We start from the raw sequence: 54,156 nt of genomic DNA, 5'->3' as shown, positions 1-54,156 counted from the left end.
TGGTATAAAAAAAAATTTGGCAGATGCGGATACAGGGGTTGGGGTACCCGCACCACCCAATTGTCATCCCTACTTTTGGGTAAATATTTAATTAGTATTTGTTTCTGTACTTTTTTTTTTTGTTATATTCACTTACGTTTGTGATGGTGAGGTATCCAACGTTAATATTTCACCAAATATTTTAAGCATGTATGAATGTATGTAAATATGTAAATTTGATATTTTGATACATGGATAATATTGAGTATACATTAAAATGATTATAGTAAGCTATACATGAAAATTTTATTTGTATATAAATAACAAACGATATATTTTTTTAGTTTGATCCCATCAATAAAACGATGGTCATAAGGATACAAGTTTATATTATACTCCGTATTATCCTTTTCATAAATATCTAAATTGGCAAAAATATTATATAAGATCAACAATCATTATTCTAGTATATATATTCTAATATCAAAATTATATTCAAGTTATAATAATAATTAACTTTCTTGTGTAATGATATTTAATTTTGACAAATTTATTTGATATGTTGATATTTTTATTTTAAGAACAATGAACTATTATGTACATATATATACAAGTTAAACTATTAGACAACAATTGTATCACATAAGATCAATAAAAGTTATATTTCTTTGCCAATATATTATATAAGATCAATTTAATGTATAATATTGTCGTGAGTATTGATAAGTTTAGACAATTACCTTTAGAGGAAAAAAATGTATGTGGAGAAGGAAAATATTTTAAATGTTAGGAAATAATTAGCTAGATTTGGTTTTTTTTTTTTTTTTGAGGGAAAGATTTGGTATCTTTATCATACGTTACACGTACAAAGTATCCAATATTTTTGAGATAATCAATTTGATTATGTAAATATTTTGTTATCTTCTGTTATTGTATATTATCTTTTCTCACTATCTTGTCAAAAATATTATTTTATCAAATACATTTCATTCTTTATTATATATAGTGGAAAAATATTGTGAAATTTTCTACTTTTAAGGTTAATGAAAATATTTTGTACATAGGATCAATAAAAATCATATTATTTTTTGCAAAAAATATTATATAAGATCAATCAATATTATTTTAGTATATACATAAACTGATTTTTTTTTTATATTATACGTAATATTTAAAGGAAATAGAAGATCTTAGATTATTTAGTGAATAATTGCTTCAATTAGGATAGCGAAAAAGGGTGGGAAAATTTTGTATGGGAAAGTGACACGTGGAGCTATTTTTTTGAGTGCCCTCTGTTTTAGTATAGTTATAGATAGATTGTAGTCGACCATAGTCGTCCATAGTCGACAACTACGCTGGAAGCTTTGGTGTGTTAAAAAATGAATCATCTTCCCATGAAAATTTATGGGAAATTAGATCCTCCATGGAAACAGAGAAATTAGGGAACTTTCGTTTATCCATGGCAAATTACTCTCGAAATTCCCAAAAAAATTGAAAAAATTACTCCCAAAAATTGAAATTAATTCGAACAAACTAAATTGTCGAGTCGAACAAATTACTCCCAAAAATTGAAAGAAATTCAAACAAAACCCCCCACATTTCTTTGAACAAAGAACGAACCCGTAATTAAAATTTCTCACTCTGATGATGAAAAAAGGTTAAAATTTCTCACTCCGATGATGAAAGAAGGTTGAACAAAGCAACAATACAAGTAGATCTAGGGTTTTTAGTTGAAAGTTAAGGAGAGAAAATGATTGATTTTGCTAGATCAGGAACACAAAGAACAAGGTCAAAACATTTTCTAAAAGAGATAAAAGTAGATAAAGGTCAATAGATTTCTCTAAAAAAGTTAAGAGGAGTAGGTGGATGGGATGTGATAAATATGAAGGGAGAAATTTAGATTTGATATCATAATGTAAAGTTAAATGTTAACAGAAGAAGTTTAGGATATAATTTTGTTTTAAGTAAGGGTGAAATAGGAAATGCAAATTATAAATAGCTATTTCACCAAATATTACCGAGCACTTTAATAATTCACCAAATGTCATCAAGGCTTTCGAAATTCACCAAATGCCACCGAGTTTTTAAAAAAATTCACCGAGTGCTATTAATGAATAACAGTTGTTAATTCCGTTAGTCATTAGGATTAAATCATGAATCTTGTCATGATATAAAGGAGCCAAATGACCGCCAAAACTTTACCTGGACAATTTACATAGTTAAAAAAACGACACACAAATTGAGATATTTCTTGACACACAAAACGGGGCATTTATGTTTTTTGTCAATTCTAAGCTTAATTTGATCCCATAAAGAATCATTATGACTTCTAAAACCTTACCCGATCATTTTTCATAATTAATAAATAATGACTCGCTAATCGAGATATTTTTCGACACACAAAACGGGGCATTTACATTTTTTTTTTGCCAATTTCGAGCTTAATTGAATCCATAAAGGGTCAAAATAACCCCGAAAACTTTACCCGAACATTTTTCATAACGAAAACCGTGAAAAAAAATGTTATTTTATTAATTAAAATAAATGATTAAAATGACCAATTATATCACTACATGTATCATGATTTAATCTTAATGACTAACAATCAACGGTCGTTAGTCATTAATGGCACTTAATGAATTTTGTAAAAACTACGTTGCATTTGGTGAATTTTGAAAATCTTTATGCCATTTGGTGAATTATTAAAGTGCTTAGTGGCATTTGGTAAAATACCCGAATTATAAAAGTTACCCAAAAAGAAAACTTGTTATCTAATAGGAAATTCCTCAAAAAGGAATACGTGTCATCTAATTTGGAATAGATGAAGTATTTAACAAATAAATCAAATAATACCAATAGTATGTAAAGTTGCATTTAATATTAATAATACGTACAAACACATAAATTTGCCGATATTAAGTCAAATACTAGAGTTATAGGTGACCCAATAAAACACATAACAAACCTATATTTAAACAAAAAAAAATTAAGCGTCCACGACTAATTTAAATTAAACACATAAATATAAAACAAAAACCAAGAGTTGTAACAAAAATACAATGATATGGTGTGAAGATGCACTGGGTATATGATGAAATAAATCAATTCAACCTCAAAATATCTTCAACTTAACTTCCCTTTGCTTCTTCAACCAGTTTGGGACATTATCATGACTAACCACCCACAAGTTCGTGGAGTATAAACCTTGAGATTGAAAAAAGAAGATGAAATGTATTATAGAAGTGTAATAATTAAATTAATATTTGATAATATAATTACTATGTGAATCATAAGAGCATTGTATATCTTAAAAAAAGGGTTTGCATATTCATACCTTTAGCTGTATTGGTTGCAATGATGGTTGATGAAATATCATCTAACATCTTATCAATTAAGAGTGAATATTATGTTAATCAATGAAATAAATAGTCATTGGCGGATGTAAGTACACTTGAGGGGGTCAATTGACCCCACTTGGGTCAAAAAAATTCTATACAAAGCGTTTAATTTTGGGGGGAAAAATAGGTATATTAAACCCATTAGTCTCACACACTACCGTACAAAACTATTAAAAAAATTACCTTTATCAAATCTAAAGCCCACTTTCCAAAGACCTAAATAATAAAAAAATATCTTTCTCACTTTCCCATAACCTCTAATTCTCATAAAGGTCTGACAAATATATTAATTTATAATTTTATCTCAACTTTCAAATCCACTTTTCAATTAATCCACTTTGTGAATCAAGACTACAAGAGCAGCATCCTACAAGTAACAGGTATTGATTTTTTTTTTTTGTGCTTTTTTTTTTATCATTAAGTAAAACTGTAAAAGTAGTAGTGTAATTCAATTATTGATTTTGCAAATACCAATTCTTGTAAAACCTCGTCAATAATTTTTTTTCCTTGTTCTTGTTAATGTCGTATTGTCGTGAATTGAATTTAATTTAATAAGCTAATTTTACCTTTTACTTCTAATTGTAGATTTGAACAAGTATATGAATTAACAATACACGGAATACGAATTAGAGGTAAGTTTTGTCAATTAACTTATAATTATTTAATAATTCTTTGTCTTTTGTTGTTATAGACTTTTAGAAAATTGATTATTGTCATAGTAAGCAATTTTAAAATTATTTGCCGGTAGATACGTAACCTTTACTTGACGAATTATAATTTATTCGAAGGTTTTGTAATTGATTGCTATAATTGTTAATGTAGATGTCAAAATACCTTATTTAAATATTTTAAATCAAACTCTCCATCTCAAGAACAACAAAATCTAGAGTCAGAAGTAGAATGTGAAGATGAAAATGTTGAAGGTAGATTACCACATAATTCTGAACAACCATCCAAGTATAAACGTGTTGAATTGAGTACCCTTCCCGTCGACTCAGGGTTAAGAAAAAAAAATTACATATTATCATCCAAATGATAAAGCTGAAATTAGGAGACATTATGTTTAAAAGGATCCTTTTCAACCTCGTCTAGATAATTTCACCCAAAAATGATTGGTGGAGTTAACCGACGTTTTTAATCCAGAATGGTATGATACCTACGGTGATTGGTTGGAATATAGTAAGATGCAGCATATTATAGATATTGTTATTTGTTCAAACCAGATGATTTTCAAAAGGGAGGAGGTGATGCTTTTGTTAGTATTATTGGATGATCATCTTGGAATAAAAAAGAAAGACTAGATGTTCATGTTGGTGATATTGATAGTTCTCACCATCAAGCATATATAATGTTTGAAGCTTTAAAAAATGAAGCGCAATCTATCAAATATGCATTTCATACTTTTACCGAGCAGGAAAAAGAGGATTATCGACGTCGTTTAGAAGCTACAGTTGATTGTATTTAGATGGCTTTTACGAATGGGTTTAACTTTTAGAGGGCAAGAGGAATCAAAAGATTCAAAAAACCGGGGCAATTTTATTGAGCTTTTAAAACTTTTAGCAAATAATAATTTGGAAATTAATAAGGTCGTTCTTGATAATGCTCCAAAAAATTTGCAAATGATAAGCCCTAAGATACAAAAAGATATTGTACATGCTTGTTCTAAAGTGACATTGAATGTTATAATGAAAGATCTTGGAGATGGTTTATTTGGTATTTTAGTGGATGAATCTCGTGATATTTCAGTTAAGGAGCAGATGTCTATTGTAATAAGATACGTAGATAAAAAGGGTCTTGTGATAGAGTGGTTTTTAGGTATTATACATGTCCCTGACACAACAACTCTGACATTAAAGACGACTATTGATTTTTTGTTATTTGAAAATGGTTTACATGTATCAAGAATTCGTGGCCAGGGATATGATGGTGCTAGTAATATACAGGGTGGATTTAATGGTTTGAAAACTTTGATTCTAAACGAAAATTCATCAGCATTTTCTATCCATTGCTTTGCACATCAACTTCAATTAACACTTGTAGCAATGGCATCAAAACAAGGTGACATTGTTTCATTTTTTTAGTTTGGTCTCAAGGTTGTTGAATATTGTTGGAGCTTCTTGTAGACGTCGTGATATACTTCGTGCCAAATGGGCTAATGAAGTTAAGGAAAACATATATACAGGTGTTTTTTAAAGTGGAAGAGGTTTGCATCAAGAAACAGGTTTGCAAAGATCTGCTGACACACGATGGAATTCTCATCACAAAACCCTTTCATTTGCTCATTATGTTTTCTTCATTAATAGATACTCTTGAGTATATTGATGAGGAAGGAATAGAAACTAAACAAAGGGGTGAAGCACGAATTATGAAGAAGTTGATTGAATCTTTTGAGTTTGTTTTTCCTCTACATATAATGCTCTCATTGTTAGGAATTACTAATGATTTGTCATTAACATTGCAACAGAAGGATCAGGATATTACCAATGCTATGGATCTAGTTCAAACAACTAGAATACGCCTACAAATTATGAGAGATAAAGGTTGGGAATGTTTAATGAATGATGTATCTTCATTTTGTGTAGAACATGACATTTCTATTTCTAATATGGATGATATTTTTGTTCTGGAGGAGAATTCAAAGCGCAAGGCACCAAAGATCACAAATCTCCATCGTTAATGTGCTGTAATTTTTTTTGCAACTATTGACTTTCTTCTCTAAGAACTTAATAATAGGTTTAATGGAGACGACTAATGACATTCTTTTGTGTGTGGCTTCTTTGAGTCCCATTAATTTATTTCACGCTTTTGACAAGCAAAAATTACTCAAACTTGCTCAATTGTACCCAAGTGAATTTTCTAATACTAATATTGGGACACTTGATAATCAACTTGGGCAGTACATTATTAATATGCACTCTAAGAAGGAATTTTGTGAGTTAAAAGGAATCGATGACCTTTCTACTAAGCTAGTGGAGGTTGGGAAACATGATGTATATCCATTGGTGTTTTTGTTATTGAAACTAGCACTAACCCTACCAGTTGCAACTGCAAGTGTTGAAAGAGCTTTTTCTTCTATGAATTATGTCAAGAACAAACTTCGAAATCGTATGGGTGATCAATTGTTAAATGATTGTTTGGTGACATTTATAGAAGATGAATTAAAATTTGACTTTGACTTTGTATTGATTTTGACTTTCTTGAACCTACTTGATTCGAAGTCTGGATTCGCCACTGTAAATAGTACAATTTTTTTTATCAAATAGTAAATAATCTATATTGAAGAATTACGCTCCACTTGATAAAGGATCTCTCAATCCCTTGGAAAATATTATGTTACTACCAAGTTTAAAGAAGTCGATAATATCCTAAAAAGGGTTTTTTTTTTTTTTAAAGTAAGTTAAATAAGTGAAAGTATGCACGGAATATGTAATACCCCGTATTTTTATGTACTTTTTATAAAATATTTAAGTATTAATAAAATGTATTGTTAAGGGCTCAAGTATTTTAATTAAATATTTTAAAGGGTTAAAGTATTTTAAGTATAAGGTTTTATAAAAGTAAAATATATTTTGGACCAAACGTTTATTAATTATTGGGCAATGTAAATTATTCCTACATACTCTTATTGGAATAACCCATTCCAAAACCCATAACTTAAGCCCTATCCCATAACTTAAGCCCATATTTTTATAAGCCCAAGTTTAACCCTACACTCCCTAATCTATAAATACACCATGAATCCCCAAAAATTTCCCACACAAAAAGGTTAGTCTTATTTTCTTTCTCCTTTATTTTATTAATTTGTGGTTTTGATTTTATTGTTTGAAATTAATTTAATTAGTATCAAATTGTATTTTGATGATTAAACTTTATAATTTCAGATTTTATAAATTTCATAATTTTCAGATTTTGTAAATTTTATAACCTAGGGTTTTTAATTATTGAAAATCATGATTTTAGGGTTTTTATGAACAATTGATTTAGTGCTTTTATAGTAATGATGTTTTGAATTTTTGGTGATTATAACTAATGTTAGATTAACTTAATTCCAGATTATTTTGAACACGTAAATTCGTGTTTTAATTTTTAGATTTCCGTTCGTTAATATTAATCCCGTTTTAATCCCGATCAGGTTCTGAACTCATCCGATTTTGATAAAAAAAAGTAGTGTTTTCCATGTGGAAACAACGTTTTAAGAAAGACTCACTACCTTTGGTAGTGAGCACCACCCTCTCGTGGCCAAATTCAGCCTCTAAATATGATTTTCGGGCAGTTTTTTATTTTTAACGAAGTTTTTTTTTATGCTTCTAAACCTATAAAATAATTATGGTGAGTATTTTGTGATTGAAAAAGCTTTGAACTTTATATTCTAACTTTAAAAATAATTTTTAGATTTCATACCTTTTATTTTGAAGCCTTTAATTGCATTGAATTGATATATTTTTGGGTTTTTAATACACTAACTTGCTATATAATGACTATTTCAAGTAATTATGCTTATGGGGTTATTTTATATACTTAAAACAAATTTCCAGATTTATTTACCCACTTTAAAGTTGCTGTAATTTGATATAAAACACTATATTTTCATAAATCTAACATATAAACTTGAAGTTCGGATGTTATATTACTAACCTTGATTTTGGGGACAATTTAAAGGCTTTATTTTGATGATTTAAGAGGTTTTAAAGTAGTTTAGTATTGCTGTAATTTTAATTGCTTTGGTATTGATTTATTTCTAATTGTTTGGTTTAGGAGAGGACTTTGTAGAAGGCGACTTCTAGTTTTAAAGTGGCCAATCGAATTGTTTACTCAAGGTACGTACAAGTTACGAAACCTTGCTTGTAGGTGCATGTTTAAGGACGGATCGAGAATTTAGTATCATGTATAGGATTGACTGGGTTAAATTGTCTGGTTATACATTGTGAATTTCAAATGATGTGCACTAGTTTATAATGCAAGTATTATGTGTGCTTTAATTATGCAAGGTGCGCTTAAAGGCAAAGGTATGTGATTGGTGTAAAGGTCAAATTATTACTCATTCATGATTATGTAAACAGGATGAGTAAAGGAGAGATTCAAGTCTTGTAAGATGAGATTAAGGTTTTGGGGTGCCTTATGCACTCAAGGTGTTTATACACCGAGGTAGTAATGGAATAATAAATGTTGTTTATCACTAATAAATCAAGAATCTAAATTGAGAATTTGCCATGTTTGATTGAATTGTTTGGGATGTTTGTATTGAAATGTATATGAGTCATCACCAAGTCTAAACCTGTAAATCACGTAAAGTGTAAGATGGATGAGCAATAAAACTCTAGAATGGTGCACATATGGAGTAATGACAATCAGGGGTTGGGGTACATGGGGTATTAGCCGTGTACTTTTATCGAGGCCGTCTGATCTACGAGTCTCCTCTTTCAAATATTATTTTTCTAAAACTAGGAGTTAGGTGAGATCTCATACTAACTACGGTCACGGAGTCGCGCCCGTGGTCGTTGGATGTTTATTGATGTTTCCGAAAGGAGGCATGGGGTTTTTCTTTATTGATGTTCCAAATGGGACATGGGTTGGACAACCTTGTCTATTGCTAAATTCAATGAACTAATTAAATGAGTCAGTCAGTATCCATTAGTGAGGTCTTAATAAATTTAATAGCTGAGTCATGAATTGAGTTTATATTTAATGATGCTTGTGCTTGATTATTAGTAGCATGTTAGGTATTTTCTTAATTTGATTTCGCAGCTTGTATGTACTCAGCTTTGCTGACTGCGTGCTTTTGTGTGTGTCTTTCTTTGGTCATGGCCTTCGCCTTTCAATGACCCTATGACGATCCAATTTATACACTTGTAATATTGGGGAGCAGAATAACCACAGGTTCTTACACATGCAGCATTCATCAGGGTTGTGAGATCTTGAGTAGAGAGTTGGTTATTTGCATTTTATTTCTTTTGCAAGTTTGAATTTATTTTAATTCGATTTTATTTGACACCAATTCTTTTGGGTTTGAATTTATGTGAACACTAAATTTAATCACTTACTATTTTTATTGGGTTTTAAATAAGGACCTTAATGGTTCCAACTTGTAATACTTATCTTGATTTAATTCCTTTGTTTTGAGGTTTATTTAAAACAGTTTTGGTTTTCCGCTGCTAATTTCTGAGATAGCCTTAACGTTTGAACACGTGGCGGTAGCACGCCAGTAATTCTCTTGAAATTGTTCAGGTTATATACAGGTTTCTCATAGGTTTTTAAGAGAGAATTATTGGGGTGTTACAGAATATTTATCTATAAAATTAAAATTAAAATTTGTTAGTACATACCCGACGCCTATAAAAGGTCAAGGGATATTGCGGAGAAACTTTCTAAATCTTAAACAACAAGCCTCATCAAAATGGGTTTGACAAAGGTCAAGACGGGAACATAGTCTTGTTAGCACATCCAACATGGAAAACTAACTCGGTACATCTGTGTTTTTAAAATATTATTTTAAATCAATTTAACTAATTCTTAATGAAATGTAAATAAATTTATTATTCTAAATTATTAATAAAAAGATTAAAAACATTTATATAAACTTTCATAATGATTTAAAAATCCTAAAAACAAATTCATGTTATACTATATATTATATATTAATTATATATTACACATAAAATATTACATCTGTTTCTTATTATTTGCAACAACGGGGTATTATATGTAGAAGTAAGTTAGAAATTCACGTTCAATTTGTTATTGAAAATGTGCAAGTTTTTAAAAATATCTTACCTGCCATGCCCAAGTGATTATGTAATTTGAATATGATTCATATCAGGATTCTACTTCCAACAAAACACTATAAAAGCAATGTTTTTTAAACAACAATGTTTCGAGTGCTAGAGAGAATCCTTGAATGTCATATCTCCCCATCGAACAATTTGGTCACAAGCCATCCTGAGGTTGAAGCTATCAGGTTCAACGTTTATGGCTAGGAAGAGTACACCTGACCTAACCATTGTTTCACCTCTTCGAATGATTGTACAGGTCTAAAAAAGATTTAAAAAAAAATTGCAAAGGTTTAAGTAATCATATTTGAATAATACAATTTAAACAAAAATTAATGTTTTAGGAAATTTACTCGTAAGTGTCGAACGTCCGCCTAATTTGTTTTAGCCCATCGGGTTGTGAAGAAATGTCGTCAATTCTTTTCCAAGATTGACGAATCAGCTGATAAAATTTTGGATTTACATCATAATAATTGAAAATTGTAAGTTATGTCAATCAATTTTGTATATCAGAGTTATAAATATAGCTAATTATCAAGTTTTTTATTTTTTTTTTTTTTAATGTGAAATGTTTTTTTTTTTTTTTTTTTTTTTATTTTGGTAAATGACATATTTAATTACCTCAAAAGTTTTGCTGCACTTGAGCAAAAACCATCAACCGGAGAGTACTACCATAGTACATTGGAGCCGATGATGCAAGTGCTCCAATGACTATCTGGTTATACTTGATTCGAAACCAAGCTGCTAAAGCTGAAATTGAAATTAAATAATACGCTTTTAGACAACATTGAAAATGTCTAGGTTATTTAAAAGTGCACTATCGGTTGAAATTTAGAAAAGTCTTAGTTATTTAAAAGTAACGTTGTATACCTCCTGTAGACATCCAAATGTGTCTCCCCAAAACCAAACCCAGTGATGAATACCTTTCAGGACATTTGATTGTCGAACGAGGTGAAAGTTTGAAGAGTCTTGTAATGTGGTTGTTTTTATTAAAATATCTCTCTTTCTGCTTTTGAAAATATTTCTTTTTTCACTCTATTTATGAAAATAGCCAATCCAATTTAGTCTGGTCCATGATAAGGGTCCAATAATAGTGTAGTTGGATCAGGCTCGAAAAGATCTTTCCAACGATATATTATAAGCCCAATTCCGATGAATAATGAGGAAGTCATAGCCTAAATATTAAATTGGGCCCGAAATGAATTTTATGTGCGACCCAATGATTTAGAGGAGGGCCTATTAATTATTATTCCTGAAGTTATTAGGATTGATTTTAATCTTCAAGAATATTTAGAAGGTTCTAATAGTATTAGGATTGATAATTATATTTTAAAGAGTTTTATTTGGAATAAAATAAGTGTTTTATGATAAACCTGATTTTAATCTGATAAACATGGAATTTGCTACTTAATTATATTAGGAAAAAGATTCCGTACAAAGCGCGTTTTATCTTTTAATTAGCGCCAAACGACAGAGTTTGTCACCAGACGATAGAGTCTGTCGCCTGGCGCTAATCCTGTCGCCTGGCGTTGATGTCTGTCGCCTGGTGACAGAAGCCAGTTTTATTCCGATTCGAATTCTTACTTTTCTATCGGTTTTCGAACTGTTTTCTTATAAACAAGATTCTAGACCTCCGTTTTCTATCATCAATAATCAACAATTCACAACCATCATCTCTCTCTAAAAGCTAGAAGCTTCTTCTCTCTATTCTTTTTCTAAACCTTCCCTTTTACAAAATTCCACATACATTAGTTCTAGACACACCTATTCAAGTTTGAAGTTGCCTTCGCCCTAGACGTGAAAGGTTGATAGTTTCTGAGGGTTTGGTCCCAAATCCCTATTTCAATTATTTGATTTAATTGTTTGATTTGTTATTTTCCTTGAAGTTACTAACGTGTGTATTTTGTTATTACAAAGAGATACGAAGCATCCAAGTAAGTAGTTGCTTTAATTCTTTTGATATAGAAATCATGCTTATATTATTTTATTAATTCCTAGTATCATGTTAGGATGTCTTTATGATTCCTAGTATCATGTTTAGGGTAATAACTAAAATTTCTAATATCATGTATGTTTCTAGTATCATGTTTAGGTTGCTTCATATTCTTCCTTCTATCATGTTAGGGATAAAGCTTTGATCTTTATTATTTAGTGACATGCTAGGGTTTGTTATTAATCATGTTAGTATCATGCCTAGGATCTTGCCATTATTATTATGCTTTATTGAGATTATTATGATGGTGATTATTTTATGTTGCTTGATATTATTATTTTTATTGCTTGATCACGCCTTTTATGCATGATTAAAGGGAATTCGTACTTGTAATCACGCTTAATAAGATAATTAATAATCTTATTAGGGCTAATATGATTATAATTCAAGTGATCGCCAATAATAGTTTTGTTTGTGCATTAAATTCAACCAACATAGACTAAACAGGTTTAGGGTTAACCTAATGATTGCATGTTAGTCAGAAAGCGCACATGAATACGAGAAGAATAAAGTAGAGGCCTATTTTTAGGGCAGGTTCAATCTCTTTTAGGTTGGATTTGTACCTTCATCCTCGAACTTCCAGTCATGGTTCCAGACCTATTGGAGTTAACGATCTCCTGGATCGTTAAGGGGTGTAACCTTCACCCTGTGAACGGTTTACAAGTTCCTAAAACTTGTTGGCGACTCTTTTACTCTAGCTTCCTTCCCTTTAGACGCCACCATACTTAAGTGTATGATCATAGTGGTTTCAAGTGTGGGATGCTTGAAATATTCCCTACACCTCCAAAGTAGCCACTACCCGTAACAATCACGGGTGAAGAAAAGGCCGGCAGGTTTCTTCGTAGGCTTTGAATGATTACAGAAAAATCTTGTAGAGCTTGATCGGTGGTTAAACAACCTCTAACTTGAGTGTCCGCCATTGCTTGATGAATCGACCCAATTGGTACGGAGAAGCCGTAAAAGCGATACTAAATACGTTAAATGAAAAAAAAATGTTACTAATTATATTAATACCACCTTGCACTATTATTATTTTCATTACTTTTTTTTATTTTTAAAATGCGGCTTAGAATAAGCCAAACTATAAGGGTCATTTGAAATGAGAGGTCTTATAACCTATTTACCTAGGGTGGTAGGTAAAAATAAGTGCCCACGTGCTTGGCATAATGGCACGTGACTTTTAAATCACCTCTCTTCCACATTTTTTCCCTTTACTTTCACCTTCTATCTCCCTCAATTTAGAAGCAAAAACTTGTACTTATAATAGATTTAACATTCCATTTGATAATCTATTTGATAATTATTGATTTAAATTTGATAATTATTGATTTAAATTTGATAATTATCAATTAGTACTTTATATCTTGAGTAACGAAGGGTTTAGTTGCATTAACTTCTGTGGACGTGGTTCAAATGGCTTTGCGCTAAAGGGTGCCAAGTGCCAACGCGCCTCATACTAGAGAGAAGGGGTCTGAACCACGACACTCAATGAATTTCACTACCCTATCTTTGTTCTGAGTAATCTCCCACGAAAAAGCGCCGTCAAAGCAGCTTGAGCAGGCTTTGGATATGACCTTCTCAGTACACCGCTAAGGTGAGACTAACTAACTAAGGAACGATGGGAGATCGAGACTTCAAACAAGCTTCAAATTCCTAGTCAAGTCAACAACCCTCACTCAAACACTTTTGTTCTATGATTAACTTCTTCACCTTTCACGCCTCAAGGAGGTGGGGAAGCTCTTTCAAATTAGCTACTCTTTCGAGAAATCTTGTGAAACACGATCACATGGCTTGCTCGTTATACCGCCTTTATGATAATAATTTAAATCAAAATTAAAGGGCTTTTAACCCAACCAGCATCAGGAGAAATTAAAGATAGACGAGGTCCCTTCATCTTCGAATAGCTAGTAGTCAAATCCAGTCACAAGGGCCTAAATAATACGAATTACATACATACTTCGTATTGCTTATGATTATCTTATACGAAGTACGACTATACGTAGGCTCTAACTTACGAATAGCATGTACTTGTAGATTAGTATACACACTTTAGATATTCATATTCAGCAAAAATTGAGAAAAGAACATCAATTGGTTTAGACCACCTAAGTGATCTAACTTTTCCTTAGTTTTGGTCCATCCACACAAAATAACAAAACAATCCAGCCTATTTTACTCTAATAATTAAAAAAAAATAGACGAAGCTATATTTTCACAGGCATCCAAAATATATACTACCTGATTTTTTATGCCTTTAAAAAACACTAAATGATAGCCATCAATAATTTAAAGATTGATTATTACGAATTCACAAGGCAACCACATTTTAGTTTCTAATAAAAATATCAAAATCCAAGAAATGAATTTCTACAATCGCAACTACTGAAATTACAAGTGTACAATGCCGTGATTGCCATCTTTTTTAAAAAAAAAAAATTTGGTCAACTAGTGAAAAAAATTCTTTTATAAAGTCACGTGACAATGTGACATCATGTGCCATAGTTTACAAGCTTGGTTTACCTACAATAATTGGTAATTAAAGTTGCTGTCAGACACACTTAGGACTTTTATATCGGACTTTTATATCAAATTTTCTTTTACCATAAAGAAAAAAAAAATATATTGAAACATATTATTAATCATTAAATCAAGAAATTTAATTAAAGACATTACATACTTGAATATGCAGTAAAAGTGCCATAAATTCAATGGCATTCTCCTTCAAAAGAACAACTTTGTCGAGGCCGTAAACGTCACCTCTTTCACCTCCGAATAGTACGAAAATTGGAGCCCCCGTTCTCGCCCAATGTGAATCATCTAAATAGACCTGTTGCAAAGAGGTCATACTCGACGTTCGCGTACAAGGACCGAAGTGATCAACTTTTTGTAATCTCCTACAAAGAAAAAAAAAGTTATTAGTTGGATATAAAACACAAATATAAATAATATAATAAACATGTTGCAATAAAAACTTAGATATGTTTTTGAATTTATTATTCTAAATCAATTTAAACTAATTTTTAACCAAATGTAAATGAATTTATTATTCTAAATTATTAATAATGACATTTATTTAAAATTTCATAATGATTTAAAAATCCTAAATACAAATTATGTTATATTATATATATTATATATTATATATTACACATATATTTTATACAAAGTAGCTACTAAAGCAATTTTCTTTTATGTACAAGTCCATGTGTAATGCACTAACAATCTTTCAATTTCAAAATCTTTTCTTGTTTGTCCAAGTTTGCAATACAAATCATCAATAAAGCCTCATGTCGCAATATCACCGACATTCCCTCCTAACAGCACAAATATCGAGCTTTCCGCCTTGGCTCCCGCCCAAAGGGTGACGTTCACAAACACCTTCTACTCGAATGTTTGGTTGATGGTTGTTGAAGCTTAAGAGTTTTGATGATGATGAACACAAAATAGCAAACTTCAACTAATAAGTTGTCTCTAAGTGTTGAAATTAGAACAGGTGAAGTAGAATTTGAAAGGGGAAGAGTAGTCTGCCTATGAAGACTCAAGAAGACTCCAAGGAAAGTTAAAGTGATAGAAGCTAAGTATCTGAGTTCCCTAACAAGAACTTGAAAACAGAAAGTTCATGGGAACTTGGTCTGTGGAGTTCCAGCAAGGTGCTGGAGTAATGAAGCCAGCAGGATGCCAGGATCTTAATCCTGGACTACGTGAAACCCAAGTATCCTAATCTACAACATTTGACGAAGCAATCTATGATATGTTAATAAGTTTTTATTTTTCAAGATTGTTGTAAATATGTTAGGTTAGTTTATGCATGGAATTTATTAGAAATGTGACAAACTTGGCAAGCTTATAAAAGGAAAATTTAAAAAGAAAGTTTTAATTTATGAAAAGATTTTATCTTATAAAATCCGGTTCTTTAAATAAAAGATATTATTCTTTTTCATAAATTCATCTTTGTTAAGTTTTCTAAAAAGATTTTCTTCAAAAAAAAGGATTTATATAAAAACGTGTTTTGTTAAATCAGCTGATTTAATAAAACATATATTTTGAAAACCCTACTTACTATACGAGTTCATCTTGTATATAAAGTAGTCTTCACATTTTATAGATTTTGTGAGTTTATGCGTGAAGAATCTGAAGAGTGCTTAATTGTGTAAGTTTGCCAAGTCTAAACTTTGTCATATTAGTTTCGGATTCCATGTGTTGCTTTCCTTTCATATACTAGAAGTCAAGTGTTTGTACTGTTTAGATTTGGGTGAGTGAATTGTTATTACATACTGTATTTTAGAATTCTTGAGTGAGGCTGAGTGATTGAGTACTCAGGGAGTACCGAGAGAATCTAAATCAAGGACTTAGATTGGGTAGAATAGGGTTCTACTGTGTAGCAAGTTTAGTCCGGAACTTGTGAGTTTAGGTCTGATTATAATAGGTTGTAACAAGTGTGTTTGCCCTATTGTAGTGAAGTGGTTTGGTGTTTGAAATCCCTTAGAGGGTCGAGGTTTTACACCCAATAGGGCCCTGGAAGGTTTCCTCGTAAAATACTGTGTGTTGTGCAAGTTCCTTTTACATTCTATTTTAATATTCTGCAAAAGTAGTCACTAGGAACTCACCTACAATTCACCCCCTCTTGTAGTGTTCGTCTCAACTAACAATGGTGCTTCGGTAGTATCCAAAATGATCCAACGTTTGCGTGAAGTTTAAGACTTGGAGTTCATCACCTACACATTTAATTTAATTAATTTAAAAATAATTTAAATAAACCAACCATAATCAATAGTAATACATTATATAATGTACCACTGGAAAAAATAATGAATTGAAATATTTGTATTATAAAAAAAATTACCTCTAATGGGCACTACCCATGTAATAAGTAACCACAAGAAGAGCTTCAATTCATTTGTAGCATAGCCCGTAATGTATAATTTAAAGTGAACTCTTAGAATGTAAGATTGTAAATTTCAAAATTTTTATGATATGATATTTTTAAAGCCAATTTTAACTTTAAACTAGCATTTGGGCCCAAGCAATGCCCCGGGTCATTATCTTTTTTCTTGTAATTAAATTTTTTTTCTAGTAATTAAATTTGTTATACATATTAATATTTTTGTATCAAAATGTAACACAAAATATCAAATAGCTTGGTGGTAAGACGCTTTTCTCTGGAATTAGAGGTTGTGTGTTCATCAAATCTTGTGGAGAACTTTTTATAATAATATAAGTCCATGACATGCATGAGAAACATATGGAAAGGAGAGCCACATGGCTTTGAGTAGGTGATGTGGCGTTATAAGAAGTTGAGAGGATGATATGGTGCAATGAAGGAATCTAGTAACACATAGACTAAGAACGCTTTTTAATATATTAGTATAGATAGATAACAAAAGGGAGTATTATGGTGTCAATGATATTCTCTTTCGATTTAAAACCAATTCAAAATGTAGAAACCTACAAACTATGAAGTTAACATGTTCTTGATAACTGAACTGATTATATAAAATTGGAAAATTGGCTTAAAATAATACCAACTATCAACGGTGTGTGCAAAATAATATAAACTCAACCATTTGCAATTAGTGGTACCACCTTTCGTACTATATGTGCAAAATAGTACGTCAGAAACCAGAAAAAGAATTGCAAGGAATATAATATGCCGTCTATTATTATTATTATTTTGTTAATAATTTTATGTTTTCTATTAAAAATAAATATTATGTTAACAATATGTATTTAACTTAATAATGCCCCACCTATTTGTTAGACTTTTTTTTCTTTTTTTTTTTTTGGTTTTGAATTGTCAATATGTATTTCAATATTTTTTTTCACAAATACATGTAGTAATTTGACTAATTTCTACCACAACACAATAGTAAATACGACATTCAAATGCATTAAGATTTTATATAATTAGTTTCAAAATTTGTTTAATAAAAGTATAAATTTCCCCCACATTATTTTGGTTGCTGAATGTGGGAAATTAAATTTTTTTCAAAACTAATTATATCAACATAATTGCGTGATACTAGAAATTAATACAAGTATTTATTTCAAAAAATATTTAAATGTATATTGGCAATTAAAAACAAGCCTAACAAAAGGATGGGGCATTATTAATTCTGATTATAAAGGAAATCGTTACATAGTATGTATTATGAAAAGAAAACATAATAAAATATTAATAAATATAGACAAAATATTCCTCAAAATACTTTTTCGGTGATCGGCGTACTGTTTTGCACATATAGTACAAAAGGTGATACCGCTAATAGTAAATAGTTGAGTTCGTATCATTTTGCACACACCATTGATAATTGGTATTATTTTAAGCCAATTTTCCTATAAAATTTGTTACAAAAGGCCATGGACCACTTATCTTGTTTTATTCTAAATTTCTAATTGCTGAAAATGAGTGTAGGGAATATTTCAAACACTCAACTTTGAGCCCCACTGTGATCATGCACTTAAGCATGGTGGCGTCCAAAGGGAAGAAAGCTAGAGCAAAAGAGTCGCTAACAAGTTTTAAGAACTTGTGAACCGTCCACGAGGTGAAGGTTACACCTCTTCACGATCATAGAGATCTCTAACTCCATAGTGGTCCTGAACCATGACTGGATATTCGGGAACGAAGGTACAAATCCAACCTTGAAGAGATTGAACCTGCCCTAAATAGGCCTCTACTTTGTTCTTCTCATATTCATGTGCGCTTTCCAATTAACATACAATCAATATATTAATCCTAAACCTGTTTAATCTATGTTAGTTGATTATTAATGCATAAATAAATCTATTATTGGTGATCACTTGAATTAAAATCATATTAGCCTAAATCAAATTATTAATTATCTTATTAAGCGTGATTTCAAATACAAATTCCTTTTAATCCTGTAAGAGAGGGCGTGATCAAGCAATAACAATAATAATATCAAGCAACATAACAATTATTGACAATACAATCATCATCATCATAACAATCTCATCAAAGCATGATAATATTAGCAAGTAACTAGGCATGATACTAACAAGATTAATAACAAATCCTAGCATGTCACTAAACATTAAAAATCAAAGCTTTATCCTAAACATGATGTTAGAAAGCAATAAAAACATCTTAACATGATATTAGAAATCAATAAAATAATCTAAACATGATTTCTATATCAAAAGAATAATCTAATTACTTACTTTGAAGCCTCGTACTTTTTTCTATTAAAAGAATACACATGTTAGTAAATTCAAGGAAAATATTAAATCAAACAATATGAATTGAAATTAGATTTAGGACCAAACCCTCAGATTTATCAACCTTTCATGTCAAGGTCTAAGGCAACTTCGAGCTTGGTTAGTGGCGTCTAAGTCTCATGAGGAATGTTGAATTATGTAACAAGGTGTAGAAATGCTTAGAAAACTCAAGAGAGAAAGAGAGAATAAGCTTTAGCTTAGAGGGAGAAAGAGATGATGATTGTGGATGATTGTTGGTGAATTAAAAGGAGAAAAACGACTGAAAACGATAAGAAAATAGTCAGAATTTGACTCGGAGTAAAACTGGCTCCATCGCCACGCGACAGGGTCATCGCGACGCGATAGCGCCATCGCTACGCGACAAGGTCATCGTGACGCGATAGCGCCATCGCACATCGATAAGCCTATTGCGGCGTGATGGACCTTATCGCGGCGCGATAGATGTTGTACGATAAAATTCGTACGGAATCCGTCTCCCAATCAATTTGGGTTAGCCTGAATCTGTACTTATCTTTTATTAAATCAGATTTAATCCTTTTAAAATACTTGTTTTTATTCCAAATAGAATTCTTTATCTTTTCAAAATCAATAATGATTATAATTATTGATCCTAATCCCTTTAGAAATCAAAATAGCCTTATAGATAATTCTAGAAGACTAAGATAAATCCTAATGACTTTAGGAATACAATTATAACTAATGGACCCTCCACATGATCATCGGGCCTCACATAAAACTCATTTAGGCCCAGTTTAATTAGTATTTTGGCCATAACCCCCTCGTTATAACTTGGAATTGGGATTATAATATATCGCTGGAAAGCTCTTTTCAAGCCCTATCCAACTATACAATTATTGGACCCATATCATGAACCAAACTAAAATGGATTGGACGTTTTTCATAAATAGGATACGAAAGTGATTTTCGAAATAAGAAATAAATTATTTTTATAAAAATATAAAAATTCATGAGACTTTTCAACATTTCACCTCATTCGATAATCAATGACGTGAAAGGTACTCATCACTGGGTTTGGTTTATGGGGTGACACAATCAGGTGTCTACAATGAGTAAATCTTAAGGCATCTAAAAAAATAGAAAGCACTCATAATAAATATATTATGTACGTTCAAAAATTTTCGGTACCCCATTCATGCATACATAAAAATACTAGGTTACGTTAACATATTTTAGGCTTTTTTAAAAGACTATTATGGGAGGCCAAGGTTCTTTCTATTTTATATAAAACTTCTTATGTGTTACCCTTAAATAATTATGATTGTACCTAATAGTGTTTTTTTAAGTCCTAACACACATAACTTAATCATTGATCAATTGTACATCTCAGGGGCTCATCTCAGGTCTTGAGTCTTTTATCCCTTCTTCTACAACCATCAGCTTAATCATGTTTCAACCCCTGAAAGACCTATTTGAGGTGTACACATACTTGAGCGGAATTCGGGTAGAGCTACATTCGACCTGATTCCTAACGGATACATAGGCAACTTCGCACTGCGGCCACATTCATATTCATATCCATATTCATGTATGATCGCGCAAGTCAAAGAATTTCCAATGCACATCCTGTCCATTTAGAGCTAGACTTGGGGGGGGGGGGCCTAAACAGTCATAATCTAAACTCTTCTCACATTGACTTCCCACAACCACAACTTTTGCAGCCTAACTTTAAAATCACTTTTGCACACACACACACACTCACACAAACATAACCATGTCTGTAACACCCCGTTATTTTTAGAATTGTTTTTTTTTTAATTATTAATTTAAAAAGGGTGTTTTTAATAATTTTATACTATTTGTATATAAGAGCCAAAATAAGAATTCAAATTTAGGCACCAAAATATTTGAGTAGATATAATTATATTTATGACTTTTGAATTTTATAGCCTTATTTAATTATATTTGGATTTTAATTTAGTACTTTTTAATTTTATAATTTATCACATAATAAATATTCCAAAATATACTTAACTAAAATAAATAATTTAGTTTAGTGTTTTTATGGATTTATAAATTAATTTTTAGATTTTATTTATTTAATTTTGGATTTATGGATTAATTAAATCTAATTTTTGATTATTATCTTAACTGAAAACTAATTATTAATTATGAAAACTATTTTTCTAACTTTCTAAGTGAGTTATCTTTTGCGATCAATTTTTTAATTAATAATTTTGAAATATCTTGAGCTTTTTAATTATCTTTTTACCTTGCAAATTAAAATTAATCATTTTCGGGTTATAAAATTTATCTAGCTTCAAATTCTTGGTCACGATAATTATTAAATGATATCTTATTAATCCTAAATTTTCAGATTTTATAGAGTCATTTTCGGATTTTTAACTAATTAGTCATTGATTTTCCAAATTAATTATGATTTTTGATTTTATAATTATTTTTATTTAAAAAAAATATGTGGAGGATGAAAATATTAGAAAACAATCAGATTTTATGGATATTTTATATTTTAGTTATTTTCCTAATTATTTATGAATTAAAAACCAATGTAAATCCTATTTCTTTTTATACTTAAATTCTTTCTTTTTCATACTTTAAATTCTATCTTTTCACACCTTAAATTATTAAACGATAAACGCATAAACTCACACCATGCTCATAATATGATCGCCTCTATATATATGAAGTATTCATATGCCAATTAAGTAGGGTTTTTCCAAAAAGATCTAAACTTTAAAACTGTCGTTTTTAAGACCCAATATGATATGACTCTTTTTTTGAAATTCATTAGGAGAATTGAACAAAGGTATAAATCAGAAAAAGAATAATATTTTGTAAATTAAACCAGATTTTATAAGATAAAATTCCTCAAAGATCTTTTCCATAAATTAAAATTTAACTTTACAATTTTACTTAACTTGCCAAGCTTTATTACGTTTTTAATAGATCTCATGCATAATTCTTAACCAACACATATACATAAGCAAAAATAAACTTAACATAAACCTTAATCAAAGACTTCAAGTTTATTATTTACATCATCGAGCATCATAAAGTATATAGGAACTTGGATTCTTCGTAGGCTAGGGATGAATTTCTACTGTCTTCTTTTCTTCAGCATCATGCTGAAACTCGCAGGCCAAGTACTTTCCTCTGGAACTTGCTTTCTTCAACGCAATCCAAGCTAGTCCTCTTAGCTTGTTGTCCTGCTCCTGTTAAGAAGCTTCTCTCTTGATGTTCCTGTCAAGGATCACTTCTTGATCTAGTGTGTGGAACTCTTCTACTATTCTCTTTATCTTTCCCTTATTTCAATTCTCTTTGGATCTTCGTAGTCAGATTGCTCTTCCACTCCCCGAGTCTACTTCACTTGTACTAATACAATATTTAGAGAAATCTCATTAGTTGAAGTTTGCTTTTCCATTATCATCAAAATTACTCAAGGTTCAAAAGTGGTGGCCATAATGTGCTTTTTTGGTTGTGGAAGGGTGATTATGTGGTGGTTAATAAGGACTTTTAGGGGAGGGTGAGTGGTTTTAAGAAGTTTAGAGTTGGTTTTGATGGTGGGAGCGTGGATTTGACGGTGGATAGTAAGAAAAAATGGTCGAAGTAGGACATGTAAATAATGTAAAGAATTAAAATAAGAGATGCGGAAGAGGTTCTTTTTTTCTTTTTTAAATCGGAAACTAATAAAGCTTAATTAAGCTAAATTCAAATGGACAGACGGAAGAGATATTTTATTAGGTTTGAAACACACATAGATACTATTATATTATTTCCTTTTTTAATGCATTCAATTCTCCTTTTATCCAAGAAAAGAATAACACTTTTGATTATATGACAATAGATTTATGATTATCATTTATAGTAGTAAATTAATCTTAATCAAGTTAAATCTATCTTGAAGAAGAAACAAATCCCACGGCCACAATAATAGACTTGACAGTTGACACTCTCAAAACTTCCTATCCTCGTCATCTAAATGCATGATTGTTTAAATTATTTTTGTTTTTATATTATTAGAATAGAGCAATTATTGTTACACTTCCACTTTAATATAATGTATGTTTAACTTTATTCTCTTCATCATCAATATTAGTTGTACAAATTAACTCCAACTCATTTGCTAGAAAAAGATTTAAATTTCATCATCCAAAAAAATACAAATTATAAAAAATGGGTAGTTCAGATAATAGTGAGTTCTATTATGTTGCAGGAATTGGCTTACTTCTAAACATCATCTTATTTGCTACCACATTGTTGATCCACCTTCGCAAGCCTCGTACCGAAAACACGGATATTGAAGCATTGGATCATCTTCAATATCGATTCGAAGATGATCATAATTTGAACGTGGCCTTGTTACATGAACACGATAACGACAGCAACAAAAACCAACCAGAAACGAAGGGGTTGAGACTAATCGATCTCATACCGGCTATGAAGTTCATAGAAGTGGCTAAGGATCGTGTGTCGAATCGAGGAAGCGGGTGTTCGATTTGTTTAAAAGAAGGTTATGAAGATGATGAGATGTGTAAGGTTCTTCCTGGATGTTGTCATGTATTTCATTCTGATTGTATAGATGAATGGTTGAAGAAAAGGCAGAGTTGCCCTGTTTGTAGGAATATTTTTCAAGTTGTTCTTCAAAATACAATAGAAACATAACTTTTGTAAATACAAATTTTCTTTTATTTTGTTTTGTTTATTGGCATAGTTATTATTTTTTTTTCCTATTTAATAGGAAGTATATGATTTAAATTTTGGGATTAACTTTAGACTATGTTAGTCAAATAGTATCTGAATTAAATATATTATTCCCTTTTGTTTTTATAAGCTCTTCTTATCTATTCAGTAATTTTCTCAAAATTAAAAAGTAAAAATGGATATGAATGCAAAATTAAAAAAGTAAAAATAAATAAATAAATAAATTGTATAGTAGAAATCCAAATATGGGTCATTTCCTATGTTTATCCCAATTTCGTATAAAAGAAAATGTGATCTTCATGTAAAATCTTAATCAACTTGAGATGAGCTATAATAGTCTAAAGGGGAAATGTGCTATTAATGAGTTCATATCTCAATTGTGTGCAAGAAGAGAAAGGAATAAGCCAGATAAGACTAGAAGTGTTCATATGGCAAAAGGCAATGTATCTATACTCATAAGTCTTAACCACTAGCTGATCAAGTCCAGCTCCAGTGCCATCTTCAACCTCGAAAACCTGCCTTGGCTTCCATCACTCTTGGCCCTCACAGCTCCTGAAATTGGACAGTAGCACAAGACACCACCCCACTGCCGCTGTTATACCCACGCCCGAGCTAACTTCTACCTGCACTTTAGTGCCGAAATTCATCTTGACCCACCAAGCAGCAGGCAGCCTCCAGATGGTCGAATAGCCAATCCTCGTTCTGAACGCTCCACGACCACTCCACCAGCTGTGTTCTTGGCAGCTGCCTCTCCTCTCCTCATCCACATTCAAGGCATATTTTTCGGTTTTAACAGTATTAGGAAAAATAATAGAGCTATACTTTTGCTATCAAATGTGTACATACAATAGATAAGTACATTTCCCTTTTCCAAGTTTTGAACGGGTTTTTATTACTCGTATAATAAATCAATCTCCGCTAAAGTGGTAATACAATGACCGCTTGAGATGATTATGAGAATGTGATTCCTGAAGTATGGATGATATCAAGTTCATGTGTCAAAAAAATCAAGTTTATCCAAAATTATTATTATAAAGAAGTCGAAAATTTTGGAATTAACAAGCTGGGATTAAATTTGGAGCATTATTTGCACATTGAGAAAAATTTGGGATTATATTCACCGCCAATCTTCCTAAGATTAGCTACAAACATATTCAAGAGAAGAGACAAGCATGAAATACAGATCAGATTAAAATCAGATTTTATCACTAGAAATAATGACAATTCAGCAATTGAAATCAGCTTGTTTCAGATTTCGACTCTCAAAGACGCAGAATAACTTACTTTCCAGCTCCAAAGATCCCTAGGACTCTTAATCTCTTATACTGCAAGAAACTAGATCTCACTGAACACCAAACCAATAACATAGAAAAGGAAATTCTACACAAAATAACATCTCTGATTCTCTAATTCCTCTGCTTAATCTTTTCAGTGTTAGAGAGCAGCTAACTGACTAAAATTATTGATAACTAAGTTCTGACCAAAAGAAGCATGTTGATTAATAAGCTGTACTCTAAAAGCCATATTCTGATCTAAAGCTATTCCCAACATCAACTACGCCTATATACAGTGACAAAAAGGCAAAACCAATCAGCATTAGTGAGAATATATACCGAGCTTCCCTGATCCCGCCTTCCAATTTCCAAATATAAGGGTTGCCAGAATTGCAGCTCTGCTCCCATAGAAATGTTCCGAGTGTCAACTTTTGCACGTCCAGAGGGGAGTCAATTGGCTACATCTGGTCGGTTATCTCTAAGTGCCTTTGTCCATAGGGACTAAATATTTCTCGCATCCCTTGACACCAATTTTGGTAAAAGCCTCCACGAGTGATTTGATGTAGCCTGGCAAACTCATCTTGGTCGATTGAGAGCAAGTCTTTTTCTTCCCCTGGGTAGTTTGGGTTTTACCTTTGACAAAACTCCCAACTTCAACACCATCCAGGTACGCTCTACATGCTGCCAGTATATCATGAGCACGCTGGTAGAAATGCCCATAAACTAAGTCCTCAAAATACTGCAGCCAAAACAAAGGGGCCATATTAAATTTTTGAAAACTAAATCCTCGTTACAAAACATACAAAGTCCACAATAACCATCATGGAGTTCAATCACAATCTCAGCTGAATTATAGAATCTACCATTATAATTAATATTGAAGGTGAAATTTGTGGTAAAGTTCAGTCTGTTCCAAGTAAATGAAACAATTACGTAAATCCACATACATATACATTATTTTTCAATCTCATATCAGAAAATCCACCTGTTTAACATAACAAACTTGCTCATATTATGGACAGTAATACAGTATCAACTAATATCAAAGCCATTTAATAATGCAAAGTAAGCATTAATGAAACATTTCCACGAGATGCCATCTTGATAAGTGCCTTGCAATGTGCAATGCTACGAAAGATCAACTACATCGAGATTACTTATAAGCCTGAAATAATAGGAAGATAACAGCATAACACTAGCTCATACCCTAAAGTTTAAAATAAAAAAATTCTAAAGAAAGGGATAACTAATCTACTACCAACATCACTAGAATTTCTTTCCTGAAAAAAGAACGTAACCTAAACTATAGCCACAACTTTACCTTTGGTGGGTTCCTTAATGTGTAAAGCATTGTCTTCAGCGATAGAAGGAATACATTTTCACTGTAATGCTTGGAACTTTTGATGCCATAGGAGGTATTTTTGGAATGTGCATAACCAGGCTCATTATAATACGGTTCTTCATTTAAGATAAGCCCTTGTATTGAGACAAGGACTTGTAGCATATTTGATTTGTTAGGTCGCCAATTCTCATCTCTTGAACCACTCCAAGTTCCCAGAAGACTTAAGCATACTTTGCCACAATTATATAGATTAGGGTTCATTCGAAGGCCATGTGCATGATAATTTACATGCTGGACAATAAAATTCCACATTGTTAGATACATTTAGCAAAATAAGGAACTGACAATTATCCATAATCAAGTACATACTGGTGGCTTGTTTGGATAGGTGGCAGAGAAATGAACATCAAAGAAGAAGAGACCATCATGATAGGGTGTACCATCTGCTCCCACAATGACAGCCCTTAATAGATCCATCCTAGCCTCATAAACCCTAACAAATATTGTATCTGCAGAAGATAAGAAAATAGGCGATCAGCAAATAATGTAAATTCAAGACAAGACAAAGGTATTAAACTATTAATAAGCTGCCCCTGCATGGTATTAATAGAATTGGTCTGAACTTTTTTTCAGGATTTGGTGGCAATTTCAAACATGATCGAAATGCCTAATATATTGATAACTGACATAATTTTTAAGCTTTTAACACAAGTACAAAGTCAAAATGAACCTGGCAAATCCTTTTCCAGCATCCTCCACTCATCCGCAATTTTATTTACCCAGCTTTTGGACTATTCAGAATCAGGAAAAAAAAAACAACAACAATATAAATCATTAGCTGCTCTATAAGGTTATTGCTAAGTGTAAGGACAGAAATACAAGCACAAGTATCCATAACCTCACCGGTTTCAAAGAAACATTTTTCTTTTCATAAAAATGACCTACGTGATCCTCTAGGGTGTCAAATTTCTTAAACTGTTCCAGCTTCTTCAAAATAGAATTTTCACTAGAATTGCCTTGCCCATCAAAAGAGGGTGGTGATATGTCTGCACATATTCCCTCTAGCCCTGAATTGTTGTTAGTTAATGCACTAGTAAAGCTACTACTAGTTAAAATAGGATCTTGAATTCCATGGATGGAATGTTGTGACGGTTGGGCATATGCACTTCCATAAGAGTAGGGCATATGCGGAAAATTCAAAGTAGCTGAATTCATGGGTAATAGATATTGAGGCACTGGTAGAACATTGCCACTAGTTTGGGCATGCTTCTGAGAAGTTGGAAGACTGGAGAAAGAACGCTTTGATTTATGACAAGGATACACGGACAAATAGTCATTAATTTGGTGATATTTATGGGAGCTTGTTGAACTGAAGTGATCCACCTTGGAACCACTATATTTAAATTTAGAGTAAGGGTGTGAGCCATATAAAGAAGAACTGCTCGCGGGTTTTGCATGTTTCTCAATTGCGGCTGAAGCTGGCTTCCAATGGACAAATGCCTCTGTTCTAGATGGAATGTCTACACTATCAACATGAGATTGCAGCATAGCATACTGATCATCATAGGATACATCACCAAAATCAAATCCATCAAACTCATCCTCGAGGGTGATCACCTCATGTCCAGTAAGCATAGGTTTCTGTAGATTGTACAATGAAAAATAAATAAATAAATAAATTCAAAATTCCACCTTGACCCAAATATATATATATATATATATATATATATATATAATAAAATAAAAGATAAAAATACAAAAATAAAAAAAAAATAATAAATAAATAAAAAAAAACCCTAATGAAAAGAAGGTTGACTATGTGAATTACTAGACTGGAAACAATTTTACCTTTCCTTTACCATTAGAGGCAGCTTTCTCTCCAATGATTACAGCATCAGCAGGATCTTCGTCATCAACAACAATGATCTCATGGCCAACAATCTTCATGCAAAGAATAAACAAATCAACTCATAGCACCAACACTTCCAAAAACTCATAAAAGCAAGAAAAATGTATAAATGTATTGACGTGGAAACTAAAAAAAAAAAAACAACAGCACATATCCTAGATGTATGCAGAAAACAGAGATATGACTGATTCATATTCTAGAAAAATCACATTGCTTTTGCATAAGGTATAGAGAGCACTTCATTATTATACCAACAATAGGTACAAGGAAAATAAAAAAGAGAGCCCAAAATAATATGACAAATAAATAAATAAATAGTAGCTTCAACATGCACCCAAGGAACGATAAAATGGCTTTAATTTTCCTGCCAAGAGTGCCAACTGCAAAATTAGCTTATTATAAGCAACCTTTGATTACAGATATTTTTAATATCTTAAAACACTATCCATTTCAACGGTGTTCAAGAGTCACTATTACTTTAGATTAATATGACCTGAATAATAACAAAGACAACAGCTTGTTAGCAATAAAATGCAGTAGTACAAAAAACCAGCAGTCTTATCATGTTGAAGTGGAAGAGTGGGATCATGGAGTGGTTAAACGAGGAAGAGGGAGACCAAAGAAGACGTGGTTGGAAAAAGTTAGGAAGTATATGAAGCATATGGATTTGCATGAGAATGAGGTTTTTGATGGTAAGGGATGGAGGAAAAATACTTTTGTGGGTGAAAATACGGAATAATCACTTTTGGTTCTTGTAGCCAACCTCACTTATGGGATTAAGGCTTTGATTGATCGATTGATGTAGTATCAAAGCTGAAAGACCATATTTTTCCTGGAACAAATAATGTTTCTAAACAAGAACGAGGGAAACTTTCAAACTACCATATGTGAATTTCAGAATTCCAAAACCCAATCTCCCAGTTACTTAAACTCTTAAAATTGATGAATGTATACAAACTGTCCTAACAAGGTCAGTGACATCACAATATTTTTTGAAAGTTTTCTATGTTTTTTTTCTAGTGTGTATACATAACAAAATTGTATTTGGATTGTTTTGATAAACACAAACCCAAAAAAACAAAGACAAAAAAGTTGTGATATGGACTCATAATTGCCTCTTGTGAACTCTAAATGGCCATGAAATGTTCAGTAGCACTAAGGAAATGAGAGAGAAAGAGGAAATTAATTTTTGCTGTGGTTATGAGACATTAACTTGCATTAAGATTTAAGAATAAATAGGGTTTAAATGTCTAATTCCCCAAACCAAAAGCTCAAAGAGAAACAATGCAATAAGCTCCTAAAATTAATACGTATAACCCAAATCACATCAGCACAAGACACTGAAATGAAATGCCAAACCAACCATGCACACCTGTACTATCCAGTCCTCACCTCCATATATGATATATCAACCTATTGTTTGCACAAAATTACGGAGTCTAATGTTATCTTGCGCCTTGACATAATCAAAATGAAGCCAAGAGAGATACACTTAGCTTTAATTTTCCAATGTCTCAACCTTAACCATTTCAAAACCTTTAATCAAGTGCATATATAAAATTATAAAGTACCCAATAATTAGGAATTTCAATAATATAATCAACAACTCAAAATTCTAAAACTCCAACTTCTGAATTTTAAAGCTCAAGACTACTCATTTCTTCTTAAAATTATCAAAACAAAATTACATAAATAAATAATTTTTCTATGCAAAATCCTTAAGGATCCAAATATAAGAGTTAATGCATTTCCTAATATGATACTTGTATAAATTATAGTATTCATGACAAAATCATGTGTCGATTAATGTTACTTAAGTTAACTTAATACTTAAGCCATAAAATAAATGAAATTCTATGAACTAAATGTATGATTACTATAAAACCTACTCGAACCACTGTATCAATTTCTACATTAATACAATAACAAGCCCAATCAACTCAAACCCAGAAAAATCAGATGAAAAGGTGATCAACCCACATAATTCAATTCAATTTAACAAAATTTTCCAACAAAAAAGTTCAAGAATTTCACCGAATTTTGCTTTCTCGGCTTCGATTTCCAAGTAGAAGGGCGCGGAATTTCAATTACATCAGGGTCTTTAAACGACAAACTACTGTTACTACTACTCCCAGCGAACATTCTCTTCCTTCAAACCCCAGAACAAAGAAATCAAATTAATTAAAAAAAAAATGACAATTCAAGAAAAAGATTCAAAATTTAAGAAGAATAATCAAAACCCAGAAATTTAAAAATAAGAAATGATTACTTGGATTTGCGAGGAGGTTGGATTGGAATCGTAGGATCCTCCATAGCCGGCGAAGTGCAGAGAAAAGAGAGAAAAATGAGAATAAAATTGTGTGATCAAAAGAAGGAAGTTTGTGTTGTTTGGTTTGGAAATCTTTAAATAGGTTTATACGTAGTAATTGGTACGGAGTTGTTTAGTCACTCCCATGGTCCACCTTTATTTGAAAACAGGTTAACCGGATTGATTAAAAATGATGACTATGATGTGTTTAGTCTGTTAATACTCGAGCGGGGGCGCGGCAAAGATTACACTTATATTATGTCTGTTTCATATTATTTGCAATTTTAGATATTATTTGTGAAATATATATATTTCAAAGTGGCAAATCTCTTATAAAATGATGGCAATATTATTCTTTGTCTTATTTATGATGAACTAATACTTATTTTAATTGAACTTTTAACTTATTGTCAAAAAAAAAATTGAACTTTTAACTTAATTTAGTCTAGATTGATTTTTTTTTTTTATTAAACTTAGGCCTCATTTGGTTGCATATGAGAATTAAATACTTATAGGAAGTTGCAATGTTTGGAAAGTTGCAATTCCTAGGAAATATTAAATCATATTTGGTTGACATAAAGGAAATTGTATTTCCCATGAATTAAGTTATGGTGTTTTGTTTGGTTAACATAATTCTCATATATTACTGCAATATTAACTATTTTGTAATTTTTTAGGGCAATAATGTAATTTCATCAAAAAAAATTGTGTGGCAAGTTTGCGTGGCCAAGGTAGGGGGTAATTCATTTTCATGTTTTGTAAAAATTCCAATTTCTCGAGAAATTTCACTTTTTTACAATTTTACTTTTGGTAAGGATCCACGACTAGTTTATTATTTCTCTCCTACCAATCCCACTAATTTTTATTTTATTATTTATCTCTCCTATCAATCAATAGATATATATTAAAGACACACCGGACCAGCGGTGTGTCCTTAAGTTTTTATTTAATTTTTTTGAAAAAATGAATCTATTTAAGCAACAAATATACATATTCCTTATAATAATAATGATTACTTATAGATAGAGTATAAGAGAAGATTGGAAAATGATTTTGGCACACCAAAATTGATTTTGGCACACCTTTATGTGCAAGCACAGTTTTCTATCCTCTTCTCACATAAGGATGTGTCAAAATCAATTAAGGGTGTGCCCAATTCAATTTTCGAGAAGATTTGATAATGTATCTTTACCAAATATTCTTAACATAATTTGTGATATACAGAGTTTTTTTTTAAGAAAGACACTATTATATATTTTTTTTTCTTGATTTTTTTTTTAATATGTAAACAATAAAATGCGAATCTTTTTTTTTTTTTTTTTTTTTTTGAAGAAATGTTAGGGTTTTATAAAATCAAAGCAAATCAGCTTCTGCCAAAGCAATGGTGCGAATATCAAATCAACAAATGATACTTTTGTTATTTCCTTGAATAATTTATGATTGGAATTCTAATCAATCAACAATCTATAATCAAATATAGATACTTCAACAATACTACCAAGGACGACACATGTTGATTATTCTTAGTGTGATTTTTTTCTGCCATTTGTGTTGTTCTTTAGTGTTATGTTCGGATCAGTAATCTCAGGTCGGGCCATGTCCGAGTTTGGGTCACGATCCTAAGGTTAACTTGGGTCTCGGTTTGGTTTCAGGTCGGGTCATATCGAGTTCTGGTCACCAGTTTCTCAAGTTCAAACAGGTAAGGACATGAACCGGTTCAAATAAAATTTTTGGGTCGAGTTAGCTTTTGATAGCTCTAGGTATGAATACAACATAAATTTGAAATATTTAATATAGTATTAATTTTTAAAAAATACTTATTGAAAATTACCGTGCATGACACGGGACCTAACCTAGTTTATAACTAATACTAAAGTAGCAACCGTTGATTTGATGTCATCTTTTTTCAAAGTTGTACACGTGGCGCTATTTCATGAAAAGATTTCCCGATCAAATGCTATTTTTTTTTGAAACAAAATGCCCATTAATTTTAAACAAATAGCAGCTATTATATAGGTAATTAATTTAAAATAAGTACCTATTACTTTGGTGATTTATGGATATTAGGTTGTTGGAGTCTTTATAGGAGTTGTTAGCATAGTTGAGGTCAATTAAATTGAACTTATGAACATTTTAATCTCAAATTTTTTTTATAAAAATCCAAAGATAAATTACTGGTAAATCCGTGCATCGCACGGGTGCTAACCTAGTTAACAAGTAAATGTATCCTTACTAACTATATTTCTTTCGGTCTCTACCCTATAGTTTTCCTAAAACTTTGTGTCCTCCTAATAGTTTTTAGGACGCCACATAATGAAAGGTATTATTTCAACCAATGAAAAAAGAGATTTACAATTTTTTTAAGAATAAAAAAAATCAATCGCCAATACCCAACGAACATGTTTAATCTATATACTTCTTTGAAACAGTTTAATCTATATACTTTAAAGAACATTGTTTGTAATATTAGGTAAGGAACATATACTTCAGTCCCAAAGAACATATTGATCTGACTCAAAGAACTTATTCCATTCCAATTAAAATACGAATATGGATCCATTAAATAACACCTTTTGTCTAAACCACCCACAATAAAAATAACACAAAAAAAGGACATAATCTTCAACTTCTGAAAATAACACACTCAAAAAAAAAAAAAAAAAAAAAGGAAATTTTGTGTAAAACCACCCATTAAATAACACCTTTTGTCTAAACCACCCACAATAAAAAATTGTTGTCTAAAACCACCCAAATTAAAATTTTTGTTGTCAAATGCTACCTATCACCGTAAATTGGACCTTGACTAAACTTTCCGGCGTTGACCCTAACATGTGCCTTGCATGTGACTTTCTTTTTTCTTTTCCTTTTCTTTTTTCCTCTCTTCTCTCTCCATATTATAAAACCCATATCCTCTTAACTTTATCATTCCATGGCCTGACTCCTAACCTTTCTTTATCTTCTACTCCTCTCACCCTTGTTTGTCTTTAATTTGTTAATCAATTTCATGTTCTTTGTTTCCTTTTTGCCCCAAATCAAAGGAACCCAATTCTTTAAATAAAATAAGCAACAAATGAATTTGTATTCTGCCATCATCACCACCATAGGCGACCATACGACAACATCATCGACATTAGGAGCTACTTGGTTGGTCATGGCTGCCATGGAAATCGTTGCTGATCATTTTTAGATCTAGGGTTTGGGTTGTGGTTCAATTCCGGGAGAAAAAAACAAGGGGTACAATCATTTGGGTAATTGATTTTCCATTGGTGCGTACGAGCTCTAAGTTCTCCATTGAAGCCACCTCTATTTCTTGGTGGGGCCAATTTTCGGGTAAGGCCGTGGCATGGGTAATGGGTAAGTGGGATTGATTTTGTGTGGGTGACATGTTTTATCGAGGTGGGATACAAATTAGGGATAGTTCAAAGGGTGTTTCTCCTACCCAAAAATGGGTGATAAGAATTTCAGAACTTAAGAAGTAAAAATGGAGATTGAAGAGAGAACAGGGAAGAAGAGAGGAGAGAGGGAACCCAAAAATATCGAAGGAAAAAAAAAAAGAAGGGGGAGGGGGGTCATTAAAAATCATGTGCAAGTCATGTGTCCCAAGTCAACGCCGGATTCTATGGTCAATGGCGAAATGTTGAGTCATGTGGTCATTGACAACAAAAGGTTAAATTTGGGTGGTGTTAGACAACATAACTTTAAGTGGGTGATTTTTGACAAAAAAAGTGTTTTTAACGGATGATTTTAGACAAAATTTCCATAAAAAATAATAAATTGAAAATACCTTTCGATTTACTCCTTGATTTAAGGACATAATTTGTTATTTATACTCCTTGATTTTATTATTTAGATTCCATATTACTTTGGTAAACAATATTTCACTTTTTTTTTGTTAAGAGAGAGACAAATTGAGTTTATATAGAGAGTGAAACCATTCAAATTTATACTTCTATCTATATCTATATCTATACTTAGTACTATTTAAAAACACAAACTACAATCACTCACATGCTACATGTCACCACAAATCACTTACATGTCACATTTCACCTCCCTTAATATTTACTAGATTAACCCTGTGCGATGAACGGTTTTAAAATAAGAATTGAATTATAGACTTTTGACACGTATTGAAAGAAAATAACTTCCTCATTTTTCCTAACTAACTTCTAATTAAATATGAATATACAATTCCCGAAAGTGCATAATTTTCATATTTAATTAAGAAATTTTAATTAAATTATATTATTAATTGTTGTTAACAACTTGTAAATAACTAAATAGCATAATATGTGTTGAAAACCCAAAATTTAAAATTTAAAAATTCAAATGGAATATATTTTCAAAGCTATGTTAAATAGGGTAGATTAAAAAGGAAAAAAATATGACATCATCCTTGCATTTTGGAGGGAAAAAATTAAATAAAAAAGTGACACGTAGGCAATGATGACATCAGCGGTTGTTATTTTAGTATATATATAAATAGATAGATTTTTTGTATTCCCTTTGTATAATTTTTTTTAAACAAAAAATTTGATGTTAAGTCTTTTTTTTAAGTAAGAAAATGAAGTGTTCCATTTCCACTATAATAAAATAAAGTAATAGTAAGAAAAAAAATAAAGTTTAACTAAATTATGCACATCACATTGCTTAAAAAAAATGCACATTACATAAACATATGAAGTACAATAAATCATTTCATCTCCTAAATTTACAATATAACTTAAAACAATACGTAGTATTTCATTATTCCTTCATTTTTTTTCATAGTTCCACCCTCATTATCTTTTTCTTTTAAGTTTTAGCAATTGACTTAATACTTTAATTTTATATTCTCTTTATTAGCAGGATAACATTAAAAAAAAAAAAAAGAACCAGAGGGAGTACAAAACAACACCGATGCATGTAACACAAATAAGCAACACATTACAAGAAAAATAATCTAAGTAATAGCCCGTGCATTGAACGGCCAAAAGGCTAGTTTGAATTTCAAAGTGATTCAATATATTGCAGAGTTGATTTTATAGTTTCGAATAATCTTTTTGATGCGAGAGTTTTAGAGGATCAAATTAGTCAAGCGGTCAATAAGGCGATATCTCTTATGTGTCATCCAAGTAGGCTTCTATTATCGTTGGATTGGATCATGGCCTATTCGGAGGGTCATTTTGGGGCTAGAGCAGGAACTGAACTTAGTTTGGTAGTACTCCAATGGGACGACATTAGTGAGAAGGTAGACTAAATTAGAGTAATAGTTTTATCTTACTTTTAATTAATTGTTTAAGGAATATAGAAAGTTAATTCCTATTTGATTTCTTAGTAATACATTGGCAGTTTGTTGCCTACTAGCCATAAAGTCCTAGTTATATTGGGTTTATAATTAGTGTTTAGTCTAGTTGTCTTATTAGGAGTAGGAGTCTTTTGTCGGTTACTTTAGTGTATAAAAGGTTATTAGTTTGTAATTTTTATTCATAGTTCAAATAATAGTTTTCTTGAGTTTATTAGTACAGACTTACGAATTAAGTTTGTTTATTTGATCCGTTTGATTGAGCAAGCTTGGTTTTGATCTGATTGACTCAAAATCTAGCATAGGTTCGTGTTATCTCCGTTTGAGTTTAACATCGACCATAAAACCCCTCAGCGTTTGTGTTAAACGCATCAAGTGGTATCCAACGCCAAGGTTTCGGTGAGGATTCTTGCGGCGTAGTCTAACGTAATAGACTCTCTTGATTGAGCAAGAGGGAAACCAACGAGAGACATGCCTGGAGACGAAGAACAACCTCGTAATTTCGGAAACGAAATTGATTATCTCTCAGATAATGTAAACAACCTTACTACATCAGTGGGTAAGATTTTAGAGCGTTTTGATGGGTTGGACACACGTATGGAACAAGTTAATATTAGTGTGGGAGAATTGAGGCGTAGCGGCAACGACGATAATGGTGGTTGGGTGCGTCGAAACTTTAATCATATTCATGGTGAGCAAGAAAATAATAGGCGACGAGAGGACGAAATTAAGCTCACGGATTTACCCGAATTTGATGGCAGTGCAGACCCTGAAGTATATTATGAGCGGGAACGTCATATAGAGTGAATATTTGATTTTAATAAGGACCTTGAATTGATGATCAAAGGAGGTTTAAGTATGCTACCTTAAAGTTGTCTCTATATGCATCCTTATGGTATGAGAGCATGAAAAGGGCTCGGGATAAAGAAGGGAAGGAGAAGCTTCAATCTTGGGAAAAATCAAAGAAAAATTTGAGAATGCGGTTTGTACCAAAAACGTATAAATAGGACCTTTTTAGACAACTTGATACGTTACAACAAGTGGGGTCGATCAATACACTAAGAAGTTTGATAACCTTAGCTCAGCTTGTGGTATTGAAGAAGGTGAAGAGCAAAGTATGAGAAGGTTCTTGCGTGGTCTTAATGTTGATATAGCCAATGTAGTGGAATTGCAACAATTTTGGACATATCATGAGCTTAGCTCTTTGGCTTTAAAAATTGAGAAGCAACTACGTGGCACCAAAGTGAAGAGTTATACAAAGGCACTAACTCCCAACAAAGTGGAAGGTGTGGGGTCCTCAAGCAAAGGCATTAGCACAACAACAAAACTTGAATTTTGGGACAAAAATAATCAAGAAATAAAGGAGAAAATTCAAGAAACTCCAAGAATGAAGGAAAGAAGCTAACTATTAAATGTTTTAAGTGCCAAGGGGTTGGACATTATGCTCGTGAGTGTCCCAATAAATGTGTAATGACAATGGAGGATTAGCATGAGGCTACAAATTATGCATTGACTATAGCTTCACAGAGGGATAAATTGCAACAAGTAAATGAAGAGGTGATAGTGGAAACCGAAGACGGGGAAGAGGATAGTGGAGAGCACGTCTATGGGGGTGATAGTGATGTAAGTATGGTGCTCCGAAGGACTCTACAGTCTCAATCGGTGACGGAGGAAAACGAGCAACGTGAACTCATATTTCATTCAAAATGCTTGATTGGTGGCAAAAAGAGGAGTTTGATTATTGACAGTGGGAGTTGTTCTAATGTCATAGAGTTCTCTTTGGTGGATAAATTGAAGCTTCCTACAAAACCACACCCTTGACCCTACAAGTTGCAGTGGCTCAACAATGGTACTGAGGTAAAAGTAAATAAGCAAGCCTTAATTTCTTTTAGTATGGGGCCATATGTTGATAATGTGATTTGTGATATTGTTCCTATGGATGCATGTCAATTATTGTTAGGTAGACCTTGGATGTTTGACAGGGAGGTGTCATACCTTGGGAAACAAAATGTTTATTCTCTTTTGTTTAGCAAGAAAAAAAAATTTTAGAACCTTTGACCACAGAACAAATACACATACTCCATAAAAAGCCCAAAAAGGAGAGTATGTTTGTCATTGAAAGTGAAGTTTTGAGGGAAATTGGAGATGGCAATAAATTGTATATAGTCTTAATGAAAGAAGTGGAGTCAAAAGAAGGGGAGAACACCTAAAATCCCTTCTTAAAACCTTTATTAGAAGAGTATAAGGATGTGTTTCATATTGATTTACCTCCATTACGTGAAATTGAACATCAAATTGACCTTATTCCTGGTGTTCAACTTCCTAACAAACCAGCCTATAGGTGCAATCCCGAGGAAACTAAGGAATTACAAAGACAAATTGAAGAGTTGATGGGGAGAGCTTATGTGAGAGAGAATATAAACCCATGTGCAGTTCCCGCATTATTATTAGTGCCAAAAAAAAGAGTACATGGCGTATGTGCATTGATAGTATGGCGGTAAATAATACAACTATTAAGTATCGTTTTCTTAGTCCTCGATTGGATGATATGATTGATGAGTTGCATGGTGCTACTGTATTTTAAAAAATTGATTTAAGAAGTGGATATCATCAAATTCGCATGCATTAAGGAGATGAATGGAAAACAACTTTTAAGACTAAGCACGGGCTAGTGGATGGTGATGCCTTTTGGGTTTACAAATGCCCCGAGCACTTTCATGAGATTGATGAATGAGATGCTTAAATCCTTTCTTGGAAAGTTCGTGGTGGTGTACGTACCTCGAAGATATTTTTGTTATAGTAAGAGTGAAGAAGAGCATGTGGGTCATTTAGGGCAATTATTTGATAAATTGAGGGAACAAAAGTTGTTCGGAAAGATGGGAAAATGCTCTTTTATGGTTCCTTCAGTTACATTTCTTGGCTACATTAAATCTGGTGATGGTATTAGTGTGGATCCTACGAAGATCAAAGCCGTCAAGTCACGGCCTATCAATACTACTGTCACTGAGGTACGATCTTTTCATGGTTTAGCTTCATTTTATAGAAGGTTCATAAAAAATTTTAGTACTATTACTGCCCCTATAATTGAATGCTTGAAGAAAGGAAAATTTGAGTGGTCTGGTGCAACACAAAGAGCATTTGAATTGATAAAACAAAAGCTTTGTGAGACTCTAGTTCTTGCATTACCTAATTTTAGTCAACCTTTTGAGGTAGAGTGTGATGCTAGTGGGGTTGGTATCGGTGCCGTATTATTGTAGAGTAAACGACCAATTGCTTGTTTTAGTGAAAAGTTGGGTGGTGCTAGACTCAACTATTCCACTTATGACAAGGAGTTTTATGTGATAATCCGTGCTTTAGATCATTGGAGCCATTATTTGAGGCCCAGTCATTTTGTTCTTCATTCAGATCATGAGGCTCTTAAATATATTCATGGGCAACACAAGTTTAATCATAGGCATGCTAATTGGGTTGAGTTCCCATAGTCGTTTCACTTTTCTTGCAAGTATAAAGATGGGAAGAGTAACATTGTTGCAGATGTTCTTTCTCGGAGACATTCTTTAATCCCTATTATGGATTCTCGGCTACTTGGATTTGATGTGATTAAGGAATATTATGCTATTGATCCTGATTTTTCTCATGTCATTATTTCTTGTAAAGGTGGCGCACATGGTGGCTATGTCATACAAGATGGTTTCCTTTTTCGGGGAAATCAGTTATGCATTCCCAAATGTAATATGCGGGAGTCATTAGTCAGAGAGGCGCATGGAGGAGGAATAGCAGGACATTTTGGTATAAATAAAACCCTTGAGGTATTACAAGAACATTTTTATTGGCCAAAGATGTTTGGAGATGTTCAAAATATTGTTGTTCATTGTATTTCTTGCCAAAAGGCAAAGAGTTCTTTTCAAAAGGGTTGGTATACTCCTTTACCTGTTCCGGAAAGACCCTGGGAAGATGTATCCATGGATTTTATTGTGGCATTGCCGAGAACTCAAGGGGGAAAGGATGCACTATAATCATGGTCTTGGTGGATCGTTTCTCTAAGATGGCACACTTTATTTCCTGTCACAAAACGGATGATGCGTCTCATGTGACCGATTTGTATTTTAGGGAAATAGTTCGTCTACATGGAGTTCCTAAAACTATTGTTTTTGATAGAGATTGTAATACCCCGTATTTTTATAAAGTATTTAAGTATTAATAAAATGTATTGTTAAGGGCTCAAGTATTTTAATTAAATATTTTAAAGGGTTAAAGTATTTTAAATATAAGGTTTTATAAAAGTAAAATATATTTTGGGCCAAATGTTTATTAATTATTGGGCAATGTAAATTATTCCTACATACTTTTATTGGAATAACCCATTCCAAAACCCATAACTTAAGCCCTATCCCATAACTTAAGCCCACATCTTTATAAGCCCAAATTTAACCACACTCTCTACTCTATAAATACACCATGAATCCCCAAAAATTTCCCACACAAAAAGGTTAGTCTTATTTTCTTTCTCCTTTGTTTTATTAATTTGTGTAATTATAATTATTGATTTATGGGTTTTGATTTTATTATTTGAAATTAATTTAATTAGTATCAAATTGTATTTTGATGATTAAACTTTATAATTTCAGATTTTATAAATGTCATAATTTTCAAATTTGTAAATTTTATAACCTAGGGTTTTTAATTATTGAAAATCACGATTTTAGGGTTTTTGCGAACAATTGATTTAGGGCTTTTATAGTAATGATGTTTGAAATTTTGGTGATTATAACTACTAATTAGTTTAACTTAATTCCAGATTATTTTGAACACGTAAATTCGTGTTTTAATTTTTATATTTCCATTCGTTAATATTAATCCCATTTCAATCCCGATCAGGTTCTGAACTCATCCGATTTTGATAAAAAAAAAGTAGTGTTTTTCATGTGGAAACAACGTTTTAAGATTAACGAATATGATTTTCGGGCAGTTTTCGATTTTTAACGAAGGTTTTATGCTTTAAATTTTATCCTTGAGTTTAAAGGATAAGGGATAATTTAATGTTTCTATGGATAATTTAAGTATAAAAATGTATTTTGATGAAGTTTTAAAAGGGTTTTTGATTAGTTTAAAATGCTGGAATTTTATTTAAAGTAGTATAATTGTGATTTTAATGAAAGAGTGTGATTACCCATTAAAAAGGAGTTTAATTAGGGGTTTTTAAATAATTTTTACATTTTTTAAGTAGTCTAAAGTAAATTTAAGTTGCTGGAAATTGTGTATACAAGGAGAATTAATATAGTATTATTGTTCCTTTATGTAGGAGACTTGATTCGGGAATTATTGTATTGTAATCGGCTACTTTAAGGGCTTATTTGAGGTACGTTCGCGTACTTAGCATAATTATGTTGATATAGTAGCATGCTAAATGTGTTTGATTGATTACAAGTAATATCATGCTAGGTTTGGAATGGAAATTATGATTTGGATGTTATTGGTGATTGGATTATGAAGCATGATTTATTTGTGAGGGATTATTGAATGGAAAATAATAGCTTAGAATATTATTTATGAACCATATATTTATTTATGGCATGATAGAGAGCATGTTTAATTAAACTAAATGTTTAATTTGGTTTGGAATATTGAAAAGGAATTTAATTATAGTTCATATAATTTTTATTGATGCTATAAGCATGAGGAAAGAGCTATATAAGTGTCCATGTACACGAGAAATAAATTGTTTGTTGGTGCCTTAGTGCACTTAAAGTGTTTTTAACACCGAGGGATAGGATTTGTGGTGCTTTATGCGTTTAAGGTGTCATTGGCACCGAGGTAGAATTAAAAAGGGTTCAACATTAAATATTATGTGGTCACTAATTATTCAAGAATTAAATTGATATATTTGATTGTTTGAATAATTATTGTTGATTGAATGATTATAGTTTGAGAGTCATCACCAAGTTTAATAATCGGTAAATAACGTAAAGTGAAAGAGATTGCGCACCAAAACTCTTGGAACGTATATACCTTGAGTATGAACATATGGGGGGAGTTCTGTGACTTTATATTTGATCATAACTTCTACTGGAGTACAGGACGCTGTACATTCCTTTTATTATTATTATTATGCGCTAGAATTCCGCCACCTATGTGTGGTTTTTTATGCTGGCATGGTTAGCTCCCATGTCAGTAACCTCAATTTATTGGGGGAGGTTAGTGGGAAACCCGTTCGATGCGTAATCAACGCTAAATAAATTATTTAGTGTTTAGTGACAACTTTTATTGAATGTTGTATGCTTGAAAAACATATGCAACAAGGTAAGTCGTGTGTTGATAGGGAATTGTATGCTAGTGTGTTAATTACGCTTATGTACTCAGCTTTGCTGATTGTGTGTTTTGTGTGTTATTGGCCTTGTCTTTATCATGGTCCTATGATGACCCATTTTTAATGGAGAGTAGTGGAAATAGGTAGAGATAAGCTTTTCAGGTGATGAAGCATTTTCATGAATGGGCATGAGTGAAGAGCGAATCATGCTAGTTTCTATAAGTATATGATGTGTTTATTGCTTTATTTATTTATGACTTGATTATTATGCGTGACTAACGAAAAGAGTTTTGAGTTCAGTTTTGGTTTTAATAAGGGCCTATAATGGTTCCAAGTTGTAGGTTGATTTTATTTTACTTCCTTTGACTTTGGGTTGACTTGTTTTGAAAGGTTTTGAAATTAGTCTTCCGCTGTGTGTCTTTGATAGTTGCCTTAGCCGTTTTCACAGTGGCGGTAATGTCTTAGATATTCCTATTTAAAGTTTTAAACAAGGCAAAATAGGTATTTTAAAAGAAAGGAATTTCTAAGGTGTTACAGAGATAGTAAGTTTCTTAGTCATTTTTGGAGGACTTTGTGGAAATTGATAGGGACTAAATTGCTTTTTAGTACTTCTCATCATCCACAAACCGATGGACAAACCAAGGTGACAAACCGAATACTTGGTACACTATTGAGAGGGTTGGTGAATAAGACTTAAAGGGATTGGGATTTAAAGCTAGCACATGCAGAGTTTGCTTATAATAGGTCACTGGCTTTCGCTACAAAGCATTCTCCTTTTGAGGTGGTCTATGGTACAAATCCAATGCTTCCTATTGATCTGATTCCTTTTCCAAAAAAGGAGATTACTAATATTGATACACAAAAGAAATTGGAGGCAATGATTAAGCTACATCAACAAGTTAGAGAAAGAATTGAGCAAGTTAATGAATTTTATAAAAAAAAAAAAAAAAAAAAAAAAAAAGAGTAAACAAGCACAGAAAACAACCCACTTTCCAAGTTGGTGATCTTGTTTGGTTGCATTTAAGGAAGGAGTGTTTCCTTAGCAAGCGGGGGATAAGTGAATGCCTAAAGCTGAAGGTCCTTTTCAAGTTATTGAGAAAATTGGAAGTAGTGCTTACAAGTTAGATTTACCGGGTGACTATGGTGGTAGTGCCACTTTTAATGTTGGTGACCTGTCTCCATATCTTAGTGATGACGTATTCTCTTCAATTGAGGACAACTCCTTTCAAAGAAGGGGAGAATGATGCGGGAGTTTTAGAGGGTTAAATTAGTCAAGTGGTGATAAGGCGGTATCTCTTATGTGTCATCCAAATAGGCTTCTATTATCGTTGGATTGGATCGTGGCCTATTTGGAGGGTCGTTTTGGGGCTAGAGTAGGAATTGAACTTAGTTTGATAGTACTCTAATGGGAAGACATTTGTAACACCCTAGAAATTCCTTTCTTTTAAAATACCTGTTTTGCCTTGTTTAAAACTTTAAATAGGAAAATCTAAGATATTACCGCCACCGTGAAAACGGCTAAGGCAACTATCAAAGACACACAGCGGGAGACTCTCCTTTAAAATATTTAAAATGACTCAACTTTAAAAAGTCAATCAAAGTAAAATAAAGTCAAACCTACAACTTGAAACCATTGTATGCCCTTAACAAAACCAAATCAAATCTCAAAACCTTTACGTTAGTCTCGCAACAATAATATTATAATGTAATTAAAGCAATAACACATCATAAACTTATGGAAACTAGCATGATTCGCTCTTCAGTCATGCCCATCATGAATATGCTTCATTACCTGAAAAGCTTCTCACTACTTGTTTCCATTATTCTCCATTAAAAATGGGTCATCATAGGGCCAAGGTAAAGACAAGGCCAACAAACACACAAACACACAATCAGCAAAGCTGAGTACATAAGCGTAATTAAACACACTAACATGATTTTACCTATCAACACACAACTTACCTTGTTGCACCTGTTTTCAAGCACACAACATACAACAAAACTTCTCAACTAAGTAACTAAATAAATTATTTAGTTTTTTTTTTGTTTTTTTTATTACGCATCGAACGGGTTTCCCCCTAACCTGCCCCAATAAAGGGGTACTAACATGGGAGCTTACCGTGCCAATATAAAAGAACCACTCATAAGTGGCGGAATTCCTGCGCATAATAAAAAGGAAAATACAACATTCTGTACTCCCAGTAGAAGTTATGGTCAAATATAAAGTCGCATAACTCCCCCCATATGTTCATACTCAAGGTATATACGTTCCCAAGAGTTTTGATGTGTAATCTCTTTCACTTTACGTTCTTTACAAATTATTAAACTTGGTGATGACTCTCAAATCATAATAATATCAAACATTATAATTATTCAAACAATTAAACACTCTAATTTAATTCTTGAATAATTAGTGACCATACAAAATTTAATGTGAACCCTTTTAAAATCTACCTCGGTGTCAAAAACACCTTAAATGCTTAATGCGCCAAAAATCCTATCCCTCGATGTTAAAAACACCTTAAGTGCGCTAAGGCACCAACATATAATTTATTCCTTGTGTACATAGACACTTACATAGCTCATTTCCCATGCTTATAGCATCAATAAAAATTATATGAACCATAATAAAATTCCCTTTTAATATTTCAATCCAAATTAAACATTTAGTTTAACTAGACATGCTTTCTATCACGCCATAAATAAAAGTGTGGTTCGTATTCAACATGTCAAACTATTATTTTCCACTCATTAATCCATCACAAATACTTGTAATTAATTAATCACATTTAGCATGCCACTATATCATCAAAAATATGCTAAGTACACGAACGTACCTTGAATACGATCTTAATATCGCCACGACTAATAAAAATCACTCACTTTAAAGTCTCCTACAAATTAAAATAATAATAGAGCATTAAAATCTACTCTACACAAATTTCTAGCAATATGTACTCTTATTAAACCACTCATAATTTAATTAAAATAAGCTGAAATTTTATTTAAAACCTCATACTTTAATCCCATTTAATGTGTAATTAAAATTCCTTAAAGAAACTTGATTTTTAGTATACTACCTAAAATTCCAGCAATATATATTAATAAAAACTTGTTATAACTATGATTTAAAACATCTAAATTAAAGGTTTAAACCACCCTAAATCATAATCCTTTAATAATCAATTATTTATGAATCTAGGGTTTCAAAATTGGGGCTTTTTAATTAGAATTAAAATCTGAAAATTAAATTACACCATACATAATATCAATCATCATAAAATTAACACAAAACCCTTAATTTATAATTAGATCTAAGGTTTAAACAAAAATTAAAAACTGTAGACACCCATTTGTGTCTCCCCAAAACCAAACCCAGTGATGAATACCTTTCACGTCGAATCATAATTGAATGAAGTGAAAGTGTGGAAAGTCTAATGTTGTGGTTAGTTTTTATAAAAACCTTTCTTTATGTTTTCGAAAACCTGCTTTATTTTATGAAAATAGCCAATCCAGTTTTAGTTTGGTCCATGACAAGGGTCTAATAATGGTGTAGTCAGATGGGGCTCGAGAAGAGCTTTCCAACGATATATTATAAGCCCAATTCCGATGAATAATGAGGAAGTTATGGCCAAAATACTAAACTGGGCTCGGTTTGGTTCTTATATGCGGCCCAATGATCTAGAGGAGAGCCTATTATTAATTATCATTCCTAAAGCAATTAGGATTGATTATAGTCTTCTAGAATCTTCTAGAAGGTTCTTTTAAATCCTAATAGGATTAGGGTTGATAATTATGTTTTATGAGTTTTATTTGAAATAAAAGAAGTGTTTTATATGAAAATGCGATTTTACCCCTAACACGGATTTTACGTCTCGAATTTATCAAGAAGTGGATTCCGGTTGAAAACCTCCTGCATCGCCAAACGACAGGTTCGTCGCCTGGCGCTGCAGTGCAGCGCCTGGCGAAGAGCCCTGTCGCTGGCGACAGGGAGGTGTTTTATTCCTTTTCGAACTCTGATTCGTTTCTATCGATTTCGGACTATTTTCTTATAAATAGGGTCTTTGGACCTCCGTTTTTCAATAACCAGAATTCTCTAATTCTTCTCTCTCTCTAAATCTTCTCTCTTTCCCTCTTTCTAGCCTAGCCTTTTACAAACACAATTCCTCATACATTAGCACTAGACACACCTAGCCAAGTTCGAAGTTGCTTTCGCCCTAGACGTGAAAGGTTTGATATTTCTGAGGGTTTGGTCCCTAATCTCTATTTCAATTATTTAATTTAATTGTTTGTTTTAATATTTTCCTTGAAGTTACTAACGCGTGTATTTTGTTATTAGAAAGAGATACGAGGCATCGAAGTAAGTACTTTAATGGCTTTATTGATATAGAAATCATGCTTAGATTATTTTGTTAATTCCTAGTATCATGTTAAGATGTTATATTGCTCCCTAGTATCATGTTTAGGGTTAACTAATATTTCTGATATTATTATGATGCTTCCTATTTCTTTCCTAATATCATGTTAGTATCATGCTAGGAATAAAGCTTTGATCTTTAATGTTTAGTGACATGCTAGGGTTTGTTATTAATCTTGTTAGTATCATGCCTAGGATCTTGCTAATATTATTATGCTTTGAGATTGAGATTATTATGATTGATGATGATTGTTATTTTTATTATGTTGCTTGATGTTTATTATTTATTGTTATTGCTTGATCACACCTTTTATGCATGTTTAAAGGGAATTTGTACTTGTAATCACGCTTAATAAGATAATTAATAATCTTGGTTAGGGATAATATGATTATAATTCAAGTGATCGCAAATAATAGATTTGTTTGTGCATTAATATTCAACCAACATAGATTAAACAGGTTTAGGGTTAATCTATTGATTGTATGTTAGTCAAAAAGCGCACATGAATATGAGAAGAATAAAGTAGAGGCCTATTATTAGGGCAAGTTCAGTCTCTTTTAGGTTGGATTTGTACCTTCATCCCCGAACTTCCAGTCATGGTTCCAGACCTATTGGAGTTAACGATCTCCTGGATTGTTAAGGGGTGTAACCATCACCCTGTGAACGGTTTACAAGTTCCTAAAACTTGTTGGCGACTCTTTTGCTCTACCTTCCTTCCCTTTGGACGTCACCATGCTTAAGTGTATGATCACAGTGGGGCTCAAGTTTGGGATAATGCTTGAAATATTCCCTACAAAAACAAAGATTGAATTTTTTTTTTCGAAGGGGAGAAGGTCGAACAGCAGGCCGACGCCACTGTCGGTCGCCGCCGCTGTCGATTGGTGCTGCTGGTGGCCGATGGCCAACCGGTGGTGGTGGTGGCTGGCGGTGGTGATCCGAAAACAAGGGGAAGGGGAAAAAGAAAGAAAGAAAAAGAAAGAAAAAATAAAGGAGAAGAGAGAGAAAGTTTACCTTGGGTTTTCTCCACTCTGGGCAAAGTTTAATTTGCCCAAGTTTTGAATATTTATACCCCTTTCTCTAGAAACCGTTTTTACCTAAACTTTCCCTTTTTACTCTTTCCTAATCCCTTTCCTAAACAGACTTTATTAAAATAAAACTTTCCTAAATTAAATTCCAACTTAATAAAATAATTAATTAAATAAAACTTTCCTTTTATAAAAAATATTTCCAAACTTGTTTAAAATAAATAATTAAAATATCATAAATAATTCATTTCAAATTATTTAAATACCCCACAAAATACTTATTTTTAAATAAAATATGTATAAAAATACAAGGTATTACAACATTGGCGAGAAGGTAAACTAAATTAGAGTAATAGTTTTAGCTTACTTTTAATTAATTGTATAAGAAATATAGAAAGCTAATTCCTATTGGATTTCTTAGTAATACATTGGCAGTTAGTTGCCTACTAGCTTTAGAGTCCTAGTTATATTTAGTTTATAATTAGTGTTTTGTCTAGTTGTCCTATTAGGAGTAGGAATATTTTGTCGGTTACTTTAGTCTATAAAAGGCTATTAGTTTGTAATTTTTATTCATAGTTCAAATAATAGTTTTCTTGAGTTTATTGGTACAGACTTACGAATTAAGTTTGTTTGTTTGATCCGTTTGATTGAGCAAGCTTGGTTTTGATCCGATTGACTCAAAATCTAGCATAAGTTTGTGTTATCTCCGTTTGAGTTTAACATCGACCATAGAACCCCTCAGCGTTTGGGTATAAACGCATCACTTTTAATCGAAAGGTGTAATTGATGAATTGGTTGTTGAGAAGGTTTTGTGTGAGTCTGTTTTACGTGAGTCCGGTTCATAATGCATACTCCCATCCCCTACCCATTGTCACTGCCCAGACCCTGTCGGCGGCAAGAGACCTTCTCCCTCCCAACCCCCGGTGCTGGCGACCCTCCCCAATCCATCCCCGGGCGCCGCCGCCCCTTCCGACGATGCAGGGTATCACGAATTTTGGATTTCTGAGCTTCAATAGTAGTGTCACTTTTACTACTAGAGTTAGCATGAATAATGTGGCTGATGAAGAGATCACTCGCTCTGCTTTGTCCAATTTTAGGGCTAAATAAGAAGAGATCGAGAAGAAGAAGATGGAAGTTCGTGAACGTGTTCAGGCTCAACTTGGTCGTGTTGAAGAAGAGACTAAACGCTTGGCTTTGATTCGTGAAGTCAGATTTTAATTTCTCTGTTTTTCTCAATTTTTTAGGTTGAATTATTCTCATCTGATATATATAACCTAATATCTGATATATATATATATATATATATATATATATATATATATATATATATATATATATATATATATATATATATCCTAATTTTTGACAATTATAATATAATTCTGGACATTTATAATCTAATATCTGACCATTATAATCTAATTTCTGACAATTAAGACCTAATATCTGACGATTGTAATCTAATACCTGATAAGTATAATCTAATATCTGACCATTATTATCTAATTATTGACACTTATAATCTAATATCAGATATTTATAATCTATTATCTGACTATTGTTATCTAATTTATGACAATTAAGATTTTTTTTCCTCATTTTTTTTCTATTTATGTGACCGGACTCACGTAAGTCTGTTCTACACAATACTTTGTGTTCGTTGTTGTGATAAAAACTGATTTTTTTTTGTACACAATGTTCTTTCCGCGTTTTTTAAGTTCTTGTATTTTGACCAGGTATACCATGCGCATAGTATATCCGGGTGTATGATATAATTTTCATCATAGTTGAGTCTCCAATTGTGCACTTAACCGTTACTCCGTATTTTTTTAGTTCGGTGAAAAATTGAAGAAAACGAAGCCTTAGGCCCCGTTCACTTCACCTTATTTTTGCTGAACTGAAATTATTTTTACTGAACGAAAATTATTTTTACTGATTCTCTGTTATATTTCTTCTTTGAAAATACTGATTTTTAACTAAATTGAAATTATTTTTACTAGAACTGAACTCATTTTTACTAAATTGAAATTTTTTTTACTTAGCTAAAATAATTTTCACTGAATATTAATTTTTTTAAAGTGAAGTGAATAGAGCCTTAGGGCCTGTTCACATTTACTGAATTGATTGAAGCTATACTGAACTGATTGGAGCTGAACTGAACTGAACAGAGCTGAAATGAATATTTTATGAGAGAAGAAAACTAAGAACTGAACTGAAATGAACTAAACTAAACTGATTGGAGTTGAACTAAACTGAAATTAAGCTGAAGTAAACAGTTCCTTAATACTAGTTTATGAATAGTGAAAAAAGTCACTCGTAATAGACACTTCAATTTGAGTTTACAACCAAGTCAAAATACAATTTTTCCCTTATAGGATGTGATTTGTTCCTTCCGGCCAAAATTAGCAAAAATCACAGTGATCAATTGAAAGCTCTTCCTCCTTCATCTATCATCCAAAATTCTCTGTAATAACAAAATCCAGTGATCTCAAATACACTAAAAAAAAAATCCAGTGCTCTCCAATTTGCAACAATATTTGTGCAAATTTAGATTTTCCATGTAAATTTTGTTTTCCCATATACTTTTATTACTTTCTCTCTCCACTTTTTTGCATACTCAATGCCAATTTACTTTTTCAATGTACTTTTACTATTCTTAGTTGTGTTTATTAATTCCCGTGAAAAATGCCCATAAGGGACAATCAATAGGGGACGGAGGGAGTGTAGTATTAATTTAAAAAATACTTATTAAAAATTACCGTGCATGGCACGGGACCTAACCTAGTTAACAATTAAACGCATGTATCCTTACTAACTATATTTCTTTTGGTCTCTACCCTATAGTTTTCCTAAAACTCTGTGTCCTCCCAGTTTTTAGGACGCCACATAATGAAAGGTATTATTTCAACCAATGAAAAAAGAAATTTACAATTTTCTTAAGAATAAAAAAATCAATCGTCAATAATCAAAGAACATGTTTAATCTATATACTTTTTTGAAACAGTATAATCTATATACTTTAAAGAACATTGTTTGTAATATTAGGTAAGGAACATATATTTCAGTCCTAAAGAACATATTGATCTGACTCAAATAGTTTATTCCATTTTAATTAAAATACGAATATGGATCCAAAAAATGTTTCAAAAAAAAAAACATTCATCCTATATGAAGGACATTTATCTTCAACTTCTGAAAATAACACCAAAAAAAAAAAAGTTAAAAAAAAATTGAAAATACCTTTAAATTTACTCCTTGATTTAAGGACATTTTTTTTTTTTTTTAAAGGAAAAAAAAAATTATACTCCTTGATTTTATTATTCAGATTCCATATTACTTTGGTAAACAAAATTTCACTTTTTTTTGTTAAGAGAGAGACAAATTGAGTTTATATAGAGAGTTGTGTCAAGAGTTTATATAGAGAGTGAAACCATTCAAATCTATACTTCTATCAATATCTATACTTAGTATTTAAAAACACAAAATACAATCACTCGTATGCCACTTGTCACCACAAATCACTTACATGCCATATGTCACCTCCCTTAATATTTATTTTTTGTATTCCCTTTGTATAATTTTTTTAAAACAAAAAATTTAATGTTTAAGTCTTTTTTTTTAAGTAAGAAAATGAAGTGTTCCATTTCCACTACAATAAAATAAAGTAATAGTAAAAAAAATAAATTATAACTAAATAATGCACATTACATTGATTCAAAAAAAAAATGCACATTACATAAACATATGAAGTACAATATAAATCATTTAATCTCCTAAATTTACAATATAACTTAAAACAATACGTAGTATTTCGTTATTCCTTCATTTTTTTCGTAGTTCCACCCTCACTATCTTTTTCTTTTAAGTTTTGGCAATTAACTTAATATTTTAATTTTACATTCTCTTTATTAGCAGGATAGCATTTAAAAAAAAAAACCAGAGAGAGTACAAAACAACACCAACGCATATAACACAAATAAGCAACACATTACAAGAAAAATAATCTAAGTAATAACCCGTGTATTGAACAGGCCAAAAGGCTAGTTTGAATTTCAAAGTGATTCAGTATATTACAGAGTTGATTTTATAGTTTCGAATAATCTTTTAATCGAAAGATGTAATTGATGAATTCGTTGTTGTGATAAAAGCTGAATTTTTGTTTGTACACAATGTTCTTTCATCTTTTTTAAAGTCCATGTATTTTGACTAAGTGTACCATGCGCATAGTATATCCAGGTGTATGATATAATTTTCATCATAGTTGAGTCTCCAATTGATTCTCTGTTATATTTCTTATTTGAAATTACTGATTTTTTAACTAAATTGAAACAAAAGATTTTGTGTGAGACCGGACTCAATAACAAAAGGCCAACAAAAAGGCGTGGGTTAACTAAACCCGATCGCGAGGCCCGCGACACCAACTCTGCCTTAGTACTGCTTTTTCCTCCATTTTCTTGGATTGTTTTTCGTCATTGTTGATACTCCGAAGAAGAAGGTTGAGCTTAGATCAAGAAACTACCGATTCTTTGATACTTCGACCTTTCTCTCTCCTACAACAACTAAAAATGAAGTTATAGGAGAGAGAAAATTGGATAACAAATCTGGTTTTTCATTTGATTTCTGAACTATTTACTTCATTATGCTTTCACCATTCGAATTTATCGATTCCAGAAAACTTGTTTTGTAAATAAATGTTAATTGTTACCTAATATAGTTATGAAGAAATTGCATGCTTCGTAAATCTTTAGCTTTCTTGTTATTTCAGAAGATAATGTCGGTGGGTACTCACATAATCATCAACTTCTCTCCCTTTTTGCTAAACCTAAAAACAAATGATGAATGAAGCTGTAAATGTCCTTCACATGTGTTAATATTCTTATACATGACACTAATATTTTAATATCCGACAATAATATTATAATACATGACACTAATATTCTTATATCTGACAATAATATTCGTATACATGTGTAGACACCCAAATGTGTCTTCCCAAAACCAAACCCAGTGATGAATACCTTTCACCTCACTTGATTATCGAACGAAGTGAAAGTGTGAAAAGTCTAGTGATGCGGTTGTTTTTATTAAAATATCTCTCTTTCTGTTTTTGAAAATATTTCTTTTTATATACTCTATTTATGAAAATAGTCAGTCCAGTTTAGTTTGGTCCATGATAAGGGTCCAATAATAGTGTAGTTGGATCGGGCTCGAAAAAAGCTTTCCAACGATATATTATAAGCCCAATTCCGATGAATAATGAGGAAGTTGTGGTCAAAATACTAAATTGGGCTCGAAATGAATTTTATATGTGGCTCGATGATCTAGAGGAGAGCCTATTAATAATTATTTCTAAAGTTATTAGGATTGATTTTAATCTTCTAGAATATCTAGAAGGTTCTTTTAAATTCTAATGGAATTAGGATTGATAATTAAATTTTAAAGAGTTTTATTTGGAATAAAATAAGTGTTTTATGATAAATCTGATTTTAATTTGATAAACATGGAATTTGCTACTTAATCATATTAAGAAAAGGATTTCGTACAAAGCGTGTTTTATCTTTTAATTAGCGCCAAACGACAGAGTTTGTCACGTGGCGCTAATACCTGTCGCCTGGCGACATATGTCAGTTTTATTCCGTATAGAACTTGAAGTATTTTCTATCGTTTTCGGACTATTTTTCTATAAATAGAGGTCGTATCTCCTCGTTTTCATTCACCAACAATCACCAATCATCTATTCTCTTCTCTATCTAAAAGCTAGAAGCTTATTCTCTCTCTATTCTTTCCCCTCCTACAAATTCCACATTCACAAGTTCTAGACACACCTGACCAAGTTCGAAGTTGCCTTCGCCCTAGACGTGAAAGGTTTATAATTTCTGAGGGTTTGGTTCCAAATCTCTATTTCAATTATTTAATTTAATTGTTTGTTTATTATTTTCCTTGAAGTTACTAACGCGTGTATTTTGTTATTAGAAAGAGATACGAGGCATCCAAGTAAGTGATTTAATTGTTATTATTTTGATATAGAAATCATGCTTTGATTATTTTAATTCCTAAAATCATGTTAGGATGTCTTTATGATTCCTAGTATCATGTTTAGGGTAATAACTATTATTTCTAATATCACGTATGTTTCTATGATGCTTGCTATTCTTTCCTTATATCATGTTAGTATCATGTTAGGGATAAAGCTTTGATCTTTATTGTTTAGTGACATGCTAGGATTTGTTATTAAT

General features: G+C 31.8%; 3 protein-coding genes across 3 annotated transcripts; 2 read left to right on the top strand and 1 right to left on the bottom strand.

Annotated features, from left to right (window-relative positions):
- The first annotated feature begins 4,855 nt into the window (after positions 1 to 4,855).
- LOC145575618 (uncharacterized) lies at positions 4,856 to 22,587 on the top strand. Its single transcript, XM_081633457.1, has 5 exons — positions 4,856 to 5,435; positions 5,807 to 6,049; positions 6,111 to 6,498; positions 15,750 to 15,849; positions 22,471 to 22,587. Exons 1-5 carry the CDS (start codon positions 4,856 to 4,858, stop codon positions 22,585 to 22,587), a joined length of 1,428 nt encoding a protein of 475 aa, XP_081489583.1.
- Positions 22,588 to 23,525: 938 nt separating this feature from the next.
- Positions 23,526 to 24,014, top strand: LOC145575617 (RING-H2 finger protein ATL30-like). Its single transcript, XM_081633456.1, has one exon. The coding sequence runs from the start codon at positions 23,526 to 23,528 to the stop codon at positions 24,012 to 24,014; it is 489 nt and encodes a 162-aa protein (XP_081489582.1).
- A 1,381-nt stretch (positions 24,015 to 25,395) lies between these two features.
- LOC145576766 (putative ubiquitin-conjugating enzyme E2 26) lies at positions 25,396 to 31,076 on the bottom strand. The gene is made up of 8 exons (XM_081634476.1): positions 30,848 to 31,076; positions 30,613 to 30,727; positions 28,518 to 28,610; positions 27,573 to 28,310; positions 27,400 to 27,460; positions 27,039 to 27,178; positions 26,649 to 26,960; positions 25,396 to 26,066 (listed from the first exon to the last, which is right to left on the bottom strand). Exons 1-8 carry the CDS (start codon positions 30,889 to 30,891, stop codon positions 25,806 to 25,808), a joined length of 1,764 nt encoding a protein of 587 aa, XP_081490602.1. The 5' UTR covers positions 30,892 to 31,076; the 3' UTR covers positions 25,396 to 25,805.
- Between the last annotated feature and the right edge of the window lie 23,080 nt (positions 31,077 to 54,156).

Source organism: Chenopodium album, chromosome 13 (assembly GCF_948465745.1).
Source record: "Chenopodium album chromosome 13, dcCheAlbu1.1, whole genome shotgun sequence".
Classification (NCBI taxonomy): domain Eukaryota; kingdom Viridiplantae; phylum Streptophyta; class Magnoliopsida; order Caryophyllales; family Amaranthaceae; genus Chenopodium; species Chenopodium album.
The sequence above is the reverse complement of the archived record's forward strand: the minus strand, read 5'-3'. Positions and strand labels throughout refer to the sequence as shown.

Coding starts and splice junctions, on each gene's coding strand:
- LOC145575617 (XM_081633456.1), top strand. CDS start 23,526: ATGGGTAGTTCAGATAATAGTGAGTTCTATTATGTTGCAGGAATTGGC.
- LOC145576766 (XM_081634476.1), bottom strand. CDS start 30,891: ATGGAGGATCCTACGATTCCAATCCAACCTCCTCGCAAATCCAA. Junction 27,461..27,572: donor AAAATGTTTCTTTGAAACCG/GTGAGGTTATGG, acceptor GATTCTGAATAG/TCCAAAAGCTGGGTAAATAA. Junction 27,179..27,399: donor GCTGGAAAAGGATTTGCCAG/GTTCATTTTGAC, acceptor TATCTTCTGCAG/ATACAATATTTGTTAGGGTT.
- LOC145575618 (XM_081633457.1), top strand. CDS start 4,856: ATGGGTTTAACTTTTAGAGGGCAAGAGGAATCAAAAGATTCAAAAAAC. Junction 5,436..5,806: donor AGCAATGGCATCAAAACAAG/GTGACATTGTTT, acceptor TCTCATTGTTAG/GAATTACTAATGATTTGTCA. Junction 6,050..6,110: donor AAAGATCACAAATCTCCATC/GTTAATGTGCTG, acceptor ACTTAATAATAG/GTTTAATGGAGACGACTAAT.